The sequence below is a fragment of the Schistocerca gregaria genome, chromosome 9 (assembly GCF_023897955.1).
Source record: "Schistocerca gregaria isolate iqSchGreg1 chromosome 9, iqSchGreg1.2, whole genome shotgun sequence".
Taxonomy (NCBI): domain Eukaryota; kingdom Metazoa; phylum Arthropoda; class Insecta; order Orthoptera; family Acrididae; genus Schistocerca; species Schistocerca gregaria.
Window position 1 is genome coordinate 175,523,241 of NC_064928.1, and position 72,089 is coordinate 175,595,329.

At 43.3% G+C, this 72,089-nt stretch overlaps 2 protein-coding genes across 4 annotated transcripts; one reads left to right on the forward strand and one right to left on the reverse strand.

Annotated features, from left to right (window-relative positions):
• Positions 1 to 10,033: 10,033 nt before the first annotated feature.
• On the forward strand, positions 10,034 to 10,607 carry LOC126291481 (uncharacterized). Its single transcript, XM_049984990.1, has 2 exons — positions 10,034 to 10,175; positions 10,282 to 10,607. The coding sequence occupies exons 1-2, from the start codon at positions 10,034 to 10,036 to the stop codon at positions 10,605 to 10,607; spliced, it is 468 nt and encodes a 155-aa protein (XP_049840947.1).
• A 1,685-nt stretch (positions 10,608 to 12,292) lies between these two features.
• On the reverse strand, positions 12,293 to 40,686 carry LOC126292098 (uncharacterized). 3 transcript variants are annotated; one of them, XM_049985922.1, is made up of 5 exons: positions 40,525 to 40,686; positions 30,821 to 30,904; positions 24,623 to 24,671; positions 17,256 to 17,320; positions 12,293 to 13,655 (listed from the first exon to the last, which is right to left on the reverse strand). In XM_049985922.1, exons 3-5 carry the CDS (start codon positions 24,646 to 24,648, stop codon positions 12,814 to 12,816), a joined length of 933 nt encoding a protein of 310 aa, XP_049841879.1. In that variant the 5' UTR covers positions 24,649 to 24,671; positions 30,821 to 30,904; positions 40,525 to 40,686; the 3' UTR covers positions 12,293 to 12,813. The 3 variants fall into 3 exon arrangements, with proteins under 3 accessions (XP_049841879.1, XP_049841880.1, XP_049841878.1); XM_049985923.1 differs by lacking the exon at positions 30,821 to 30,904; XM_049985921.1 differs by lacking the exons at positions 30,821 to 30,904; positions 40,525 to 40,686 and adding an exon at positions 34,923 to 34,998.
• Between the last annotated feature and the right edge of the window lie 31,403 nt (positions 40,687 to 72,089).

A 72,089-nucleotide genomic window follows, 5' to 3' on the forward strand; every position in this document is an offset into this window, starting at 1 on the left:
AAAAACAGCTACATAGTTGTGGTGCTCCGATAAAATTGCAGAAAATGCTGCATTAAAAACGGTGGTGCACTGCACCAAATCTAAAATCACTCTGGGCCTCTTCAGTAACCAGGATGGCAGGCAGTTAAAACCCAGGATGTGGGGTTGTACAGACTCCACACTGAGCGACTCTAGCACACGGATCCCAAACGGCATCGTAGCCTGGGGACGGTGGGAAAAAAGGAGGTCCAGACTTGGATGAGCAACAATATGGTGAGCAGGCGAGGTTGGAGCTGCAAGAAACTTACAAGCCTGGCCCACCAGCAGGAGCTGCCACTGGATGGTAAGTGGCGGATCCCCAGCCTCAGCACAGAGGCTGGGTATGGGCCTGGTCCAATAAGCATCAGTCGCCAGTCGAATCCCAGCATGGTGGACAACGTTAAGGATCTGCAAATAAGATGGCCTTGCTGACCCATACACTGTGCATCCGTAGTCCAGCCTTGAACGCACAAAAGCCCAATAAAACTGAAGGAGACTTTCAAGTCTCATAGGTGTGGCAGCCATGACAACCTGGAGTCAAAAATTAGGCCCACAAACCGCACTGTGTCTCTAAAATGTAGGACACTATCCCCGTAGCTGTCGAGAGATGTTGAGTTCTTAAGAACATTGCGTTCTTAAGGACAGGGATAATTATACTGTCTCGCCATTTTGATGGAAAAGCAACTGCAAAACAAATGTGGTTGAAGACCATGGAGAGATGTTGCCTCTGGGGAATATCCACGTGTTGGATCATCTCATTGTGGATGGTATACGGGCACAGGGCCATGTCTCAGGAAGAAGTAAGAGCTTGCAACAATGCCCATTCAGTGAAGCGTGCATTATAGGGCTCAACATGTTGCGGGATGAAACAGGGGGTCTGTTTAACCATGTGTTTCTGCTGGAGAAAGGTACTCTACGGCATTGGCCCCTTTCCTAGCTGGAATTCATAGCAAATCTCTTCCCCAATGCAAAGTCCCAAGCAATTGGAAAAAAGCTCAGGTGACTCCTGTATATAAGAAGGCCACATGAACAGACTTGCAAAATTACAGACCAATAACCGTTAACACCAGTCTGTGGTAGAATCCCTGAACATATTCTCAGTTTGAATATAATAAACTTTCTTCAGACTGAGAAGCTTATGTCCTGGAATCAGCGTGGTTTTAGAAAGCATTGCTCATGTGAAACTCAGCTTGCCCTTTTCCCACAACATACTGTGAACTATGGATGAAGAGCAACAGGCAGATTCCATATTTCTAGATGACTGGAAAACATTTGACACGACGCCCCACTGCAAACTGTTAACACAGGTTCAAGTACATGGAAAAGGTTTCCAGATATGCAAGTGGCTCAAAGACTTTTTAAGTAATAGAGCCCATTTCATTATTCTCTAAGGCAAGTGTTCATCAGAGATTAAGGTATCATAAGGAGAGCCCTAGAGAAATGTCACAGGACCTCTTTTATTCTCTACATACATAAATGACCTGGCAGACAGAGTGAACACCAATCTGTGATTGTTTGCTGACGATGCTGTGGTGTATGGTATGGTGTCAATCTTGAGTGACTGTAGGAGAATACACAATGACTTACAAAAATTTCTAGTTGGTGTGATGAATGGCAGCTAGCTCTAAATGTGAAAAAAAGTGTAAGATAATGCAGGTGAGTAGGAAAAACAAATTAGTAATGTTGGGATACAGCATTAGTAGTGTCCTGTTTGACACAGACATGTCATTTAAAAATCTGAGTGCAATATCACAAAGTAGCAACGACCTTGCTGCAGTGGATACACCGGTCCCCAAGAGATCACCGAAGTTAAGCGCTGTTGGGCATGGCCGACACTCGGATGGGTGACCATCCAGGCCACGATGCGTTGTCACCATTTTTTGGGGTGCACTCAGCCTTGTGATACCACTTGAGGAGCTACTTGTACGAATAGTTGCAGATCCGGTAAAAGAAAACCATCTTCATGACTGGGAGAGCGGTGTGCTGACCACACGCCCCTCCTATCCGCACCCTCACCTGAGGATGATACGGTGGTTGGATGGACCTGATGGGCCACTTGTGGCCTGAAGACGGAGTGCTTAATATCACAAAGCAATATGAAATGGAATGAGGATTATGGTAGGGAAGGTAAATGGTCGACTACTTTACTGGGAGTATTTTGGGAAAGTGTGGTTCATCTGTAAATTAGACCACATACAGGACACTTGTGCGGCCTACTCTCGAGTACTGCTCAAGTGTTTGGGATCCATACCAGGTTGGAGTAAAGGAAGACTTCTAAGCAACTCAGAGGCACGCTGCTAGATTTGTTACTGGTAGAGTCCAGTAACATGCACGTGTTATGGAGATGCTTTGGGAACTCAAATAGGAATCCTTGGAAGAAACGCAAAACTCTTTTCAAGAAACACCATTGGCAAAATTTAGAGAACCGGTATTCGAAGATGTCACTGTTTACAGTGCAGCAGCTGGTGGAGACTGCGAATTCACTCCTGTATCTGGGTGTTGTGTTGACAGAAGGTTGTGCAGCTGTAGAAAATGCGAATAACTGCGTAATGAAAGCAGCTTCTGCCTTCATAAAATTGTAGCCGATACGCTGATACAGGAACATCACATGCAAAACTAAAATTCATATTTTTAACACAGGTATAAGCCAGTGAAAGTTGGAAAGTAAAGATAATATCATTATAGTTACACAGCTTCTGACACATCATAAATATTTGGTGGCCATAAAAAATAAATGAGGACGATCTATAGAGAAAAAAACCAGATACCATAGAAGAACAAATACATGAGAGAAAGCAGAGAAGACTGTGACACACATTGAGAAAGCACGACTGAGGAATTGAGATAAAGGCATTCAATGGAATCCCCAGGGAATGAGGACGAGGGGCAGGCCTGGATGATCATGAAAGAGGGTGGCGGAAGGCAAAATAAAGAATGTTCGTCAGACTCAGGGGGAATTAAGAGAAATTGCCAAAGACAGAAGTGGATGGTGAGCAGTCCTGGACGACCTATGACCTGATAGGTGCCAAAGGTATTAAGAAAGTCATCTGTGGGGTCCAGCATGCATCAGTATTGGCTCCATTCTTGTTCTTCAACTACACAAATAACATTACAAAGACAAAGGGCAGTTCAGAAATTATAATATTTGCTCATGACATAAGCATAAGAGGTGCGGCTATAAAATAATGGGACTATTGCTGTAGCATATGTTGCTTCGAAAATGTGTATATTTATGTATACTCACCTCCAATATACTCCTCTCCTCTATCCCTACAACACAACATGCAAATTTTCTATTGATGGGAACAGTGCTGGAAGTCGTCTTTTGTAAGATTCTTTCACTGCTTTAACAGACTGATATCCTGTTTCCTTTCATGCAGATTATACCTTGGGGAATAGAAATAGTCACATGGTGGTAGATCAGGTGAATAAGGTGGGTGGTCTACCACTGGGATTCTGTACTTCACTAGAAACCTCTTAATAGACAGTGCGGTATTAGCCTGTGAATTGTTTTGATGCAAACCCATGACTTGTTCTTCCACAATTTGGGTCCTTTCTTCTTACTTTCTCATGGAGTTGAGCAAGAAACTCAAAATAGTAACGTCAATTAATAGTCTGAACTTTGGGAACCCAGTGAAGATAAACAGTTCCATGAATATCGAAAAAACTATCACCAGCACTTCGAATCTTGATTTGCTCATTTGAGCTTTTTTGGCTCTCAGTGAAGTTGGCTCCTTCCAAAGCATGGCCTGGCACTTAGCTTCTGGATCATAATTGAAAAACCAAGATTCATCACGTTATCACTCTTTACAAGAAATCTGGATCTTTTTTAATGGTATTCACAGCGACAGTATAAACATTTTCATGAGCTAGCACCAGTTTCGCACACATTTTTCTCAAGTTGTATTGGTTATGGAAAATTTGCCTTAAGCATCCTTTGACAGTTCCTATAGTTTCAACAATTAATCATATACTCAACTGCTGGTCACATCAAACCTGATTCCCTACTTATTTGATATTTCTTTCCATTTTTAATGTTGAAGGCTGTCCAGGGCATGATTCATTTTCACTGTCTTCTTAGCCATTTCGGAAACGCTTGAACCTCTCAAAAACTTAGGCATGTGATAAACAGTCTTCTTCATCCTCTTTTTTTTTAGTAACAGGTTTCAGCTGCAGTTTTTCCAATTTTCGTGTGAAACTTGCACAATTTGTTTTTCCAACAAAACAAAATAGCACCTCTTACAAACATGAAGACCATGGTCACATCGATTTGCCTACAGACACTGGAGATCCTGCATTTGACTGAGAAAGCTTCACACTCCACAGTTACCAGTTGTTCATCTTTGGCATACGCATACTTAACTCTGTGACAGAGTCAATCACATTGCAGCCAATCCTCGTACTAATCAAGGGTCTAAACATGATCTAAAAAGAGGCAAGACAGGTGATAGCTTGTGTGAAGCTCAGCTTACCCTACATTATTCTGCAAACCACTGAACTACAGGCAGATTGTTTATTCCTACATTTCCAGAAAGCATGTGACACAGTGCCGCAATGCAGACTGTTAGTGAAGGAGTGCTCCACATAAGTGTGATAGAACCGCTCTTGTTCACTATATACATAAATGATCTGACAGACAGGGTGAGCAGCAATCTGTGACTATTTGTTGAAGATGCTGTAGTGTAAGGAATAGTGTAGTTGTTGGGTGACTGTAGGATTATACACGATGGTGACCTGGGCAAAACCTCTACCTGGTGTGATGAATGGCAGTGTGCTCTAAAAGTAGAAGAATGTAGGTTAATGCAAACGAACAAGAAAGACAAGTCTGTAGTGTTTGAACAGTGTTGGTGGCGTGCTACCTGGCAATCACATCAAGTAAACACAAGGGTAGTCCGTAAAATAATGTTCCCATGAAGCTACAGTCCTGAAAAGTGCTATTATGGTGGATCCCACAATTCTATAGTGTACCTTGGTTCCCCCACTCCAAATCCCCTCCCTAGCGAGCTGACTGTGGAGCTCAGTCTTGGCTTGGCAGCCGTACGTGATGGATCTCCCCCTCGCTTCGTCCGCCAGGTGAGAGCTGTGCTCAGTGATCCGTTTCCTGTCTGCAAAAAACATTGCGCCAGCAGATATCCATTCCCAGCTATGCAAAATCTATGGAGACAAGTGTATGAGCGTACAACACATGTGCAAATGGTGCAGAGAGGTTCAAGAACGGGAGTACTGATGTCCACGATGAGGACAGTTCCGGACAGCCAACTGTTTCTGATGAAAGAATCGCAAAAGTGCAGCAATGGTGGTCTCAGATCAAAGAGTGACGGTTCGTGAGCTCTCCGGAATGATCCCTGATGTCAGCAAAACCTCTATTGACAAGATTTTGATGAAGCATTTAGGGTATGCTAAGGTTTGCGCGAGATGGGTGCCAAGAATGTTGACCGAAGGCCACAAACGTCAATGCGTTGAAGCAGCCCAAGAACTTCTTCAAGATCACAGAACTCATGGTGCGGAATACCTCGACTCCACTGTCACTGTAGACAAGACTTGGGTGCACTACTGCACACCTGAAACCAAAGAACAGTCCAATCAATTGAAGCACACAGAGTCGCCGAGATCGCAAAAACTCAAACAAACGCAAAGTCTCGGCAAAGTGATGGCAACAGTGTTTTGGGACTGAAAGGGGGTATTTTGTGCGAGTTCTTGCCCAGTGGTACAAAAATCAACACTGCTGGGTACTGTGAGACACTGCAAAATTTGTGCCGAGCAATTCAAAACAAGAGGGGTTTGCTGTCCAAGGCGGTGCGTTTGCATGAGGATAACACTCGGCTGCACACAGCTAAAGCCACCAATGAGCTCATAGCAAAATTTGGATGGAGTATTGTCTAACACCCACCCTACAGCCCGGACATAGCCCCAAGTGACTACCATCTCTTCCCTGACATGAAGAAACGGGTGGAATGCATCTTGGCAACAGAGAAGAGCTGAAAGAAGAGGTTCTCAGGTATTTGTGTGGCTTGGTGGCAGATTTTTTTGACTTGAGCATTCCAAAGCTCGTATACCACTTGCAAAATGTATTGACATTCAGTGGCGACTATGAAGAAAAACAGGTTAAATTCTGAACTTTCCAAAAATGTACACATTCATGAAATAAACATGTTTTACACAGTGGGGAAAAAAAAAAAAAATTGGGCACCTTATTTTATGGACACCCCTCATATGTAGGTGCAATGCTGCAAAGGAACATGAAATGGAACGAGCATGTACGGCAGGCAACATGGAGGGCGCTGGGGGGGGGAGGGGGGAAGAAGTAACAATGGCCAACCTTCATTTATTGGGGGATTTCTCAGAAAGTGTAGCATATCTATAAAGGAGCTCATGTAAAGAAAACTAGTGCGACCAGTTCTTGAGTACTGCTCGAGTTTGTGGGATCCTCCACAGGCTCGTTTAAAGGAAAACATCGATGAAATTCAAAAGCATGCTGCTATTATTTGTCATTGGTAGATTTGATCAACATCCAAGAATTATGGAAATGCTCTAGGAACTCAAATGGAAATACCTGAAAGGTAGAAGAGATTTTCGTGAAATGTTGTTGGGGAAGTTGGGAGAACTTGCATCTCTGACAACCCGCAAATTGATTCTACTGCCACAAATGTACATCTCATTTGAAGACCATGAAAACAAGAAGTACACGCTTGTATAGAGGCATATCGATTTGAGCCTCACTTCCTTGTGAGTGGAACAGGATAGAGGTTGACTACCACGGTACAAGATATCCTCCACCATGCACTGTATGGTGGATTGTGGAGTATATATGTAGATATAGATAGCTTAACTGGCCTACAAGTGATTCACACAATCACTTTAACTCTTAATCATGTATAGATTTGGATTACTCAATTTCAAATAAGCAGAAGCCAGTCACTTACTACCCCAGATCTAGGTTTTAATGGTCTTACACTAATGAAACACTGTGTGAAATTTTTCGAGGTCCATTCTGATAAAGAGTTCAACTGTTGCCAACATATGGATAAATTAATTACATTCAGTTTAGCATGTTTTGATCTTAGAAGTATCTGGTTGTCTTTACATAAAGACAAGGTACTGGCTTATTTTGCGTATTTTTGGCTCTCTGTTGTATTATGAAACAATGCATCCAAACTAAATAAATTATTTATTCAGCAGAACTGGAGTAAGAAAGTTATGCAGAGGCTTTAAGTATTTTGGGTCTTACACTAATTCTCCATTACATTTATTCTTTAATGGTTTTTGTTGCTGCAAATACTAAATTTTGTTGTTTTCATGACGGGTTTATTTGCTTGTGTTCTGAATTTCCTTCCTGTTGATTTTAACAGAATTGTCTTGACACCACTTAAATTCAGTAAATCTGATAATCCACTATATTCCCTGCAAAAGAGCACAGTGAAGTTGCAATATTCCACTGTACTTCCTCTGTCAGAAAAGTTCCAGGACAGTTTTCTTTCTTTTTTTTTAATTTATTTCTTAGTTTGGAGTACTAAAAAGGAACGAATGTTGTTTTTTATGTTACATGGTATGTGTGCATCCTTGAAATGACCTCGGCCACATTTATGTACAAACACACATGGTAGCTTAGGAACACACTGTTCGGGTTCTTGGCGCATTAGTTTAGGCAACACAATGGATGCTGACTGTGAGCTAAGAGTGAACATTAAGTTCACTGTTTAGCTCAGGAACACCGCTAGTGAAATGTGGACAATGATTAAGCAAGCATATGCAGGCGAGGCACTTTTGAGTGGTCAGGTTTACAAATGCACAAAAGGTTTTGCAATGGCAGAAATTCAGAGCAAGGTGACCCCAGAGCAGGTGGCCAGTCTACAGCACTTACCAATGCAAACATGGAGTGTGTAAACAAGTTTCTGAAAGAAGACCATCATGTAATTGTGTCTGTGATATCAGGAGAATGTAATCTGAACCATGACATATGTTATAAGACTTTACGCGAAGATTTAGGGAAATGGAAACTTAATGCAAAACTCATCACTCACACATTAACAGATGAACAGAAAGAGGGGAGACTATGAATATCTGCTGAATTACTGTATAGACTCAGATGTGATCCCACATTTTTGTCAAGATTATTCCTGGGGCTGAAAGTGGGTGCTACCAGTATGACATTCACACAAAGCATCAAAGTGCTGAATGATGGAGTTCCAGATCACCAGCATTGAAGAAAGTTACATGACAACCTTTGTGAACACAATGTTGATCCGATCCTTACATAATAAATGATTACTTCACCATGAATATGTTTCTCCAGGTCAAACAGTGAACCAAACTATTTACATCGAAGCCTTGAAACGTTTGCGATAAGCAATTTGATGTTGCCACTCTGATTTGCAGCTCTCTCAGCACTGGTTCTTACTGCACGACAATGCAAGACCCTCCTAGTGCTTTACTGTAATCGAGTATCTGGACAGACATTATGTTACTGCCATCTCACATCCGCCATATTCGCCTGACCTCTCGCCTTGTGATTCTTCTTGTTTCCAGGAGGGAAGAAGCGCAAAGAAAAGCTACATTAAGACATCACAGACATTCAACAGGCTGTGACAAATGAGGCTGAAGGCATCACAGTTGAAAATTTCTCTGCTTGCTTCCATGGCTTCCACAAACATTGGCAGCAGTGTATAGATAGCCAAGGGGACTACTTAGATAGGAACAAGGATCATTATTTAATATGTGCAATTTTCTATTTTTTAAATACTGTCCTGAAACTTCTGTGACACAGAGAGTATTCATATGTTCGATATTTAGACTGGAAGGCATCAGTGTGTTGCAAGAAACTGAACCTGAACTGTGCATCTGTATAACAAAAACGTCTGGAAATTCAACTCTGACAAACTACCCAGGCAAGTAATTGTAGAGCAAAAACCATGTTTTGAGAAGAACTGTAACACATTTATCCCTTCTCAGAAAAATCAAGAAGTGGATACAGTGCTAGTTTTCACCATCAATAATTTGTAAGAATCATCACAAATCAAACTCAGGAACAAGAACTGCAAATAGGGATATAGGTCATCTGGGTAAAATCACTTGGTATAAGTCACACTGGGAATAAACTTGCATTGTATATTAATGGGCAAGATTATTAAATAATTAAAGCACATTGGTTTTGCAATTAAAACATAATGATAAAATTTATGCGGTCGAAGCCAGTTCTTTAAAACTGCATTTATTGCATTGCAATTTGCCACACTGCAAGAGGCTCCATCTCTTATTAGTTACACATGTATATCAATCAAATTACGCTCACTGAAATGAAAAGAATGGATCAATGGCAATGGAATCAATGAAGACGGAATGACATGAAATGATGTCAATGAAAACCAGTCAAAAATGCTAGACACACAGTTGGCAAAAAGGCCAGGGACGGTGAATGTTAAAGTATGAGTCCCACGTGGATGTATAATCAGGTAGCCTGGGGGTTATAGCAGCTGCGCATGAAATGCAAGAAACTTCAGTTCGTGTCTCAGTCTGGCACAAATCGTTGCTAGGCAATGAAAACCTCTTAACTCGATCTGACAATGAAATCCACACAACTCCATTACCAAATGTAGACAATTATGCCACATAGCCTGTTGAAACCTTCCTTCTTAGAGTTGTACGGTGTCGCCATCTAGCGGCAATAGTGAAAAACTCACATCTCTAATGATACGTAGTTTGTGCATCTCCGGTAATCGTCATTGTTAGTGCGCAGGGCGAACACATGCTCTGAGATTAAAATGTTTTTTGATGTGACAGTAACCTTTCTGTCTGACAGACCCAACACTGCTTTATTGCTACAGGTACACGTTAGTATTTCCAGGTATTTATGTATTGCATTTTAATATACAGAATTAATAATGACTTGTTAAATACAATGTTGATTTACGAGTTTTTCATCGCGCGTAAAGCCGACAGCATTCAGTACATACGAGGTTTTAATTTTAGAACTTAACAGAATCCTATACATTCTACAGTAACTACTTTGTTTCCAACTATGGGTAAAAAGAGTAAATTCACTCTTCACCTTGTGAAACAAGCCGACAATGGGTCATATCGTATAAAATCACTGGAAGAAGATTCTAGTCAGGTTCCTCCTTGTCCTGCACCAAAGGAAAGAGTAGACCTACAAAATGAAGGTAAACCGTAGTTTATATTGTTGTAACATCTAGTAAGATCCTTGTTTGAAATTGAGGTGATTAAACTATTTAAATATTATTGATGACATTATTGTTTACACTACAGATAATGTGAAAAAAGAAGCCAATACAGAGGTGAATTCCACTTCTGAGTTTGAAAGTCTTTTCAAACACAGCAGCAAGGATGATATGTTCAGTGGCAGTAGTGATGTTTATGATCCCGATAAAAACAAAAATGACCATAGCAGTAACAACAGCACGGAAAATAACAATGATGAAGTTGATGTGAGAGTAACAAGTACAAAGCAGTACCATAAAAGGAAAAGCAATCAACCACTTCAAAGCTTGCAGAAAGAAAAATGTATGAGGGGACAGGATTATTTAGGCAAAAAGATGAGTTTGCAAAAAGAGTCCAACAATGAGCAGAAGTAGGAGGGAAATGAAACCACGATGTACTTGTAAACATTCTTCCTTAAATAGGAACAGGACTTGCAAGGATATTACAGAAGAGCACAGACAGATAATATTTAATAATTTCTGGCAGGATATGTCTTAGGGTGAAAGAAATTTTTTTGTTAGAAGCCATGTCTACTATGTTCCAGTTAAAAGACGCAGAAATAATTCAGAATCTAATAAATCTCACTGTTATAGCACACTACATCACTACATTACAATTTTGTAATAGAAGGACATAGAAATCTGTCTGCAAGACTATGTTTCTGAATACTTTGTGCTTAGGTGAATGGAGTGTCAGAACATGGGCATCTAGTGCATCAGGAAGAACGCTTGCAGAAGGGCCTCAAATGCATGAGAGACCAACGGAAGTTTCAGGTGGACGACAATCAGCATCAGATTTTTTTGCGCAGTTGCCAAAACTGGAATCACATTACTGCCATCGTTCTTCCACAAAATTTTACCTGGAACCTAACTGGCTGAGTTAATCAGAAATACATAGGAAATACATAGAATTTTGCAAGAAAAGAGGACAAATCCCAGCTGCTTACAAACAGTTCTGCAAGGTATTTGACGAAAATAATCTTACCCTATTTTCGCCTAAAAAGGACCAGTGCAATCTTTGTTGTTCTCACTAGACAGGAAATCTCTCAGACAATGAATACTCTTTGCATATGGCCCGAAAAACTGAGGCAAGGGAAGCGAAAAATAGTGATAAATTAGGACCAGCTAGTGTGTTTACTATGGACCTTCAAGCACTTCTGCTTTCTCCGAGACTAAAAGCATCTGCACTGTACTATAAAAGCAAACTAAAGGTACACAGCTTTACCATCTATGATTTAAAAAGTAATGATGGTTATTGTTACCTTTGGCACGAGAGAAGGTGGACCAACAGCTTAGGAATTTGCCAGTACACTCACACATTTTATAGAAACATACAACCAAAATGATTCAGAAGCTATTTTCTATAGTGACGGATGCACGTACCAGAATTGAAACACAGTGATTAGTAATGCACAGGCTCATCTCGCCAATCAGAAACACATTACAATAGTGCAAAAATTTCTGGAGAAAGGTCACACTCAAATGGAGTGTAATTCTATGTACTCCACCATAGAAAGGAAGTTAAAGAAACAGACCATTTATACTCCTGCTGCTTATGTAGGAGTTTGTACTAACGCAAGACAAAGTCCTAGACCTTATGCTGTCTATTATTTGGACCACACATTTTTCAAGTCCTATGATAAACTCACGTTTTATTCGTCTATTCGGCCAAGATCCAAAATTGGGGATCCAACAGTGACTGATATTTGGTGTCTTAAGTACGATCCCTCTGGAATAATGGTATATAAATTGAAACTCAGCAATACATGGGAACCACTTCCAAGAAGGATGTCAAACATATCCAGCTCATTTACAGTGCCCCCTCCCTACAGTTCACCACTAAAGATCAGTGCAGAAAAGTTTACGCATTTGCAACAACTAAAGCTGGTCCTTCCTAAGGATGTGCATTCATTTTATGACACACTACCTCACATTTGTAATGAGAGAACATGTCTGTGCCTAAAATAATGCAGCCGAAAATAAACTTGTTTACAGCCACCTATGACTGTGATAGTAGCAATAATAGTAACAATAATAAATGTTAATAAACTGGACAGATGTTTATAGTAATAAAAGTTTTATTAAAGCTAACAACATTGGTTCTATGTTTTTTAAACACTTTAATTTATTAACATCCAGATTCTAATATTTTGATCAATATCTGTAACAATGTATCCTTACAGATGTTTCATAATACACATATAATGCAAAGTTTAAGTAAGTATTTTTTAAAACAAATTAAACATTCATTCATTTCAGTTCTTAACCGTGCACTTGTTACATGCCTCTTATCTCCATCACTTCCAAAAAAATAACTGTGGAAACCTTGTAACTCCAAAAACCGGCAGACAATTTGAAGTCTGAGGCACCGAGCGAGTTTCTGGCCTGAAGACCACAACAGCATTATTTGTATTACCAAATTCTCCTGGTTTGTAGGCAAACTTCTGACCTCACACAGTACAAATAAACAAGGTTGCACCGCAACTAGAAGCAGCTTGAGCACACGCACTGTCCTCCTCGGTACACTGTACGAGGACACTGAATTCACATCACGTTTGTGGCTGCTTCTCAAATACGAACATCACGACACTTGAGCTTTTTCTGCGGGAGCCGTGTCCTTGCCATCTTCCGCCTCATTTTTCACGTCTGCATCTACAGAGTCCTGCTTGCTGTCCTCCTCATCTAAGATAACTAACTCAACATTGCCCAATCCGAGATACGCTTTATTCTTCAAGGCTCGGATGGCTTCGAGACTCCGATTGTCGACTAAATAGACCAGAGTCTGGCCCGACGAATCGGATTTCGCACTAACGTTCCTCCACGTCCTGGTCTCTAGAGTCTTGTTTTGAGTGCTGAGCATCAACAAGATCTTTTTGGGGTCTGTCTTGGCAAACAACTTTGGTGTCTTAAATAGTACCTTAGTCCCTCGTGCGACTTCCCCCTTAGGCTTTACACAGAGCTTCGCACCGTCCCACGGCTTCAGCAGGGGCACAGTTCTCTCCAGCCACTGCTTTGTCTGCTCGTTGGCACACGTAAGGACGAGAACACCCTGGGAATTGTTAGAATTGTAAAACTGTGGAAAACACCCGTCCTCGAGAGGTTTGAGAGCGTCTACGAGTGCTTCTCTGATTTTTTCGATTTCACGTGCTGAACATTTTCGCTCGGAATCTGGTGTTATCAACATATTCTGTTTGTACAGCGCTTCATCTTCAGTCACCTTTCCTTCTGCAACTGTTGGCGTACTGTCAGCTTTCGGAACCTGCTTTTGTACTTTCGACGTATTCTTCTTCTTAACTGTGTGTCGTCGGTCGGATCTTATTTCTCTAGCAGCTAATCTTAATTTTTGAGACTCGAGTTTCCGGTCTGAAGCAGATTTCTTCACTTGTGTCTTCCCTACTCTTCCTGAAGATGAGCGCCCAGCACCTATATTGAAAGAACAAAAAATTATAATCAGATTACCTACACAGCAAACTGTAGTCCCAGGCATGTCAGGAACAACAACTTGTGTTTCTTAAATAAATGCTATTTTTATACTAGAAAAGGTGACTGCATTTGAAATAAATTATTGTATGTGAAAGCTTAAACCTTACTATACTTTTCACTAAAATTTCCACCCATAGTAAGACTTTTTAGGTTTCAAGCTTCCTTCAGATGACAGTATCATCCACAAACAGCCTACAGATCTCACAACATTATCTACAGAATTATTTATTTGAGGTACTTCTGAATTTTTTCCCTGTTCTCAGATGGTAAAGCTAAGGACAATGAGCCAATTTCAATTCCTTAGTCATTATTCTTTCCTTCCTGTCCTCCTCCATTTTCTCACTGTGTTTTTCCTTCCTTTCTTCTGACCATTTCAGACCAACTGTTTCACTCTCCTACCTCAGAATCCATTCATATTTACTCTTTGCTAAATACTTTTTTACTTCTGGGTCCAACGTCTTGTTTACTTCTTATCCTACAAATATTTAAAGAACTTTTTGGTTAATCCACTGTCTTGCATTTGATACAAATGTCCAAAAAATATCAGTTTTCTTTTTATCTTTTTTTGTATTTTCTATGTTTTGATGAATTTCAGCTTACTTCATAATTTCCAGCCTTCCATAGTTTTCTATGGGCCTAATAAAGGATGTGCAGCAAACGAGCCCCCAGCTTAAAAATTTAATATCTGAGATTGGCAGACCAGTGAATGAACTGTATGCTTATTGTGAAAGCGGCAAGACTTTTAAACAGAAGTTTTGAAATAGTTCAAAAAGCTGATAACAGATGGTGTTGTAATCACAAGACGTACTGCCTATAAACAATACACTACACTCAGCGTGATCAGTTCCACCATTGAAACATGAAAGGAGGTTCGTGTACAGAAGGAGGAGGTTGAAATTGTATATATCATTCAACAGTGAGTTTTCTGGTACTGTGTCCACAGTTTAAAACACAGTCCTACAGCAATAAAGTGTAGTTTTCAAACACAATTAATGTTCCAAAAGGATCAGTTGCTGAGACAAGTTGGTGAAACCATTCACAAGCTCTTGCCAAATTCCAACTGACAGGCAGAGTGGCTGACAATCTAGCTAATGTTGGCTCCAAGAAAACCGTATGTACTCCTGAAAATATCGCCACGGTTTCTGGAATTATTTTCAGCACAATCCAAGGAAATCCATCCAAAGAGTTGCAGCAGAGGGTCTGAAGTGTTCCAGCATGCAGAAAATACTGAGACCAAGCCTACAAACACTTCCGTTTAAAATCAAAAGCCATCAGGCCATATCTGTATGAGATGTGCGACAGAGGGATTTGTGAACCGAATTCTCACACCGATTGATATCGAAGAATTTGATGTTGGCTGCTTGTGGTTCACAGATGAAGCACATTTCCACCTGAATGAAGCCGAAGGAACAAAACATGTTATTTTGAGGTTCCAAATATCCCCATTTGTGTGAAGCAAAACCACTGTATCCTCCCAAAGTTACTGTTTGGCTTGTGGTATGCAGGCATTGCTGGCACTTTTTATGCAAGTTACAGCTAGTGAATTTTACATTGCAACTTTGCATAAATTTACTGTCATACAGCTAGGAACAACTAGGCACCGAGAGGTTCATGCAATATAGGGCCAGATTACATCACACCAAACAGGTATTTTGCTTTCTTGATGAATATTTCGCAAATAGAGTCACTGTGTCGGATTATTGTACATTTACTAGCCAGGGATGGATTAGCCTACATATGTGCCCAATGTTACTCCTTTTGTGGGACACATTGAAAGAAACCATTTATAGGTAACATCCCACAAGACTCGAAAGGCTAGAAATGGTGGTCTGTTTGTCATCTGAATCCATTTTTCATTTGCACCACCTCTAGTCTGCAAGTGGTGGAGATTTTGAAATGATTGTGATGCGACTGCAAGGTCTGCTTGCGTAGTAGGAGTTTAATTATACACATGGACACTGTAAGAAATGAACAGTGTACAGCACCATCTATTAGCAGGTTTTTCGCTACTTCAAAACATTATGTATAACATTCTTACAGCTTTCAAACAAAAGAAACCATTTGTTGCATTCTTCTATTGATCTTAGTTTTCGAGATATTTAATGTTGAAATCAGGGACTTCTTCGCTGGACACCATGTATTTTCCTGATTATTTGCCTTTCTAGTGTTTCTTATTTATCTAAATTATAGTTTAATGCTAGACATTCCCTTCCATATAGACACTCTGGTTTCACTACTGTATTGCAATCCCTTATGTTTGCAATTTTAGACAGGTACCTTTTGCTATGAAAATCTTTAGTTATTCCGTGTGCCCCTCTCATGTGTTTTTCCTCTCTAGCAGCTTTTTCCAGCCATTTTCTCAGATCATGTCCCCATGATATTTAAATGTTTTAACTTTATCTTTTTGGCCAATATCTATTTTCAAAAATTTCAGTCAGTTTTTAATAATTGTTACAAATCCATTCATTACTGGTGAAATCTTACATTCCTTCAGTTTTTCATTCCAAATTCTCACGGTCTTTTCTAGATCACGATTAAAAAGAATGGGGATTAGACATAACCTTCCCATATATTTGTTTATTTCGACGGACTGACACATTTCTCTCATAAATTTAACTTTAGATACTGTGTCTGTGTTTCATGAAACAGATTTGCCAATTTAAACTATTTAAACTTTACACCAAATTCTTGGATTATTTTATCTATAGTTTCTCCATTAAACAAATCAAAGGCCTTTTTGAAATCAACAAACATTACTACACTGTCTTCTGAATACAGTAATCTGTGGCGAATGACTGGCTTTAGAATAAATATTTGTACAGAAGAGGCTCTGTAATTCTAAAACCACCTTGATATTTAACAGAATAACTCTCCAGTGCTGTGTCTACTGCATTTTGTACAATCTCTGAAAATAGTTCCCATACAACTGGTATAAAAGAAATTTCTCTGTTGTTAACATATTGTTTATTGCTTCTTATGTAGTGGAAGTATTAAGGCTCTCTTTTATTTCTGGTAGAGATTATTTAAAAATCCTTGAAATTACTTTTAGACCTGTTGATTGTGCCGAGTTCTATATTCTAAGAAATCCTGAATCCAATTAGAAATCTGGTTCAATAATCAGTAAGTGATCTCTGTTTGCAGAGTCCATGTTGATTTTTATAGAGGGGACTTTTGGTCTCCAAAAAGGCCACTATGCATGTATTAAACATGCAGACTGATAGCACCAATATATGTCTTAAATTGTGTGCCTATGCTCCTCTGACAATCCTTTTTGAAAATGGATGTGGTCTGCACTTTTTCCAATCTCACACCTACTTATTTCCCACAGTACATTCCGCAGTCTGGGAAGACTACATAATACTATGTGGCTGTCATTCACAGGAGTAAATGACAGGAAATGTTAAAGATGAAACACTATTACAGTAACACAGGCAGACTTATAAATATCTCTTGAAGCACTTCATATATCACAGTAATATTAAAAACATTATAGTTTTTGAACATTTTCCCTGATATATGTTACAATGAGACCCCTCTTACCTCCTGAGCCTCGTAATTTTGGGCTTGAAGACCGATGCTTCTCTCTATCCCTTCCTGCTGGTACTCTGTAGAAAAAATAATTCACCTTTAAGTATGGATCAAGAATGAGTCACAATGCAATTCATTCTTGTAACAAAAATGCTTAAGAATGAAAACTGTGACCCAAAATTCCAACGTGCTGAACAAATGTATTCTTCAACATACAGAACAACACACACACACACACACACACACACACACACACACACACACACACAAATGCTTCAGAAATTATACAAGACAGGATCTGTAACAGAAAACTATTTCACTTTACTTTTATTGTGTAATCAGTACCCAATATTAACTCGTGAGAGGGAAAAATATTTTGCTGCATCATTTTCCCTTGAGTGCCATGAATCTACAACATATCCATCTGTACATACACCTAGACAGGAGAGAAGAGGCAAGCATTCTAACAGACCTCCTGTCACTGACAACAAGAGAAAAAATAATGTTAGAAATCACATCAAAATGTTTCCAATGTACACATCACATTATAGTAAAATGCAGAATCCCAACAAGTCCTACATAACCTCTGTTAACATGATTGCTGGAATGTACCGCTTGTATTGTGAACATCTTAAAAATACAGATGAAGTCCCAGTGAAACAACATGTGTACAAAACCATTTTAAACATGGAATATAATGTTGGTTTTAAATTGCCGTCAAATGATACATGTCATATTTGTGATTCTTATAAGTCATGTAATAACACCAAAACCACAGACATCAAACTACACTTTGAGAAAGCTAAAGCTGCAAATAGTGCTCTGAAAAGTGACTCAAATCAGTAAAAACAGGATGGTAGCGACGCACTCATTTTGTGCGTGGACTTAAAACAAGCACTGCCAACACCATATATTTCGATGGAAACAGTTTTTTATAGGGGACAACTTTGGACATATAATTTCTGTATTCAACACCGTAGTGATAAGAAGGCAATGATGTGTGTCTGGTCTGAGAATGTTGCATCTAGAGGGGCTGAAGAAGTAGCCAGCTGTGTTTTAAAGGCTTTAAACATGGTGAAGGAAGAACGTCATCAAAGGCTCATCATTTATTCTTATTTCTGTATTGGACGAAATAAAAGCTATATTATCCTAGGTCTGTGGTTGTACCTCCTAGATAAAAAATGTAGATGACTCCTTGTCTGTGTCATCTATAATGAACAGTAGCGGCAAACATAACGTTACTGTTGATAAAAAGTGCAGACATCAGAAATACAATGGTGTTTAGATTAGTGAGTGGTGAACATTCTATATATTCACACAACCAGACTGAGAAACCTGTGCAAGTTAGTTTACAGAAGTACCGTGGACAATTTACAAAGCCTGTAAACTGCCAATTAGTTCCCAAGTATCCAAATGGACATCAAATTACGGCAGCAAATTTCAAGGACCCTGTAAGTGTTTCACCAATTAGGTTTGCGAGTTTAGACAAAATTCTCAAATTATTTTATCTATAGATTCTCTGTCAAGAGAATCAAAAGCCTTTTTGAAATCCACAAACATAACTAAAATGCCCTTTGAATTAAATAATTTGTGGCAAATTACTGACTTGAGATTAAATATTTGTTCTGAGCATGACCTTCCGTTCCTAAAACCACCTTTATATTCACTTAAATGACTGTCTTGTGTTGTTTCTATTCTTCTTAATAAAATCCTGGAAAATGCTTTATACACTACTGGCAGTAAAGAGATTCCTCTGTAGTTATTTACATCCTGTTTATTACCTTTTTTATGGAGTGTGTGTATCAAGGTAATTTTTCATTCCTCTGAGACTCTCTCTGTTTTCCACATTTCTTCAAAGAGTAAATTTAGCTCGTTTGCTAAATTGGGCAAAGCCCAGTTCAAAGTTCAGCTGTAATAAAATCTTCTCCAGTAGCTCTGTTGTTTTGAGGGTTTCAATTATTTCTTTAATTTCTTCTATAGTTGGTGGTAAGTCTTCCTCCAAATGATTATTAAATGCATCTGCTACTTGTGACCCATCATTTATGGCTCTTCCATTCTACTGAATAGTGATGTTATCCTATTCAAACGACTGCCATTCGGGTGTGCATCCGCCCCTGCATTGTTTCAGCAATATCTACAAACTGTTTGTGCGTCGGTCCCTACTGCAGCAAATTATCTGGACGATATTGTGATCTCTGGAAAGGCGGAAGAAGAACATTTGGCCAATCTCAGAACATTATTTCAGTCTTGCGACAAAATGGTCTTCGCTTACGGAAGGACAAATGTGTGTTTTTTGCTTGGGACTTGCCATACTTGGGCCATGTACTCAATGCCCAAGGCATACATCCCAGTCCCACGCACCTTCGTGCCATACAAGACTTACCGTCGCCACAGAATTTGAAGCAGCTACAGAGTGTGCTGGGAAAAATCAACTATTATCGTAAATATATTCCACACGCCTCTTCCATTTCAGCTCCGCTTCATCGCTTACACCGTAAGGGTGTTCCGTTCGTCTGGACGACAGAATGCAAATGCGCCTTTAGCCAGTTGAAATCGGCGTTGCTTTCCAATACTTGCCTTACGCCATTCAATCCCCAGAAGCCTCTCTTGTTGATGGTGGATGCATCGGATTTCGGGATCGGTGCTGTGCTTGTGCATGAAGATGGATCGCACGATCGCCCTATTGCCTTTGCGTCCAAATTGCTCTTGTCTGCTCAAAGAAATTATTCACAGATAGAGAAAGAAGCATTGGCTCTTGTATTTGGTGTTACAAAGTTTCATGATTTCTTGTATGGTCGTCACTTTACCACAAACCTTTGAAACGCTTTTTCATCCAACCATGCCTGTACCTCCACGTATAGCGCAGAAATTCATTCGCTGGTCTATATTCCTCTCACAGTACCGTTACGATATCTTGTATCGGACCACTGCTAAGCATGGAAACGCCGGTGCGTTGTCCCGCTTGCCTGTTGCTGAGGATAGGGCATTCGATTCCTCCGAACTTGCTTGCATGTTCATTGATGGGGAAACCGATGATGTGGTCGAGTCGTTTCAGACTGATTTTCATCGGGTAGCTACAGCCACATCTGCCGCCCCTGTCCTTGCTCTCGTTCTGTGTTTTGTTGCTACGCAATGGCCATTGTCAAAGTCACGGATCGGGGACCCGTTGGTTTACCGATTTTTTGCTCACAAGTAGAGACTTTTTGTACGACGTGGGGTTTTGCTGTTGCGTTCTGATAATGATCAGTCCAGGTTCGTGGTACCACATTTGTTACAGTCCTCTATCTTACAGCTTCTCCACCAAGGACATTGGGGTATAGTGAGAACGAAACAACTTGCTCGTCAGCACTGTACTTGGCTCGGAATCGATGCCGCGATTACGAATATGTGCTCTTCTTGCATGGTGTGTGCCGAACAACAATCAGCAGCACCGCGAAAATTCTTTGCATGGCCAAAATGGTATTCAACATCTGACGTCCGCTCTGTTTTCGCCACAGTCAAACGGTGCTGCTGAACGATTGGTCAGGACTTTCAAATCACAGATGTTGAAGTTAAAAGACTCACATTCTCGGGAGGACGCATTATTGCTCTTTTTGTCCTCGTACCGCTCTCAGCCCCGAGATGGCCGCTCGCCAGCTGAGTTGCTCCACGGTCGCCCTCATCGAACCTTGATGTCTTTGCTCCATCCGCCGCATCAGGTTCCTGTGCAGTGGCAGACACCTGCTTTTGCTCCAGGCGACGTTGTCTACTATCGCCACTATCGACGTTCACGGCGTTGGCTCGAAGGGTGCATTCTTCGCTGCCTCGGACGCGCTATGTATCTGGTTTTGGGGGCCTCTGGTGAGGTGCGTCGTCATTTCAATCAGCTGCGCCTCTGTCGTCGCATGGCATCTGCTGCTCGCAGTCTGCTTTCAGTGACGGTGCCGTCCGGTCAGCGCCCTGGGGACCCTTCTACTGTCTCACCTCAGCCCCAGGTGTTACCGACGCTGCATTCCATTTTGCCCCATGGCGACGCGCTGCCGCCGCCTGTTCTCCCGCTGGCGACGCCCACAGTGGACGCGTCGCTGCAACCGCCGGGCGCCTCCCTGGGTCACGCACCGCCGATCGCTTCCCATGACTGGTTGTCCTCCGACATGGAACTCTTGCCCGCTCTAGACCCCATGTCGTCTTCGCCTGTCGAGTGCCCCGACCCGATGGAGGTTGACCCTTCGGCCCCTCCTGTCTCTCTACAGGCACATACACCGCATGTTGGCATGCACCCTGGTGCAGGTTTTCAGGCATTTCCTCGCTCCCCGCGGTCCGAATGGCAGGGTGTGGGTGGCACAGCCTCGCCTGTTGTTAGGCTCCCTACCTCGTCGCATACTTCAACATGTGGTCCTCCCCATGGCGAGCGGAAGCCTTATTCCACAACCGTATGCCGATTTGCGGGGGAGGAATGTAGTGTCACCGCCAGACACCACACTTGCTAGGTGGTAGCCTTTAAATCGGCCGCGGTCCGGTAGTATACGTCGGACCCGCGTGTCAGCACTATCAGTGATTGCAGACCGAGCGACGCCACACGGCAGGTCTAGAGAGACTTCCTAGCTCTCGCCCCAGTTGTACAGCCGACTTTGCTAGCGATGGTTCACTGACTTCTACGCTCTCATTTGTCGAGACGATAGTTAGCCTAGCCTTCAGCTAGGTCATTTGCTACGACCTAGCAAGGCGTACTATTGATATTGTGAATCATGTACCATAAAGAGCGACGTTCTCCATGAATGGATTAAATTTAAGTATTCCACCAGCTACATCCATTTTTCTCAATTCTAATTCCCTTGTCATGTTCCAGACCTCACGCCAGTCTGCGTGAGCTAAAACGCGTGCATTTCGGCCTCCTTTACTGACACGGTTGGCTCTCCTGCCAACCACAACACTGTAACACACTATTTTATTTATCCTAACTAACTGTGCATCAGGAACAGAGAGAGCATTTGTAATAAGGCAAACAGTTGTTTTCTTACTCAGATTCAGCAAAGAAAACATTATCAATTAAGGTCCTACTGTCTTCATCCACCTGTGTTGGAAAGTTAATTACCAAGATCAAACTGCAGGACCCAAGTAAGGTTCCCATATCACTTTTTTCTATCAGAATACTTTACAAAATCAACACTGAAGTCACCATAGTCTACTAACTGCTTGCTACTGTCTGACAGATAGTATAGTAAGGACTTCAGATTCCTCATAAACAGTTCAAAATTTCACAATGGTGGTCTAGATACCGTTACAATTAAAAGTGACTTATTTTTCAGTATTAATTTATAAATGCACATTCTATGTGCTCATCACTACAAAATCTACTTGTCTCAATGTTTCTGAACTGTTCTGACTTAATATATGTAAAGACTCCTCCTTTCTGCATGAGTAAGCTGCTATAGTGTAACCATTTATGTGTAACTTATCCAACCCTGTGGTTATGCAGTGCTCAGGATGTCTACCTTTTCAGAGTTCTCTAAATATTCTTTCACATCTTTCAAAACATGGTGCTTGAATCCCCATTCTAATCTAAAAAAGGTTCCTCTCAAACACCAGCAACCTTGAGGATAGTCCTAGAAGAGAGGATATCTTGTCTTCACAGCAAAAAGTCACTCCAAACACAGCAGGAAATACATACAGGAGCACAGGAAATGGAAGCCTGTCCTCAAGAAACTAAGTTTCAGTCTCACAGGAAGAAACAGATGAACTGTCACAGATTTGGACGACCTACAAAACAATACTATTCATCACACTGTGTCAAAGTTTGAAGATTGTGGCTTCTCGGTAGTGAGAAGAATTAGAAGGTGAGCAATTATCACCTCTCAACAGATAATTCTGTTACTGACATCTGTATTTGAGATGTGAAGCAAGTCCACAGCACTTCAACAGTTAACAAGTGTGTGTGTGTGTGTGTGTGTGTGTGTGTGTGTGTGTGTGTGTGTGTGTGTGTGTGTGTGTGTTGTGCTTCTATGACATTTCCTCTGCACAACATAGCTAACAGTGGACTCAGTAATATGTAGTATGTGTTAGAACTCTGACAGAATTCTCAAATTTGTGTACACTTACAAGGAGACCATACAACAATTAGATATTTGTAATTTTTTACATTTATAGTATGTGAAATAAAGAACTGAAATATCAACTAGCTAAAGCAATTTGATGTAACTCTACAAAATTATCAAGAAAATCGACCCGGAAATTTTCCGAGCATCTTTAATCCATAATTCGTGGCCTAACTTGCAGATGGGCCACATTGCTTTATGGTATAATGTTCACCTGTGACATGACAGACAGGGTTCGATTCCCAGCTGCTGCAAATTTTCAAACACTGGTGCATGTTCTAAGAGCATTTCTGTGAAATGTTAAATACATAATGATGAAAAAAATTAATCTGTAACGTTTTTGTTAACAATTTTTTTTATAATAGAGTGACAATTAAGAATTTATATTTTGTGTGCAACATGTATTTAGAAATGAGAAGCAGTTGATTTTTTATAAAAAAATGACAATTAGATATGTGTTAATTAGCATACATTGGATGAAGTAGGCATTAGATCTAAGCAGGGAAAAGACAAGAACGGAACCTGAATCAGAACCAACCAGTACTGTGCACTACAAATTTTCTTTTTTTCCCCCATCTTTACATATTTTATGCTTCATGAAACTCCCACAGAAAACACAAAATTGTTAAAAGAAAAACTTGCTCAGCTGGGAATAGAACCTGAGCTGCCCAGATTGTAGGCAAGCTTTCTACTATAGAGCCACGTTACCCATCAACAGAATCTGTCATGAATTACTGAATTTCAAAGTTGATTTTCTCTAGGAATTTTGAGAGTTGCATCAAATTGCTTTGGCTGATTAGTTTGTTAGTTCTGAACTTCACATATCATAAATTTAAAAAAAAAATTACAAAAATCTTATTGCTGTGTGGTCTCCTTGCTAGTACTGTAACCCCATCTGTACTCGTTCAGTTCTCTTGCTACTCAGTCTACTCAAACACAAGTAAGTGGAGGTACCATATTTTGCTCGCATTTATTTAACCCTGCTGTCACACAGAGAACATTCAATCTGGCCATATAATGCACATCCGAAACTTACTCAGTTGCTGTCTATGAGTTACAATTAGAGGCAAGTTTTTCCAACATGTGGAAACAGCAACGTTCATTTGAAAACAATCTGTATAGCTACAAATAAAACATTCCCGTTGCTGTCATGTGCGAAGTACTACAATATTATTTTCTCAGTTGACAAAGAAGCAGTAACAGAGTGACTGGAAAAGTTCTCCATGTAGTGGAAAATACAACACATGTATAATTATTCATATCAGTCCAGCTGAGGGAGTGTTTAGAACAATATAAAATACTTACCTTGCCATTTTTCTGTCTTGAGACATAATTAGGCATGTCACTGCATCATCTGAAATCAGTAAAAGAACAATTATGAGTTGAGGATGACATACTGCAATAATACTACAAACCACAGGTAGCTTTACAGTTTCATACAATAGAAAATGAGCCATCTGACTGGTAAACAGTAACTTACTTCCACTTAAGCACACTTCTAGGCCTATTACACATTCATGATTTGCTTCGAAATAGGAGGCCACTAAAGTTGTTTTGTTTGTTTCTGTACGATATAATAGTAATGGTTGCATGCTCAGCCCAGGATGTGAATAACGAAGTAAATCATATCCTGGAGAGTACAGTTCTAGGTCTACAATTAACAGGCTAACTCTTAATATTGATAAAACACAGTAGCTCCATATTAAAAAAATTCCCTAGGCTAACATTCAGTTCCATCAGCGATGGATTTCTGGCACACGGTAAGCTCTTGTAGAATATACACATTCACCACCTTTTGCAGCCACAGAATGCAGTTACTGCAAGTAGCAATGAATACATTACCTTGAAACACAGTCAAAACTTGAAAATACTAGACCAAAGTGCAAAAAATTAAATAAATAATATAAGTACAGAATTCAGCACACTTATTACCACCCCTCGCATATTAGCAGTATTGGGTATGTTCCTACTCTATGACGACTCAAACTGATCATTTGAATGTGCAGTAGTCTTAAAAAATCCTTCCCTGTCCTACTGACACAGTGGTGCAACTGTTCTCACTCTGTCTCTCAAATCTACACTACTTAGGAAACTTAAGAACCTCACCTGTGCACCGTTCATTCTGCCTTTATAGTTTTGAAGGGGTGTCTCAACATTCTCAGCCAAGTGGAAGAGTTGGTTTTGACACGACATTGAAATCTGATTTGTATTTCTTACCTCATGTCTACCAAAGCTGCCTTCAATTTTCCAATTAATTTATTATAATCTGTTAAATTTCACTATATGTCTGCCGGGTCCACAAAGTGCAAAATATGACTACATAAATTTAAAGTTTGTTACTTGTTCTATTGTTTCATCATTGCTTGAAATTTTCACTCAACAGATTTTCGCTCCAGTTACAGCCACTGTCTTTGTTTTACTATCCATGATTTCCATGTTGTACATTTCAGAATGTTTCAGAGTTTTTATGCCAAGCTGTAGAATCATCTTTACTTTCCACTACTAAGGTTCAATTAAAACAACTTTGCAGCTGTGGTATCTCAGGTTTTCTCAGTGTGTCTGATTCATGATGTGTTTCCAGGTGTTACATGTAACGGGAAAACTCTTAACACCTGAATAAGACTGCTGGGATGGTTGTTGAGATATTATGCACAAAATGGAAACAACTCAGCACAACACTGGGAAGCACATGATTTACTTTTCAATTTACTTTCAGATGAGCTGAGCGGTAGAGATCAGCCAATCACAGCCTTTCTCAGTCTCTGCGTAACCATGGTGCTTAGTAGGTACATGCAGAGTCTCACAACGTGATACATGTAATATGGATTGGAAGGGGAAAAGTGGGACACAGGGTGATTCATACTAATTGCACAAACCATGTACTAGCAAGCAATACTGCCTACCCCCACCACAGAAATTTGGCAATAGCAAAGTTACATTATTCAAGTCAGTAGGTCACCACTTATAACAATGTTGACTGGAATACACTTAAATTTTGAAGGCAGTATAGGTACAATACACAGGGCAAACAGTTATTCACAACTTTTGCAGAAACCAGACTGCAGTTATAAGATTTGAGCGATACAAAAGAGAACTGGTGATTGAGAAGGAACTAAGACAGATTTGTAACCTCTCTCAGTGTTATTTAACATGTATAGTGAGTAAGTTGATAAAGAAAACTAAGGAGAAATTTAGAATGGGAAATAAAGTTCAAAGAAATAAAATCTTTTGAGGTTTGCCAATGACACTGTAATTCTGTCAGAGAGCAGTGGTCTTTGAAGAACAGATGAACCAACTGCACAGAATGTACTTGTAGTTATATTAAATCTGCTAATGTTGAAAAATTAGGTCTGGAAATGAAGCAGTAGAAGTAGTAAATGAGTTTTGTTTTTTGGGAGGGAAAAAAGACAACATAAAAAGCAGAGTGGTTATAGCACAAAAAGTGTTACTGAAACAGGAGGAATTGGTTAACATCTAATACAATTTTAGATGTTCAGAAGTATTTTTTGAAGGTATTCATCTGTACGGAATTAAAATGTGGATGATAAGCTATTCAGGTGTGAAGAGAATATAAGGTTTCAAAATGTGGTGCTATAGAAAATCTTGACGATTAGTTGGGCAAAACAGTTAATTAAAATGGGACAAAAGAAATTTGTGGCACAATAGGACTAAAAGAAGAGATTCTTTGACAGAAAACATCCTGAGGCATCGAAGAATGGTTGATTTGGCAATGAAGGGAAAAGTGAGAGGTAAAAATAGTGCTGGGAGACCTAGACACGAATGTGGACAGCTGGTTCAAACAGGTGTCAGCTGCAGTAGCTATGCAGAGGACACCCAAAGCAAACATCTTCAGACTGAAGACCACAACACCAAAACAGGTAATCTGTGGGATAATATTTTCAAACTGAAAGAATATTTTTAGTCTGGAAGTCAGCCATTAAGGTCATATGTGGTGTCAATTGACACACACTTCCCACTAATTCACAACCTGTAGATTCTTACACTGGCATCACAGCACATTTGCTCCCTTGTGCCATTTGTGTTCACGAATTCACCTTATTTAAGCAAATCCAAGTCAAAGGAGTAATCTTCATAGTGCCAGTACATATTAACCACTGTTTAAAAAATCGTGCAATCCTCTGCAGCGTACATTTCAAACTGGCTTACGCAAAGTGGAGGCTGTCTTGACAAACCAGAAGTTTTAAAACCCTTTTCACACAGAATATACTGTGAACCACAGACACAGGAAAAAAGGCACATTCTATATCACCAGATGTCTGAAAAGCATTAGACATGCATACTATTTGTCAAAAGTTTCCACTAGCCAGTCTAATTTATGGTTTTGTGGTTAAAACAGGAATTTTGTTTATAATATTCTATCGTATCCCCATTCTGATAATAAAACAATAAGCATATAAAGACGAAGCACCTCTGTTGCATATTCGACTGGTTGTTCGACCACAAAGACACTGATGTGTATCCACAACAAAACTGATGTGCCTTTACCTAAGATGGTTCCATTCGAGTAGATCTCATTTCTTCAGCCTGCAGCGTAGCAATCGATTCACATTAGTTTACAGTACAATGTGTGCATCAGTTCATATGTGTAAAGAGTAAATGTCAAGAGGCCTCGTACTGCACCTGAAATTCACAAGAAGAGCTGGTAGCTCCAATTTCAGTCTCAATAGTGCAATGCTGTCACCATGAACAACGTTTAAAGCAGTGTACAGTAACAAAAAATCCTTTATTATGCAAACAGAGTAACATGAAAGGATTGCAATGGGCACAGCAACATAAAACTTGGAGTATGCAGCAATGGTACAAGGTGTTATTCATGGATGAATCTAAGTCTGAGGTATTTGAAAGGCATGTCGAATGTTTGTTCATTGACTTTGTGGTGAACGTATAAAGAGTAGTGTGTGGCGTCAATGGTGAAGTGTGGTGGAGGGTTGGTCATGGTGTGGGGATAACATGGCTGATAAAGTCCGTAGTCTAATGAGAATTATGTAACCTTAAAGAAGAAAAGACATCACGGGGTACTGATCAACAATGCAGTTCCACTTAGCAATAGTGTTATTACTTGTGCGTTATTATGCAGCAGGACAGCAATACCAAACATGCTTCTAAATTGTGCAGAGGGTATGTCAGTAGAAAAGACAAATGTAGGGAACTAAAGAATATGATTTGGTGAAGTCAGTCACTTGACTTGATCCCATTTAACTCTTAAGGGATGCACTTGATGGGGAGATGAGAAAACAGAGGTCATTTTATGTTGAAGGTCTGTGGGATAATTTACAGATGCATTGGGCTCCAATATCTGCAAAAACACTACAAAATCTTATCTCCAGAATGACAACAGTTTGTGCAGCTGTTCTGGGGGGGGGGGGGGGGGGGGAGGATGGATGCTTGGAAGTGATTAAAATATAAACCACTACTTAATGATAGAGAGAGAAAATATTTATTTTGTTGGTCTATTTAGTGCTTATGACAAGTTTGTACATTGAAACAAAGTATATAGCTTTTCTTATGGTGACAGAAAACTTTTGTCAGGTAGTGTACTACACTGTAGACTGTTAAAATGTTGAGTCATATGGAATAGTTTCTTAAATATGTGGTCTGATCACACAATCTTTGAACAATACAAGCCAGTGTGCAGCCCTGGATAGAAAATGTTCATCAGAGACAAAGGTAATGTCAGAAGTGTCCTTGGTAGGTATTCTCCATGTCCAAATAGATCTGACAGATAGTACAGCCAGCAATCTGACATTCTTTGATGACACTGGTGTGTATGAGAAAAGTGCACGGCCTTTCAGGACTTGGACAAAATTTCTGTTTTATGCAATGAATGGCAGCTTCCCATAAATCTGATTAGTTGGTTTAATGATTAAAGGGATCAAACTATGAGGTAATCTGTCCCTCCTACCTGGAACAGACAAGTCAACAAAATTACACAGCAAAGAAGGGCCTAGTGCATGGAACCCAATAAAGAAAACTCCAGGTCTACCAAATGTCAAAGCCTAGAGAAAAAAACAAGGGAGAATAAAAGGGGAAGGAAGAAAGGTGCCTCGTTCATGGAGCTGCAGAGGTCTTCCAAAGGGGACATACCCCATCACTAACTAGAGGTACCCCAACCAACAATACTCAGAAAAGAGTAGTGAAATGAACAGGGTGAGAGAAGCATAGGAAAACACGGGAAACACCAAGTGAAACAGAACACACGAGAAGGAGGAAGAAGAGCAAAAGAGCCAATAGGGTGAGGGCTGACACACACCACCGAGCCCAGATAACCACTGCCCAAATTGGGCAGTGGGGGCAACAGGACATCCTACCAACCCCTCAATGGGCCAACAAGGCTTAAGTGGCCTCCCTTAGAGAGTGACATAAACTTTTTACAAGAACAAGCTGTAAAACCAGGTGAACCACTGAGGCATCTTCCATCAACAGCAGAGATAGCGAGTCAGGAAGATTACGAGCCCACTGCAGGGTGCCTAGATCAGGACGGTCCAGCAAAATGTGGACCATTGTCAAAGGGACAGTATGACAACGGGGCGGGTCCTTGTGATCGAGCAGATGACCATGAGTCAGCCAAGTATGCACAACGTGGAGCTGGCACAGGACGATGAGAGTCCTTGTGAGATGCCGGCATGGAAGCTCTCCATAAATTCATGGTCTCCTTTGTCACCCATAATTTGCTCAACAAAGTAAGGGTGTGCCATTCCGTATTCCAGATCCTTGGAACTTGACAATGTAATACCAACTGATGGTCCGATTCCGGAATACTGATATCAAGAGGCAACTTGCTAGTAGCCAATTTGGCAATCCTTTCATTTCCTGGGATCCCAACGAGACCTGGTGTCCAGACAAAGACCACTGGGCATCCACATAGTATAAGGGCAAAAAAGGGAACCCTGCATAGTCCTGACCAAGAGATGGTAAAGGCAACATTGGTCAAGACATTGTAAACCATTCAAAGAGACATGGCAGATGAGGAAGAACTCACAAGTTGAAGGAATAGATATGCTCAAGAAGCAACATAAATGGCTACCAGCTACACAGTGAAAACACTGCAGCCATCTGGCAAGGAGGGGTGTTTATTACACAGTGCATGAACAAAAGCAAAGCCAGTATGATTGGCAACAATAAACCATCAGTATAGACTACTTCTGAACCTCAAAACATGCTGAGAATGGAGAATTGGTGGCAGAGGGACTCAGGATGAGCCGAGTCTTTCAGACCTTGTGACTGAACTGTGAATGAGAGATGCAACACAGAGTTGTATGTGAACAATTCCAAAGAAGTGGTAGAAGAGAAAGCTGGGGTTCAGAAAAAGTGGACCAGAAGCAGATGGTGTTCGTAACCCCAGACACAGGCTAGCATTGTGAGAGGTGGATCTCCTTATCTGGAAAGAGGAGACGATAGCTAGGTACTCCGGGGAGCAGTGGACACATATGCATAAGTGATCAACTGTTCGTGGTGCAGAACCCACAATGGTTGAACCCCTACCTCCACTAGAAGGCCGGCCACTGGGTTAGTCCAAAAGGCACAAGTTGCCAGTCATACCCCACAATGGTGTATCAGGTCCAGCATCTGTAACATAGAAGGTGGCACAGAGCTGTATACAAGACTCCTGTAACTTGGATGGGACTTGGCAGATGGCATGTAGAGGTGTATCAGAGTAGAACAATCTGCGCCCCATCTGGTGTTGCTGAGGCTTTGAAAAGCATAGAGGTTTGACCAACGTGTCAATTTTTGTTAACGATGATGGGGAAGCCATGCAACTGGGCATCAGGGACCAGTCCCAAAAATAATGAGAATTCGCCCTTTCAGGGCCTTAGAGGTACAGATCTAGATGGGTTTGGACTGCAGCACTGACAGGAATGCAGCCATAATATTGGCAGCCAAAAAATGGAAGCCATGAGTGAGAGCCCAAGACTGCACACAGTATATTTGACATTGCAGTCTGTGTTCAGCAACACTCATTACAGATGAACAAAAAGTAAATGCAGAAGTCATCAGTATACAAAGAGGGTGACACTGTAGGTTCTGCAGTTGCCACCAGACAATTGATAGCAACAAAACAGAGTAGGACATTCAAAACAGAACCCTGCTGAACTTCATTCTATTGCAGATGGGAGGTGCTAAGTGATCTGCCAACCTGTACCTGAAAAGTGTGACATGAAAGAATAAAAATCAAGAATGGGCCACAGAGGTTTCACTCATGTACAGGTGGGAAGGATGTGGTGGTGGTGTGTGGTATAAGCTTTATGAAGACTGCAGAAGACTGCAACAAGATACTAAAACCAGGCAAAATCCATTCAGATAGCAGACTCCATGTGGCTAAATTATCTGCAGTAAATGGCCTCAGCAAAAACCACCATGAGTTCAAGCCAAAAGGTCCCAAGATTCAAAGACAGTTTCAAGTAACTTGAAGAGGACATTTATTAAACTGATCAGATGATAGCTGTTCATCTGAAGAGGTGGTTTACTGGATTTAAAAACTGGAATAATACACTTTCTTCCCTCTGGGAAGGCAATTTCCCCTCACTCCAGAGTTGGTTAAGAAGGGCAAGTATATGACATCGGCTAACCACTGGTAAGTGTTGAAGCACTTGGTTTTGCACCCAACCCGGTCCAGGAGCTATGTTGGGGAAGAGAGCAAGGATGCTGCTGAATTCCCACTTGCTAAATGGGGTGTTATAAGGCTCCACGTGGGATGGAACAAAAGATAATGGGAGTCATTTCAGTTAGTGTTTAAAAAGACGTAATGCAGACAGACAGTAAATGACACTGAGGCATGGGTGAAATGCCACAAAATGCATAACGATTGGGTCTGAGCTGGTGGTGATAACACTATTCAGAGAAATTCCCGGGACACCAGTAGGAATATGGCAAACCAAAAATGTACCTGATCTCTGTCTATACATCATCAAAGAGCAAGTGTGCGGCCCTGTGCCGGCAACATACTGTTCCAACAAAGTTATTAGTGGCATTTAAGAAAATAATGAGCCTGAGCATGAGATCATTTAAAGGCTAGGGGTCGGTCGAGAGGTGGATGCCATTTCTAGCATTGGAGGGCACAACAGCAGTCTTTAATAACTGCAGTAATTTTGGGTGTAAACCAAGGGACAGTCTTCCGCCGAGGAAGAAGGACTTGTTGAAGCAGCTGCCAAAAGGATGGCGATGGTCATACCCTGTACGGACTTATCAGTGCTGTCGTATGGTGGAGCTGTGGAGATGGCAGCCAAGGAAAAGGCATCCCAATCATAATGTCACGAACTCCCCACTGAATGGAGGGGAGGAATCCAGGGCTACAGATTGAAAGATCAATGGCTGAGAAAGTGCCGCATACCACACTAATGTGTGTGGTGGTTCCAGTGTTGAGGAGGTTATGGGCATTAAAATCCCCAAGAAGAAGGAAGGGAGGCAGCTGTCGAAGGAGGGCAAGAGGAGCAGGAAGCATAGGCCAGTCTGGGGAGAGATAAAGATTACATATCATTACTGCAGAGTCTAAATGGATCTGAATGGCCACTGCTTCCAAAGTAGTATGAAGAGGAACCCACTAACTAACAATGTTCAACTCAAAGTAACAGGATTCTTGTCCTGGAGACGCCAAGAATGGGGATTTGTAGAGGGAGCCCAGTCCCTCGCTGAGAAGAAGGGTCAGCTTCATGAGGGGAGGGAACAGGAACTTCCAGGGAGGAGGAAAGAGGAGGGATAGGAAGGAGGTAAGGAGGAAAGGACACAACTGAAGCAAAGGTAGATGTTAAAGATACTGGGTGGAGACAGTCGAATTTCTGCCAGGCCTCAGAGTGGAATAGTTGTTCGAGAGTTTTGAATTGCTGAATAGTTCACACACTTGGGCAGTGGGGTGCAAGGAATCTCCACACGGAGAGGGCAGCTGCAATCACTACAATAAATATAATTCACATCACATCACGAAGACGTGACCAAAACTGAGACACTGGAAACAGCACATGGGAGGCGCTTCGTGTCCCAATGAGAAACCATTGGCTTTTCAGAAAGGGCTTGGCAAGATGGTCATTGCTGGGAGTTCTGATGCCCCCAAAAAATGGTTAACTACTCCTAGTCATACACGAGGCAGTGACAGCTCAGGTACCACAAATGTGACTCCTGTGTTGTCAAGGGGCTCAGGCAGTTGGGTACATAATAGCCCCAACACACAGACTGCTGCGCTGGTGACCTACCTGGTCCCAAATGCCGACACTATGGAAACAACTCAGAAATGGAGGTCAATCCCCAGAGGACCAGAAAAAGCTGAATAAAAGGGGGAGAGTGGAGATACAAAACAAGACCATAAAGAAATCATGGAACTGAAGGAATAGGTGGGTCATCATAAAGGAAAACACTGATTAGAAAGATGGGACACAGGAGGAGGATGAGCCAGGGTGGGAAGAAGTGGGTATGAGGAGGGGAATTCAGTCCGACAGAGAAGAGAGGCTGAAACAGCTTGGGGCCCCGTGCACACCATAAACATACCCTCAAAAGAGCTGTGAACCTCCTAGAGGACGAGTAAATTGTGTTCAGAGTCCATGTCTGTCACTGGAAATGTCTTAAAATTTAAAATCTGATTCTGAAATCTCCGTCTTACCACTATATAATCATTCAAGTATCTTCCACGTATGTAGCCTTCTTTCATTAATCTTAAATGAACTGTTGGCAATGATTAAATTATGCTCTGCGCAAAATTTTACCAGGCGACTTCTTCTTTCTTTCCTTTCCCAAAATTTTACCAGGCAACTTCCTCTTTCCTTTCCCACAGTTCACTACGCTGTTCATAGTAGCTTACCTGCATTCCTAATTTCTTATTCGTTATTAAACTACTCCTGCTTTACCCTATTTCATTTTGTATTTATAATCCTGTTTTCACCTGACCATGAGTCCTGTTCCTCCTGCCATCAAACTTCACAAATACCCACTATATCTACCCTTTCCAGTTCTGTTTTTAAATTTTCTAACGTACCTAACTGATTAAGGGATCTAACATTCCATGCTTCGATCAGCACAATGCAAGTTTAGTTTGCTTTGAGTAGTCCCACCCGGAAATCCGAATTGGGGACTATTTTACCAGTGAAATATTTTACCTAAGAGGATGCCATCATCATTTAACCATAGAGCACAGCTGCATGGCTTCAGGAAAAATTATGACTGTAGTTTCCCCTTGCTTTCAGTAGTTCATAGTACCAGCACAACATGGCTGGTTTGGTTGATGTTACTAGATCAGATCAGTCAATAATCTAGACAGATGCCCCTAGAACAAATGAAAAGACTGCTGCCCCTCTTCAGGGACCACACATTTGCCTGGCCTCGCAACAAATATCCCACTGTTGTGATTGCACCTATGGTACAGCTATCTGTATTGCTAAGGCACGTAAACAGATTTAGCCATAGCATAGCTTCTTGTTAATATTAGAACAACATTTAATTCACTTTTTGCTATAGAATCTAAAGCTCTAAGGTAAATTCAGAAAACTTACAGCCAATGGACAAGTCTCTGATGTTTTGATGCATACTATGTAACTCAAACAAACAATGGAAAATCTAGGATGGAATAAAAATATTACGAAAAGAATAGATCACTACTCACTGTATAGAAAAAATGCTGAGTTGTAGACAGGCACAATGTGAAGGCTGGGACACATTTTAGCTTTAACTTAAATGTCTTCTTCTGAAGTAGAAAACACACATACATTAAAGATCCATACAACCACATTGTGTACACACATGCCCACTATATCTGGCTGTTTTGGCCGGACTGATTTGGAATCGTGCATGACTGGAGCAGCAATCTGGTGATGGGGTTAAGCAGGGGGGCACGGTGCAGGTAGCAGGGAAGGTATATAGGCAGGGTGGCGTGGGGGAATGTACAGAACTGCCTGTGGGAGTGTGCAGCAAGATGGTGAGAACAGGGTAGGGCTACTAGGTGCAGTCGGGGGTTCTGTGGAACAGGGATGAGGAGAAGATAAGTACAGAAGGGGATGCTCCAGATTGTGCAGGCTGCGAAGTAGTCACTGCATTGAAGCACATTACACCAGACAGCAAGTAGGTGGTCCAGCTGTCTCTTAGCCACAGTCTGTCTGTGGCCATTCATGCGAACAGACAGATTGTTTGTTGTCATGGTTGCAGTTTAGTTTGTAGGTCAATGATTACTTTCACAGGTAGCCCCGCCCTTTGATGGAATAGGAGATGCTTATGACTGGTCAGGAGTAGGTGGTGGTAGGAGGATGTATGGGACAGGTCTCGCATCAAGATCTGTTGCAGGGAGATGAGGCAAGGGGTTGAGGGCATGGGTGGAGTACGGGTATTCCATTACCCAGTAAACCTATGCAATATCCTCACCCATATCTACAGCACCTCTGTTCCTAACTCATTGCCTCATGGCTCATATGCCTGCAAAAGACCAAGATGCAAGATCTGTCCCATACATCCTCCCACCACCTCCGGTCACTAGCATCATCTATCCCTATGAAAGCAGCGAGTTACCAACTACGCTGCAAACACTGTGCAGCTTTCTATGTGGGCATGATGAGTACAAGCTGCCTGTCCACATGAATGGTCACTGATGAAGTGTGGCCTAGAGACAGCTGGACTACCCAGTTGTGGAACATGCTACTTAATACAATGTGGTTCACTCCAATGACTGCTTCATAGCCTGCTCCATCTGGATCCTTACTACCAACACCAGCTTTTCTGAATTGCACAGGTTGGAATTCTTCCTGCAATATATTCTATGTTTTTGTAACTGTCCTGGCCTCAACCTTCACTAGTCCCACTTACCTATCCCCCTCCTTGCTTCCATTCCTGCACAGCCTTCTAGTTGACAAATATAGCCCTAATCCTCTTCTCTTCTCTCCTTTTCTGCTCCCCTCGAACCCCCCCCCCCCCTTCCCCACTGGGCCCCACCACCAAACCTCAAGACTGCACCTAGCAGCCCTACAGTGGCCCTGCTCACTCCCACGAGCAGCTCCACCCTGCTATTCCCCCTCCCTCACCCCATGCTGCCTCCTTACCCCCACCACCAGATTGCTACATTCATTAGGAACGGTTATGACTCAGTCTGGCCGCAGCTGCTAGAGACAGTGATTATGCATGTCGTGTCTGCTGTGCTTGTATGGTTTTTTTTTTTTCCCCCCACAGAAGGCCTTTTGACCAAAAGCTAAAACATATGGCAGTCTTTTTGTTGTGCCTGCCTGTGACTCAGTGTTTCTTTATATGGTGAGTAGCAATCTACCCTTTTCACTATAATGTTATGCAAATAAATCACACATATAAGTTCAAGGAGGTTCAACTACATAACTCTGACCTTACCTACTTGATCCTAACCTATACAAGCTGCTGACAAACTGCCCTCATTCAGTCACCTTATAGAAAGTACTGCCAACATTTTTTACCTCTTGTTCAGTATCAACCATTTCCAATTTCTGAGTATTGTAGCTACATTGTTCCTCACACCAAAGTGGTCTATGACTATCTGAGCTATCTGTGTTGGTGTATGCCCACTGTCCACTGTTACCTTGGTTGATGTTATACTCACACGTATGAGTGGCCAAGTAAGTGGTCCTGACAGTCGGGATACCAGTTACTTTGGAATAAGGCTGGGCATCTCGGACATATTCTGAGTCGTGGTCACCTTTGTGCTCATATGGCAAAGACTACCAAATCCACCGGTTAGTCCCTCAACCGTTAGGGGTAAAACTCAATGGGACTTGGGGCAAGTAAGGCTACGAACCTGCTTCCCTGGTACTTTAAATATGATGCTGGCAACAATCAGAGCAAAATGCCTCAGACCTTTGGAGGTGACGGAGTCCCACCTCTAACTGACAAACCAGGGACTCCTCAGATACGACTTAGCAAACAAATGGTAATGAGATGGGGAGCTATTAATATCAATGGGGGCTACTCTGGGAAAAAGGTAGAGCGGGCAGAGGCTGCAAGTAAGATGGGGCTGGACATTTTAGCTGTTAGTGACATTCGGGTAAGGGGTGAGAAAGAAGAGGAAGTGGGAGAATACAAGGTCTACCTGTCAGGAGCCAAAGCAGGAATAGCACAATGGGGTGTAGGGCTTTACATCAGGAAAGAAATGGAACCCAGCGTAGTTGCAATAAGGTATGTAAACAAACGACTGATGTGGATAGATTTGAAGTGTCTAGCAAGAAAATTAGGATTGTGTCAGTATATTCGAATTGTGAAGGGACAGATCAAGATAAGATGGATAGTTTTTATGAGGCACTCAGTGATGTAGTTGTTAGGGAAAAGGACAAGGACAGTGTTCTGCTCATGGGTGATTTTAACGCCAGGATTGGAAATCGAACAGAAGGGTATGAAAAGGTTATGGGTAAATTTGGAGATAATATGGAGGCCAACAGGAACGGGAAACAACTCTTGGATTTCTGTGCCAGTATGGGCTTGGTAATCACAAACTCCTTTTTTTTTTAAACATATGAACATTCACCGGTATACTTGGGAAGGCAGGGGAACCAGATCTGTCATTGACTATATAATAACAGACCAAGAATACAGGAAGGCTGTGAGGAACACACGTGTATTCAGGGGATTCTATGACGACACTGATCATTATTTAATCTGCAGTGAAATTGGGATTGTGAGGCCGAAAGTGCAGGAGGTCAGGTCCATATGTAGCAGGATAAGAGTGGAGAAACTTCAGGATAAGGAAATCAGGCACAAGTACATGACAGCAATTTCAGAAAGGTACCAGTTAGTTGAATGTAGTCAATTACAGTCATTGGAAAAGGAATGGACAAGGTACAGGGACACAGTACTAGAAGTGGCTAAAGAATGCCTTGGAACAGTAGTGTGTAAAAGTAGGATGAAGCAAACAGCTTGGTGGAGTGACACAGTCAAAGCAGCTTGCAAAAGGAAAAAGAAGGCATATCAAAAATGGCTACATACTAGAACTCAGGTAGACAGAGAAAGTTATGTTGAAGAAAGAAACAAAGCCAAACAGATAATTGCAGCATCCAAGAAGATATCTTGGAAAGGCTTTGGAAACAAGTTGGAGACTATGGGTCAAGCTGCTGGAAAACCATTCTGGAGAGTAATTAGCAGTCTTCAAATGATAGGTATGAAGGAATTGACAAGTATTTTGGACAGGTCAGGAAAACTTCTGGTGAATCCTGTGGATGCCTTGGGCAGATGGAGGGAATATTTTGAAGAGTTGCTCAATGTAGGTGAAAATACAATCAGTAATGTTTCAGATTTCGAGGTAGAATGGGACGGGAATGATGATGGAAATAGGATCACATTTGAGGAAGTGGAGGAAATGGTCAATAGATTGCAGTGCAATAAAGCAGCTGGGGTGGATGAAATTAAGTCGGAACTCATCATAAACAGTGGAATGTCAGGTCTTAAATGATTACACAGGACAATTGAAATGGCCTGGGAGTCGGGACAGGTTCCATCAGACTGGACAAAAGCAGTAATCACACCAGTCTTTAAACATGGAAACAGAAAAGATTGTAACAACTACAGAGGTACCTCTTTAATCAGCGTTGTGGGTAAAATCTTCTCAGGTACTGTTGAAAGGAAAGTGCGAGTATTAGTTGAGGACCAATTGGATGAAAATCAGTGTTGGTTTAGGCCTCTTAGAGGTTGTCAGGGTCAGATCTTTAGCTTGCGGCAAATAATGGAGAAGTGTTATGAGTGGAACAGGGAATTGTATCTATGCTTTATAGATCTAGAAAAGGCGTATGACCGGTTTCCTAGGAGGAAGTTATTGTCTGTTCTACGAGATTATGGAATAGGAGGCAAACTTTTGCAAGCAATTAAAGGTCTTTACATGGATAGTCAGGCAGCAGTTAGAGTTGACAGTTAATTGAGTTCATGGTTCAGAGTAGTCTCAGGGGTAAGACAAGGCTGCACCCTGTCTCCACTGTTGTTCATATTATTTATGGATCATATGTTGAAAACAATAGACTGGCTGGGTGAGATTAAGATATGTGAACACAAAATAATCAGTCTTGCATATGCGGATGACTTAGTTGTGATGGCAGATACGATTGAAAGTTTGCAAAGTAATATTTCAGAGCTAGATCAGAAATGTAAGGACTATGGTATTAAGATTAGCATCTCCAAAACGAAACTAATGTCAGTGGGAAAGAAATATAAATGGATTGAGTGCCAAATAGGAGGAACAAAGTTAGAACAGGTGGACGGTTTCAAGTACTTAGGATGCATATTCACACAGGATGGCAACATAGTGAAAAAACTGGAAGCAAGGTGTAGCAAAACTAATGCAGTGAGCGCTCAGCTACAATCTACTCTCTTCTGCAAGAAGGAAGTCAGTACCAAGACTAAGCTATCTGTGCACCGTTCAATCTTTCGACCAACTTTGTTGTATGGGAGCAAAAGCTGTGTGGATTCAGGTTACCTTATCAACAAGGTTGAGGTTACGGATATGAAAGTACCTAGGATGATTGCAGGTACTAGTAGATGGGAACAATGGCAGGAGGGTGTCCACAATGAGGAAATCAAAGAAAAACTGGGAATGAACTCTATAGATGTAGCAGTCAGGCTTAGATGGTGGGGTCATGTTACACGCATGGGAGAAGCAAGGTAACCCAAGAGACTCATGGGTTCAGCAGTAGAGGGTAGGAGGAGTCGGGGCAGACCAAGGAGAAGGTACCTGGATTTGGTTAAGAATGATTTTGAAGTAATAGGTTTAACATCAGAAGAGGCACCTATGTTAGCACTGAATAGGGGATCATCGAAGAATTTTATAAGGGGGCTATGCTCCAGGCTGAACGCTGAAAGGCATAATCAGTCTTAAATGATGATGACTAAGATAAACTATTCAATTCCACTTCATTTCACCAACAATTATATCTATGTTTCTCACTGTAGTTCCCAAGCATTTCCGCAACACACTACATTATATTTGAAATGGACTTTTACAATTTTAGAGCGTTCAGTACCTCGAAAGTAAAATACAAAGACTGTACGAAAATTTTGTAGTGTGAACCGCAGTCATTGAAAACTGCGACAGAATACAAAAGGTAAAGGAGTTCATGATTCATTTGTTTCATCGTTGTTATGCTTTTACACAGTAGATTGCCTTCTTTACTATTGTCAGGCCTTCTTCTGACCACTTAAATATTCGATACAGTAAACAGCAGTTAACCGATTCGTTTGAAAAATTGATTCAACACCGGCGAATCAACGAGAAAACTTACGTTTTCTGAAAGCTTCAACACTCGCCTGAATTCAAGCATTTGTGGATTAAGGCAGACCAAAACTTATCACCACTCGTTTTCCCACAACATGAATTTTACGCCACTTATAAACAATATGATCATCTATATCAAAACAACACGATGATCTTTGGTTACGGCCCATCAATACGTAACAATCTGTCTGCGCAAGTCTTTATGCGCAAAGCATCTGCGCAAATAGATCGTTACGTGTGCATGACGGAGTATGTATTTCTACTCTATGGTGTGAATAAGCGACTCGTGCGCGTAGAAAGTGTGCACAAACGTAGAAGTTGACGTCAGGAGTTTGAGCGAAATTGCACAAATTTGTGGATGCAAATCACATGTGCGCATACAAGGCGAAGCGTGTAGACAGGAAATCGTCGCAAAACTGTTTGAGCCAGCAGTTTATTCAGTCTAGTGCTTCTCGTCTGTTTCTGCTAAATGAATTTTGAAATGGCAGATACACGTCAGAGTTCATTGCCGAATTTAACTAAATACGTAAACTTGTGTAACAGTGTAGGGGGAAAAAGTGGCGGTAAGTCCTATACGTTGCGGTTTAGAGGAGAATTGCAAAACTGACGTAAACCATCCCGTGAAAGACTATTAACAACATTTCAAGAAGAAGATTTAAACGATTACTCTAGGGACACACTATAACCCCCTACTTATCGCTCACACAGAGATCGTGAGGATAAGATTAGAATAATTACTGCATGCACAGAGACATTCAAATAATCATTCTTCCCACGCTCCATACGTGAATGGAACTGTAAGTCCTAATAACTGGTACAGTGGGACGTACCCTCTGCCATGCACCTCACGGTGGTTTGCAGAGTATAGATGTAGATAAAGATGTAAAATTCACTACCGTAATACTAGAAGCGAGACTCTCCAGATATGTTATGAATAACCATCTGGAGTTCAGAATGAAGTCTGATCCACAAATCTTTAACAGGTTGGTAGTAGCCTTCAGGCAAGACAGTGAAAATTCCAACTCCAACTTAACTACAGCCCTTTGACAACAAACATTATTTTTTTAAGAATATACTATGTTTCAACCGAGTTTAAAACCGTAAAAATATTACATGTATCTCGTACACTTGAAAAACAATACTTCGTCTAAATCTCCATCTACAATATGTGAACAACCATGAAGTGCATGGCAGAGGGTACGTCCCACAGTACCAGTTATTAGGGTTTCCTCTCCCATTCCATTCACATATGGGACGAGGGAAGAATGTTTATTTAAATGTCTCTGTTCGTGCTGTGATTAAACTTATCCTCCTGATCTCTATGGGAGCGATCTGTAGGGCGTTAAAGGATATTCTTAGAGTCGACATTTAAAGCCAGTTCTCGAAATGTTGTTAATAGTAGACTTTCTCGGGAAAGTTTCAAGGGTCTTTCTGTACAGTTCTTTGTCCATCTCTGTACCATTCCCGAGCAGGTCTACAAAGCTGTGACCATTTGTCCTGCCCTTCTCTACATATGTTCAAAGTCTCTCCTAGCCCCATTTGGTATCAGCCCCACAAACATGAGCAATAGTCTATGATGGGTCACACGACTGATTGCATTTACCTAGTATTCTAGAAATAAACTGAAGTCTGCTATACGCTTTACCCACATCTGAGCCTATGTGATACTTCTACTTTATGCTTCTATCAAGTGTCACACCCAGACATTTGCATGACTTTACAGATTTTATATTCATAGGTTACAATGTTTTTTTTTTTTTTTTTGTTTTGTGATGTGTACAATTTTACAATTCTTAACATTCAAAGCAAGTTGCTAATCTTTACATCACTTTGAAATCTTATCCAGGTGTGACTGAATATTTGCACACCTTCTTTCACATTGTACTTCATTACACATAACAGTGTCATCTGCAGAAAGTCTGATGTTACTACTAAGATCCACAAGATCATTTATATAAAACATGAACAACAAGGGACCCAACACACATGGGGTAAATCTGAAGTTACGTTACATCTGTCGATGATTCTCCTTCCTGTGTCCTCCCTATCAAGAAATCTTCACTCTAGTCTGCTGCTTTACTTGCCTTCATGGAATCATCCTTCAGGTCAGCGCAAATAGCTTCGCATGTGTTGTGCTTGGTTTCACTCTTTGCTTGTTCCGAAACTGCCGTATAAAATTCTAGATCCTTGTAGTCCCTTCTTGTTTCCAGAAATCTTAATGTCACCATCAGCCACTCAAGCGAAGAAACTGCTCTCCTCAGCCAAATTTTTCTTTGTTACACTTGGAGTTATAAGTGTCAAAATATAATATTTCGTTTCCAAATGCATCCGTAAATTATCATGCCAGTCGACAGATTCGCACAGCAACTCGTGAAGTAAATTTATGTGCGAAAACTGTCTTCACTTAAGCAGCCACACTCCAAAACATTTTGATCTTTTGTATTTCTTACATTTTGTCAGCATTTTTTTTCCTCCATTACTGGGTGAACGAGATACACTTTGAGGTTACGAGAGCGTAGTCGCTTGCAACTGAAATCTACTCTGACTGATAGCGGGCGAGCAGTAGATTGGAGCTTGTGCAGTATGACCACACAAAACTTACAGCAATCAACTGCATGCCTAGAAATTTGCGCAGATATCTGCGCAGACAGATCGTTGCGTGTGGGCGGGGCTTTTATCAACCGAGTGAACTGTATTGATCCAAGTTTAATTTATAATAAATCTAGGAAAAACTCATGTAAGACACTTATAAGCCGAACGAGTGCCGTTATTGAAGCAAGATCAAAAGATTACGTAATATGAATAGCTTTGGTGCGCTAGCTTCGAACAACGGACCACTGGGGGAGGGAGGAGACTCCTCCGCCGATGATTAGTTACACACTTGCGATCTACAGGGTACCAAGGCTCTTCTGAGTATGGAGGTCGATCAAATGACGAGATTGGCGTCAAAATGTAGTCTGGAGTGGAACGAAGAAAGAAATGAAAAGAGAATAGCGATTACCATTCAACAACAACAAATAAAGGAAGTAACCAATCAGATGTTGCTCAATACATGTATGTCTGATCATTATTCTTTAAATAAAAGACTAAGTTCCCTCGTTCACACAGGGAATTTGGAGACATCATTGGGGCTGATTTAGTTAGCGATCAGCATCTGCAAGATGTACAAACCATTCAGAGGCAAACTAAAGCTCAACTAAACCCTGGAATATAATCTATGAACAGAATAAAAGCAATGGGTATCGCCACGTGGTGTAGCCGAGCGGTCCAGACACCTTGCCATGGTTCACGCAGCTCCCCACATCAGAGGTTTGAGTCCTCCCTCTGGCATGGGTGTGTGTATTGTCCTTAGCGTAAGTTAAAGTTAGACTAAGTAGTGTGTAAGCCTAAGGACCGATGACCTCAGCAGTTTGGTCCCATAACAACCTAACACAAATTTCCAATAGGTATCATATTGATGCAGTTGGTCCTTCTTATGTGTTTGTAGAGGTAATGAATGACAGCGACGGTAAATACCACCCTATGGCTTTGGGAAAATTAATTTTCACCACAGACTTGGAATTTAAAAGTAAAATCATGAAATGACCTATCAATGAGGGAGGCATCCAGCGCATTTGTGGAAGAAGACTCTCTAAAACACAAACAGTTGGGACTACCAAGCCACAGGACCCACCAACAGTTGTAAGAAACATAAATACCAATCTGTTGGAGATACAGCTGAAGGAAGTTATTCAGACTAGAATCTCTGTTATGCATGAAAATAGTATTACCAAATGGATAAATTACTTGGCTGCAATGAGCAACATATCTTGACAAACATGTGTTGTCACCTTCTCATCACATTTGCTGCCAGATTGTATTACAATATATGGCATGCGATCTATGCTACCATGACAGTGTTTCCATTGCATGCCATATGGTCACTTAAGTAATCAGTGCCAGTCAGAGGTTCGTTGTAATAGATGTGGAGATGATAATGAGGCAACACAATCTACAAGTCAAGCAACAAGCTGTGTGCACAGCAAAGGGAATCACTCATGTAAGGAGAAAACTTGTCCCAAGTGCTTAAACATAAGGAGCTTAAAAACATCAGCTACTTTCAAAATTCCATTAAAGAAAGCTGAAGAAGTATAGACCAGCGATCATATGCTGCAGTGGTAGTAAACCATGGTAAGAGTAAGCTGAATTGGGGAAGGAATTTTCTCTCACACAAAACACACAACAAAGATTCACAATTTTACACCCTAATAGACCAAAACCTAGAAAGTGTATCCCATCTTCAATATCCTCTTTGCGAATATAAATGTGCCAGAATCTTCAATTACAGACCATCATTATGCATCATGTCCACATGCTCCATCCAGACATGTCTGGTCAACTTTTTGGAGGGGATGACAAGAAGACAGTTTTGATCTAAAAGCAAGTGACTGGAATATTAAATAATAATAATAATGTGGAACGTGCAGATATAAAAAAGGGTCATTATGAGCAGAAGCAGCTTCTCGTCTCATGATCGCCCTTAACACTGTATGTTACAATGGAATATGATATCAAAAATTTCGAACAGGGGAATCCTGGAAAAAGAACTAATTAAACACAATATCACGATTGCAGGTCTCAACAAAACGTTATACAAGCTACAAACACGAGTTCGTATCATAGGATTCAATGTGGTAACCTTAGATAGCCCAGGTGCCTAAGGAGGAGCGCTACTATTAATTAAGAACACCATCAGCTACACACAAATACAAATAAACGTTAACAATAAAACTTTTCAAGTGGCAGTAGCAAAAAGAGCACTGAATGGCAACTTCAGTATCAAATCTTGAACAAGTCTGTAAGCAGCAACTGTAAAGCTGTAGCCTTGGAAAGGATGTAAAATCTGGCAATCTCCTGAAAAAGATAATTCGATAATTACAGGAACGTAGGTCTGGTGTTCTAATGAACCTTTGTCTCAGCAACTGGATGGCTGTGTTTTTCATCCTTTCCAAGAAATTCTGTATAATGTCTATAAATACAAACCGTCTAGGACAATGATCAGTAGCAATATCTGGCATCAACTGTTTAGGCAAATTCATCTCTTCTTCCTTATCATGTCACAGTACTCGGGGCAATGTCCTTAACGACCCAGAATGCCTCTTTAGAGCAATCAAAGATCTACATTGGTCTTCTGAATGACAGATCTCCTCCAATGATACATTTTCTCTTTAAATGATCGTATGCGGCAGACTTTATTATAGCCTGATTTCTATAAAATTTCTGTGTGGTGGATCTCAAGATATTCTATGGGATCAAACAATTATCACAGTGAAATAGTATTTGACCACGAGATAAGCAGAAAATAGATATTATTTAAACAGTCCATGAAAAATGAAGGACGCCTTCTGGGAAAAATGTCACAAAAACATACAAGAATTACTTAGGAAACAAGACATCGGTATGGACACCAAGGGAAGCTTACGCCAAACGTTTGTGACTTATGATTCTAGCCTTCAGAAACTCATTATCCCAGTGAAAAAAAAGTATTTTATTCTGCTCCTTTCGGGTGGGGGACTGTCTGCAAGCTAAATCAAGTTAAGTTCTTGCGAAATATTGTAGGGAATAGATGCTGGAACAATTCCTAGAACACAGAAGAATTGATGCAAATTCTAGGAGATTTTTGAAGGAAAGAAAACATCTCTTAATGTTTCAGAGGTCTGTAAGGCAGCTAAATTTATGAAATGTCTTAACGCAGTTGGTTGTCAAATAATGGATTCCATGTGGTTAGAAGAATTTGTGATTAGTGGGGCTTTTCCGTCTTTACCTGAAGCACCCATGGCTACTCTGCCCAAAATGGGTTACAATCATCCTCCAGTAGCTCTGTTCACCAGGTAATGAGTAGTTATGAAAAATTCTGTAAATACTTTTGTATATTATTATATGATCAGAAACTCACCACCAGACTCTTTGGATCTACTTGTTTGGACCTTCAATGAAATGTGGGAAAGGTGGGAACTGATGGAGGAATGAACTACACTAATCATCATGATTAAACTGAAACCTGGTAAAGCCCCAAAATTCATACCTCAAATAGACTAACTGCCTTCTCCTCTTGTGTGGTGAAAAACTTGAGAGACTTGTCAAATATGGTATTGAGCTATGGCTGGAAACTAATGAATTACTGCTTTGGTCCTTCATTAAAGGTCGACAAACAATGGTCAACATAAAAAGAAAAGAAGTTCTTAATATCATTATTCTCAGACGCCACATTAGCTTATGACAATGTCCATGTCCTCATCATTTTAGAAAAGCTGAGGAGAATTGGACTTCCAGTCTGTTGGATGTATAGCATTAGTACTTCCCTTGTGAAGAGAACGATTTATATATAAGATATCAGAACCAGTTTATAGGACCTTTAGTCCTATCTAAAGGCTTATACCAGGGTGTAGTCCTTAGCCCCTTATTATACAGAATTTAGTCTAGGGATCTTCAAGAAATTGCTGTGCGTAATGTCCAAATACTGCAGTGTGCTGAGGATACATGTTTATACTCATCTGGTTCCATCGAGGATTCCGCAGCTGGCAGTCTGATTGACTCAGTGATTGAAGTGGACGACTGGTTACATGGAAACGGCCTTGAAATCCCTTCTGTGAAGACTTCAGTTATTATTTTCTCAAAATACATGTGAATTACAATGGAGGTCACAGAAGGAATTATTCAGTTCATGTTAAACTGTCAGTCAAGTTAATGAGAATATGGTTTAACTCCAGACTCAGCTGGATTCCTCACTTCAAGTCCATCATCAGTACTTGTCTCCCTATCATGATAAGATATTTAACCAGAGTCTGGTGGAGTGCCACCCCAAAATTTTATTGATCACATATCAGACATTAATTAGGACGAGTGTCGTTGAATTGTATACAGGTCTCTTAGCGTAAAGTATATCTGTGAATTAGGTATCCTACAATTCAGCTGTATCTGGACTTATCTTGGGATGAAGAGGTCAAGTCCTACAAATGTACTATTAATAGGGCCACTGGAAATGTTTCTTCATTTTAGTCAATAACGACTTGGCAGCAAATTTACACTGGAAAGCATAGCTCTAACGGCCCATTCAGTCGTAAATAAATGTGGAATACAGCACATTCCTCTTGATAACAAAACGTATATCGATCTCAATATCTGCCAGAAGATTTCAAACGTTAGAAGAACTATCAAAAAGTATAATAACAACGAGAAGACTATGTATAGCAAGCTTTTCCACCTTGGAGGGTACCCTCACGATCTTTTTACTTTAATTCAATCCACACTTGAAATTACAGACAAGCTGCGTAAAAAAAGAGATATGAAATTCATGCCTTAACAGTTCTACTATGACTGTTGATTGTCGAGCAACCGGTCTCATATCTTGTCTATCTCTTCAGTTAATATGGTTTAGTTAAACAGGTCGGGTTAAGGCGTCTGTTTTTCGTAGCGGCAAGACACATTCTGCGCCACCTGATTGCCCATTGTCTCTACTACCTTTTGGTGTCAAGTATAGTTGTTTCACTACAACCTCTGCACGTGTTGCTCTCCAGTGTTGTCTTTGAATTTAGTGTACACACTGACAGAAACCTTAATTTGCTAGACAGAACGTATGTGTGTGAAAAATGGAACGAAGCTCTCAAAATGGTTCAAATGGCTCTGAGCACTATGGGACTTAACTTCTGAGGTCATCAGTCACCTAGAACTTAGAACTACTTAAACCTACCTAACATAAGGACACCACACACATTCATGCCCGAGGCAGGATTCGAACCCGCGACCGTAGCGGTCGCGCGGTTCCAGACTGTAGCGTCTAGAACCGCTCGGCCACTCCGTCCGGCTGAACGAAGCTCTCCATACATACAGTGGTGGCTTAAGAGTCGCCCCAGAAAGTAACACTGGGTATGCTTTCTTGTATCACTACGAACTAAGCTCCCATCTGCAGCCTCTTCTTATACAGCGGAAGCAGTTGCAGTTATGAAGACAATCAACTACTCTTTAAACCTGAACGACGAAAAGATTTGATTATTTCTGATTAAAAAAGCATTCTCAGTGACAAAAAGAACAAAGTAGTTATCTTTTGTGGCTTCTTATAGTAACTATTTTGTATAGTCAGGCGGCTGTACCGAAAACAGGGCAGAGAAACTACAAAGCTATGTTGTGTGGGTTGCGCAGAAATCAGGCGAAACGCAATGCAGGTCATTCGGATACTTTTGAGCACGAAAGTACATCACGCGTATCAACCACTTTCTTTCATTCGAATAATTCCTTCGTGGTGAGCCTTTTTTAAATGCATATTGGAGTAATGTAGTACGGTAAGACTTGGTCTCTGAATGTGACTTCTGGTTTGTAATTTGCCTGTCTGTTGCTTAGGTGAAGAGTCAGGCAACGTACTGCATTCTTCACAGCACCTCTCAACAGTGGCGATGATGGTGAAATCCCAGAATTCAAGATCGCATGGTAGTCGTTCATGCTGCGCACTGGGGTAATCAAATGTGCCGTACTGTACGGGCCTTCCCGTACTTGTGAGTTAAGATAATTTTCTCTAATGAACACGGCATGGGGCGCTCAAACCTCTTATTTATCATTTTCTCGCCAATTTAACTTATTCGTGTAACTCATTTGTCGAAATTACGTCAATGTTAGGCCTGTTTGTTGCTGATCAATGTACCGAAGTATACAGGATCAATATTAGTGCTCAGTAATATTGTGCAATATTACTGAAGTTCTCCCTAGATGGCTCAATAAAAATGGGCAACAGTACTGTGCAATATTTACTCTGGTTCGGGATGTTGGACGATCAAGATGCTGATGCTGTGCCAGTTGTTCTATTTTGTGGCAAGCAGAAAAAATTGGTATAATGAGAGTCAAAGACCCATACACGTAAACTTGTTGCTAGGATTGGGGTTGAATTAAAAAAAAATATTATCATAACTTTTTAGGCGTTGTTGGCCCTACATTTGAGGCATAACTGGAAACGCTTGATCCAGCTTAGGCATCTACAAGTGAGGGCGGGGAGGGAGGGGGAGAGGGCAAGAGGTGCACTAAAAACTAAACTCCTCCCGAACAGGCCACGAAAGCCCAACGCTACCGACAGGTCGCCGTGTCATCCTCAGCCCATAGGCGTCACTGGATGCGGATATGGAGGGGCTCTCGCGGCCGTATGTCAATTTCCGAGACTGGAGCCGCTACTTTTCAATCAAGTAGCTTCTCACTTTGCCTCACAAGGGCTGAGTGCACCCCGCCCACCAACAGCACTCGGCAGACTGGAAGGTCACCCATCCAAGTGCTGGCCCAGCCCAACAGCGCTTAATTTGGGTGATCTGACGGGAACCAGGGTTACCACTGCGGCAAGGCCGTTGGCCCAAGACATTCACTCCTCTCTTGAAATCTGTCCCCTCCCCGGAAATCTGAAGTAAGGAGTTTTCATTCGTTACAAAATTTTGTTAGCATCTACAAGTGATTTCCCGTGATTCCGCTAAACATCTCGTTTAACCAAATGAAGTGTAACATGGCTGATCGCTGCGAGACAATACTTTGCCTATTGCAATTTCCGTGTCACTTATGTTCGTTTGCTGGATTTAAGTGTCAAAGTGACCTAACTATAACAAGTATGGAAAGAATAACCATCAATTCTCTCGCATTAAGTTTAGTTCTTATTAATGCGTGTGTGTCCATTGCTTACCCGAATATAATCCTCTAGTGCACGTAGTATTGCATGACACGAGTGGTAACGTGCTTACTTCGCATACAGCAGGCCCGTGTTCGATTCCCCGCCGGGTTAGAGATTTTTCTCCGCTCGTGGACTGAGTGTTGTGTTGTCCTTATCATCATTTCATCCTCATTATCGGCACGCATGTCGCCCAATGTGGCGTCGACTGAAATAAGACTTGCACTTGGCGGCCGAACTTCCCCCAGTGGGGCCTCCCGGTCAGTAATACCATACTATCATTTCATTTTTAAATACAGGGCTACTACACTGTCGAGTCACATTAACGTGACCACCTTGTCAGCCACCGGTAGATGAGTGGTCAGAGTGACAGAATGTCAATTTTAAGGGTTCGATACCCGGCTGGGTCGGAGATTTTCTCCGCTCAGGGACTGGGTATTGTGTTGTCCTAATCATCAACATTTCATTCCCATTGACGCGAAAGTCGCCGAAGTGGTGTCAAATCGAAAGACTTGCACCCGGCGAACGGTCTACGCGACGGGATGCCCTAGTCACAGGACATTTTATTTAATGTGACGAACTGCCAAAAGCCTAGATAACTACCTTTTGCAGCGCCGACAGCTGCGATTCGTGCACGAAGAGAGTAAATGAGGTTCTGGAAGACACTGACGGGTTTGGAGCCATGGCGACTCTAATGCTATGGCCAGCTGCGCTAGGTTTGTCGGTTAATGATCCATGGGCCGAGCTCACCGATCGAGGTGATCCCACAAACTCTCGATCGGAATTAAAACTGGGGAGTTTAGTGGCCAGGGGTTCAAAATGGTTCAAATGACTCTGAGCACTATGGGACTTAACATCTGAGGTCATCAGACCCCTGGAACTTAGAACTACACTATTGGCCATTAAAATTGCTACAACACGAAGATGACATGCTACAGATGCGAAATTTAACCGACAAGAAGAAGATGCTGTGATATGCAAATGATTAGCATTTCAGAGCATTCACACAAGATTGGCGACACCTACAACGTGCTGACATCAGGAAAGTTTCCAACCGATTTCTCATACACAAACAGCAGTTGACCGGCGTTGCCTGGTCAAACGTTGTTGTGATGCCTCGTATAAGGAGGAGAAATGCGTACCATCACTTTTCCTACTTTGATAAAAGTCGGGTTGTAGCCTATCGCGATTGCGGTTTATCGTATCGCGACATTGCTGCTCGCTTGGTCGAGATCCAATGACTCTTAGCAGCATATGGAATCGGTGGGTTCAGGGGGGTAATACGGAACGCCGTGCTGGATCCCAACGGCCTCGTATCACTAGCAGTCGAGATGACAGGCATCTTATCCGCATGGGTGTAACGGATCGTGCAGTCACGTCTCTACCCCTGAGTCAAGAGATGAGGACGTTTGCAAGACAACAACCATTTGCACGAACAGCTCGACGACGTTTGCAGGATCTTGGACTATCAGCTCGGAGACCATGGCTGCAGCACCCTTGACGCTGCATCACAGACAGGAGCGACTGCGATGGTGTACTCAACGACGAACCTGGGTGCACGAATGGCAAAACGTCATTTTTTTCGGATGAATCCAGGTTCTGTTTACAGCATCATGATGGTGGCATCCGTGTTTGGCGACATCGCGGCGAACTCACATTGGAAGCGTGTATTCGTCATCGCCATACTGGCAAATCACCCGGCGTGATGGTATGGGGTGCCACTGGGTACACGTCTCGGTCACCTCTTGAGGGCACTTTGAACAGAGGACGTTACATTTCAGATGTGTTACGACCCGTGGCTCTACCCTTCATTCGAGCCCTGTGAAACCCTACATTTCAGCAGGATAATGCACAACCGCATGTTGCAGGTACCGTATGGGCCTTTCTGGATACAGAAAATGTTCGACTGCTGCCCTGGCGAGCACATCATCCAGATCTCTCACCAATTGAAAACGTCTGGTCAATGGTGGCCGAGCAACTGGCTCGTCACAATACGCCAGTCACTACTCTTGATGAACTGTGGTATCGTGTTGAAGCTGCATGGGCAGCTGTACCCGTACACGCCATCCAAGCTCTCTTTGACTCAATGCCCAAGCGTAATAACGGCCAGAGGTGGTTTTTCTGGGTAATGATTTCTCAGCATCTATGCACCGAAATTGCGTGAAATGTAATTACATGACAGTTCTAGTATAATATATTTGTCCAATGACTACCCGTTTATCATCTGCATTTCTTCTTGGTGTAGTAATTTAATGGCCAGTAGTGTACTTAAACCTAACTAACCTAAGGACATCACACACAGCCATGCCTGAGGCAGGATTCGAGCCTGCGACCTTAGCGGTCGCGAGGTTCCAGACTGAAGCTCCTAGAACTGCTCGGTCACAACGGCCGGCTACTGGCCAGGGGAGTTCAGCAAACTCATCCTGAATAGTATAGAACTGCAGCGACATGTTACCGGCCAGCCCAGTGCCAGGGGCACTCCCACTAGGATTAGCTTAGTGGGAAAGGCCAACAATTAGGTTTATATCTAAGCTGGCACACTTGTAACGCTGCAGGTAGTGTAGTCTTAATAGTATTAATAACAAATATCCACAAGTAGTATCATAATTAACAGTAGATAGACTTAAGGCGACACCAAAATAACAACGTAATATAGCATAGTAGACTAACCCCATAGTGGTAAAGAATCATAGTAGATACCTGTAGTGTTTAATATAATAGCTGCAGATAGAAATTGTTAAATTTAAAAATAGGACCTACTAATGTATTTAGGTAGTAGGTTAAATTGTATCATTATAATAATTGGTCAATAAAGGTTTTTTTTTTAAACTCATCCTGATGCTCTTTGAACCACGCACATGTGCTGTGAGGTGTATGGCATGTTGCGTTGTCCTGCTGGTAGATGCCATCGTGTCGATGAAAAACAGTGCGTTTAGGGGTGGACAGAGTTCCCAAGGACAGAACTATGCTTGTGTTAATCAAAATATCCACGGGTGTACTGCCGGTCTACAGTGTCCAACGGGCACAATATTACATGTCGCCATCATCAGGTGAACTGACGGACTGAGCTCCTGTGAACGTGCCGACACGGAGATCCGTACGCTATGGCTGTTCAGAGGGAACTGGGTTTGGTCTCGCGTGGATCTGCACGGAGATAACTTGTCCTCCGATGTGTGATGGAGTTCGCAGCAGTTAGTGCTTTGCCTCCCATGCATGCCGATGTAATGCGTCTTCACATGTAGATTGTCTTCTTGGGTGTCTCCTTAGCACAGTTCTGCAGTGCTAGCTATGCAGCGAGCAGGTATGGTTAGCGGGTGGTGACGCTGCGCGGCAGTTTGCGGCCCAGCGTCCGGATTTGGGCGTTGTGTGACCGGCCAGCACGTTCGGAAAAGGTGCGGGCGGTCGCCTGGAAGAGGTCACGGAGCAGAGGTACTTCCGCGATGTCGTGAAGATGAGCGGTGGGGAAATCGTAAGGCAGGTGCAAGGCCAGCCGAAGGATGCGATTCTGCAGTGTCTCCAGCTTCTTCAGGTTCGTGTCGGCGGCGTTCCCCCAGACGACGGCGGCGTATTGGAGTACAGGGCGGAGCAGCGCCTTGTAGAGAGTGATGCCCAGCCGCGGTGGTAGTCGGGAACCGGGGTTCAGCGCCGGGTACAGGATGCGGAGCCGGTTCCGCACTTTGGCCTTCACTTCGCGGATGTGCGGAACCCACGTGAGTCGCTGGTCGATGGTGACGCCGAGGTAATGCGGCGTGGGACGCCACGGGACAGGGCTGCCACCGACGGTGAGCGGTTGCAGACCTACAGGAACGAGTCGCCTTGTGACGATCAGGGACTGCGTCTTGGCCCCATTGAATTGTAGATGCCACTTGACGGCCCAAGCTGCCACGGTGTGAACGGCGAGCTGCAGACGGCGGCGCATGACGGCGGCATTGAGGCTCCTCGTATATAGAACCGTGTCATCCGCGTACAGGGCGAGCCGCACACGGTAGATCTTCGGCGCATCAGAAGTGTACAGTGAATACAGGAGTGGTCCCAAGACCGAGCCCTGTGGCACACCGGCGTTGATGCGGCGGACAAAGGACAAGCCATGCGCGGCCCGCACATGGAAGGTCCTATCGGCAACATAGGAATGGATGAGACGGACGTGCGACGTCGGGACCCCAATTTCAAAAAGTTTGAACAAGAGGCCGCTGTGCCACACACTGTCGAAAGCATGCGACACGTCTAGGAACACCGCGCCGAAGAACTCGCGTTGCTCGAGGGCGACGAACGCATCTTCCACTAGCCATAGGAGTTGGTGAACTGCCGAGTGGACCCTGCGAAAGACGAACTGCTCTTCGGACGGGAGGCCTTCCTCGTCAACGTGGCGCTGCAGCCGCCTGATGTACACCCTTTCAAAGACCTTGGAGACGGCCGGCAGTAAACTAATAGGTCTGTAGTTCGCGGGCTGACGCAGATCCTTCCCCATCTTCGGAATCGCCACGATCTCTGCATGCTTCCACGACTGAGGAAAACTGCAGGACCGGAGGATTACATTAAAGACGTCGGCGAGATGAGTGACAGCCACCGGAGGCAACTTCTGGAGTAGGGCGTTGGAAACTTCGTCTGGGCACGCCGTTTTCCTGGGGTTCAGGGCACGCAGGATGGACGACACCTCCTCCGCCGTCGTCTCTTCTATGACGTCATCGTCGTCGCGTGCCTCCAAGTAGCGTGGGAGCCAGTCAGCAACCAGGTCGTCGCGGACAGCGTCGGTCGAGTCTTCGATCGGCGTAAACGCAGCCCTAAAGACGACTGCGAGGGTATCAGCCTTCGCAGCTGGTTCGCAGACAGCCTGACCATGGACCAGCAGCGGAGGGATACGTTGCGTGCGGCGTAGGAAACGCTTCGTCGTCTGCCAGGCCGTGCCGTCGTCAAGACAGAGGATGGCGACCTTGTTATTCCAGTCGCGATTGCGATGGTTGTCAATGGCGACCCGGATGTCCCGCCGCATCCTGTTGAGGAGGCGCTTGGTGTCGGCATTTCTTGTCCGCTGCCACTCCCGGTAGACCCGGTTCTTCTCGGTGACGGCCGCAAGGATATCCGGCGGCAGCTGGCGGGAGTAGTCAGGCGGAGTGCGAGGTCGCGGCAGTGTTGCTATAGTGGCAGCGTCGATCGTGGTTGCCGCAAAGTGCAGAAGTGCTGCGTCCGCTCCAGCTTCCGGCGGCGCTTCGGCGAGTGAGTCCGTCATGGCTGCTTGAAACCTGCCCCAGTCGATGCCAGCAAGTGAGATGCCTCGCCTGGGCTGTTGGAGGGCGTCTAAGTCGATATCAAAAACCACTAGGACATGATCAGAAGACAGTGCCGTCCTCGTCATGGCGGTGATCTGATGAGGGATGCCCTTGACGACCGCGATGTCGATTATATCCGGGAGGCCACGGGCAGGGAAGATTGTTGGGTCATACGGTCCCACCACAAGTGCATGGTGACGTTCCGCTACCTGGAGCAGGCAGCAGCCAGCGGCCAGCGGCATTGGTGATCCTGGAGTTCCAGGAGATGTTTACTATTGAAGTCCCCGGCGACGAACACCTGCCCCCTCAAGGAGAGCAGAGCATCAATGTCAGCAGGGTCCAGTGGACGAGACGGCGGTCGATAGGCAGCGACGAAGGTGATGGCGCCCGCCGAGGTGTGAAAGGCGACACCAGTGGCCTCCAGGGTTGCCAGTGGTGGAAGTTGTACCACGTGATGATGAATGGCATTGCGGACGTAAACGGCTGTCCCACCACCCGCCGTCAGTCAATCGGTGCGATAGCTGGAGTAGTTGGCCGCCCTGACGTCGGCCCCTGGCTTCAGGTGGGTTTCGTTGATAAGGCAGACGTCGACGGCTTCATCACGAAGAAATTGGCGAAGTTCGCCAGCTTGAGTGCGGACGCCGTTGGCATTCCACACGGCGACTGTGAGCCGTCTAACGCTGCCCATGGTGCAGCTGGTGAGTGTTGACAGTGGTCGGGGCCGGAGAGGCCATCGGCACTGCAGCGGTGAGTTGCTGCGACAGGACTTCAATCAACTTCGTAGCACTGATCACCAAGGCAGTGAGCTTGGCCAGGTCAGCGGTGGAGGCAGCCGGCGCGGCCCCGTCGCTGGAAGGGGGAGACGTGGCTGACTCGCTTTGAGAGTCCACCTGGGGCTGCTCGACTGACGGTGCTGAGCGCTGGGTAGCCACGGGGCGCTGACCCCCGCGCCGGCGATTGGCGGGGCGCGGTCCGGCCGACATCCCGGGAGAGGCAGTACCCGGGTCCGCCACTAGCAGCTGTGGTGGAGGCGCAGGAGCCTCAGGTGTCGGCACGGCCTCGGATGCAGCAGGAGCAGGAGCAGCCGACGCAGCCGGGACGGCGGAGGGCGCACCTGACGTGGCAGCCGCGAAAGAGACGCCGGGCCGTCTCGTCGCTGGCTTCTTCGGACGCGGCGCTGGTATTTGGCTACGTTGGCGAGCGATGGCACTCTTCCACACCTCACACCCACAATAGCTGGCCACTTGAGGACCGCCACAGAGTGCACATGTCGGCTTCTCAGTGGGCGGACGGGGGCACGCACTTCCTGCGTGGGCGCCGGCGCATTTAACACATCTGTCCGGCATAGAGCAGTGGCGCGCGACGTGATTGATCCCCTGGCAGCGAAAGCACTGCACAGGGCCTCTCCGGGAGCGAAGATCTTCGGTATGATCGGAACGTCCGCGACCCGCGTCAATTGGTATAGTTCGCGGTTCTCCGCGGTGTCGGAGCAGACGACCAGGAAGAGCGGCATATCATCGCGTGATTTAGGCGACTTCATCTTCACGACTGCCCGTATATAGAAGCCCAGGTCAGCGAGTTGACGATGCAGGTGATCGGCCTCCATGTTGAATGGGAGGTCCCGGATTACAATCTTCAAGACCTTGTCAGGTGCGGAAGCGTGGGTACAGAATGGGATACCACGCTCAGACGCCTCCTGAGTGACCCGGCGATAGTCGTCAGCAGTGCAGAGTGTGACCCTGTACAGGTCTCGTCCGGCAGGCTTCACGGTATACACGGCCGTTGTCCAGCTCCTCAACAACTTCTGCAGTTCCCCATAGGGCGGCCGAAACTGGAGGACCACCGGCGGAAGATCGCGGGGCAGCTGGTCCGGCGCGTCAGCGAGCGCATCGAATGAGTTGGCGACGGCAGTTGGAAGCGTCGTCGATGACTGCATGCGTCTTGCAGTTCGCCGGGCCGGGACAAAACCATCAGCGTCAGGGGCGAAATCTTGCTTGGCCCTCTTCTCGATCGGCGAGCTGCGAACAGTGGACGCCGTGGCTGTTGCCCTCCTCTTCTGTTTCCCGCTTCGTCCGCGTGGCTGAGTGGCGGTAGAGCTCTCATCTTCAGAATCGGGGAGCGGAGCAGACAGCGCTGTGTCCATCAAATCTATACCCATAGCACTGGCCGTAATAAGTGGGGGGCCAGATGGGGCCGCCGACGGCGCAAGCGCCGCCGGACGGCGATCTGCCACACCCTTCGCGTCGCTAGCAAGCGCAGGTACGTTCTTCTCGCGGCTGCACATCTCAGCGACTTCGTGAGAGCCTGGGTTCGGTCGCGGCGGCGGTCGATTTAAATACCCTCCACCCGCGGCCCGCTCTCTCCGCCGTCCGCGCCCCGCGCCACCGAAGCGCGGTGGAACAGATTGCGACGGCGTCTGAGATGACGTCGGAGTGATGGCTCTGTCCGCTGTGGTCGTCACAACTATACGTTTGCTCGATTTACTCTTGATTAATCCAATCGTCCTTGCTAAGATTATAGCCACAGTCACGGTTTATGAGGACGTCAGTGGCGCAAATTTCGATGGCCTCCCTAACAACGCTGTCCCAGTATCTGGACGTCTGTACCGGAATCCTCGTGCGTTCATACTCCATAGAGTGATTTTACGACAAACAATGTTCAGCGACCGCCGACTTGCTCGTATACATCAGTCGAGTGTGCATCCGGTGTTCACGGCATCGAACCTCGACGGTACGCATCGTCTGACCAATATACGACTTGCCACATTGACACGGAATCCGGTACACGCCGGACTTCCTCAAACCGAGGTCATCTTTGGCGCTCCCCACCAGTGCAAGAGTTTTATTCGGAGGACAAAACACAGTTCCGACCCGGTGTTCCTTCAAAATGCGGGCGATTTTCCCAGAGACTGCACCTGTATATGCAATAAACGCAGTGCCTACCTTCTCCCTCGTGATTCCATCCATCTCCACAGGTTGTGCTGTAGCGGTTGGGTGGAGAGCACGTTGAATCTGCCACTCTGAGTACCCATCTTTTCGAAATACAGTTCTCAGAGGTTCCAATTCCTGGGGCAGACTCTCTGCATCAGAGGTAGTGCGCGCCCTATGTTCTAGAGTTTTAAGTACCCCATTCCTCTGTGAAGGGTGGTGGCAGCTATCTGCGTGAAAATGCAGATCAGTGTGTGTTGTCTTCCGATACACCCCATGACCTAGGGTGCCGTCAGCCCTTCTCTTGACCAAGACGTCAAGGAAAGGTAATTTACCCTCCGTTTCAGTCTCCATAGTGAATTTGACGTTGGGGTGTATGGAGTTTAGATGTGTAAGGAAGTCAAGGAGTTTATCCATGAAATGTGGCCAGATGACGAACGTGTCATCCACGTAACGGAAAAAGCAAGTAGGTTTCCATTCGGGTGACGACAGGGTTTCCTCCTCGAGGCCGGCGTGTACCAGATTCCGTGTCAATGTCGCAAGTCGTATATTGGTCAGACGTTGCGTACCGTCGAGGATCGATACCGTGAACACCAGAGGCACACTCGACTGATGTATCCCAGCAAGTCGGCGGTCGCTGAACATTGTGTGTCGGAAAATCACGCTATGGAGTATGAACGCACGAGGATTCTGGTACAGACGTCGAGATACTGGGACAGTGTTGTTAGAGAGGCCATCGAAATTCGCACCAATGACGACCTCATATACCGTGACTGTGGCTATAATCTTAGCAAGGCTTAGGAACCAACGATTGGGTTAATCAAGAGTAAATCGAGCAAACGTACAGTTGTGACGACCACGGCGGACAGAGCCATCACACCGACGTCATCTCAGACGCCGTCGCAATCTGTTCCACCGCGCGACCGTGGCGCGGGGCGCGAACGGCGGAGGGAGCGCGCCGCGCGCGGAGGGTATTTAAATCGGCCGCCGCCGCGACGGAACCTTGGCGAGGCTCGGCGTCAGATTGCTGTGCTGACGCAGGAGCTTCGCTCAGCCAAAGAAGCTTCCGCCACAACAGAAGACACCGCCACCCAGACGACTCCTTCACGTGAGAAGGAGTTCGCCGCGGTGGCCACGCAGACCGACCAACCTGCCGAAGGGGAGGCGACACAGCACAAGAAGGACACCGAAGCAGCAGCGTAAGAAGAAGAATGGGAAGAAGTCCCATTCCTTCCGCTTCCAGACATGTACAGCGCAAGCGCTGTAATGAAGAAGATCGCTGGCTCGCTTCGCGATGGCACATACCTCCACCACGACAACCCATATCCTTTCGTTCCACTTAACCATCCTAAACCTCCACTCCCACATCACCCACTTGGGTATCCAGAAGGCCTTATTGGTATTTTTAGGGAGGAGTTCGATCTGATTGATTCCTACCCTATATTCACAGAGCTGCAAATGTGCTGTATCATCATCTCTCTGGTCAACGGAGAATATGATACAGCAGGAATCCTTATGCACGGAATACCAACCGAGGAAGAGCCCTCAGCAGCAAGCAAGAAGAAGAAGAAAAATCGTCATATCGACAAGCTAAAGAAATAGGTCATCGGCGCTCCTTGCCAGTCCAGATACAATCCACCAGTACAGACAGAAGATTCTACAAGATTCCCAGGAGAGTAAAGGCTAACAGGCCACGAACTTCCACTCGAACCTCCTCACAGTGAGGAAGTCATAATAGGAGCAGCAGCAGCGACCGAATCCAGTTCCCTCTGAGCAGCCATAGCGTACGGATCTCCGTGCCGGCACGTTCACAGGAACTCAGTCCGTCAGTTCACCTGATGATGGCGACATGTATGATCGCCGAAATATTGTGCCCGTTGGACACTGCAGACCGGCAGCCACTCAGCGCACGTCCAGTTGAGGTTCTGTGTCCAAATTCCAGCCTCCGTCGCCTGCAGGCGCCCATACGCAAGGTTCGCTGAGCAGCCGTTGAGGAGACTCAGTCGGAAGCCCGTTAGTTCATCGGGGCGGTCAGTTGCTCAAAAGTTGTACGTCTATTCGCCAGTATACGACTCTGCAACCACAGCGACACGCGATCAGTTTACAGACAGCCGTTTCGGATATTTACACACCTGGCCCGAAAGTCAATGATCGCGCCCTTTTGGCCATCAGATGCATCTCTCCTGTTCCGCATTACGACTACACAGTTTTCCGCGCCCTCCCAAAGTGCTTTGTATACCATCCACTGCCAGTGCTGCCATCTGCTGACTGTGAGTGGTTATAGCCCATTGACGTCGAACATAGGTGGTAATCACATATGTATGACTGGACTGTGTATAAATGATTCATTCGTTTTCAACTTTCTGTACTTTCCAAAGTATTACATGTACAAATATTGGAGGTATGAATTAAACAACGCCTTCAGTCACAACTTTTTCGTGTTTTATTAACTACACGATGCATTTCGGACCTTGTGGGTCCATCGTCAGGTGTAATTTGTCTTAATACATGTTTTATTTCTTCTCCTGAATGAGGTGAAATGCATATTCCTGTCACGAAAAGCCGGTCGGGGTGGCCGAGCGGTTCTAGGCGCTACAGTCTGATGACCTCAGAAGTTAAGTCCCATAGTGCTCAGAGCCGTTTGAACCATTTTTTGTCACGAAAATGTTTAATGTTAGGTTATGAATTTCGTAAGTCGAACGCGGAAAATATGTGCAAAAAAGTGGAAAATGAACAGTGTTAACTTACCACATTATCCAAGGAAAGCATTTTTAACGTTTTAGTACCGGCAAACATTCTTTTCTCCGTCGTTTTAGTACATGTCATTTCAAAAAGTGGCTCTGAGCACTATGGGACATAGCTTCTGAGGTCATCAGTCCACTAGAACTTAGAACTACTTAAACCTAACTAACATAAGGACATCACACACATCCATGCCCGAGGCAGGATTCGAATCTGCGGCCGTAGCGGTCGCGCGGTCCAGACTGAAGCGCCTAGAAACGCTCGATCACCATGGCCTGCCATGTCACTTCATTCAAGATGTACATTTGCACACACATGTTAATAAACATAAATTCATAACCTAACATTAAACCTTTTCGTGACGGAAATATTCATTTCACGTCATTCCGGAGAGGAAATAAAACATGTATTAAGACACAAAAAAAAACGATGGACCCACAGGATCCGAAATGCATCGTGTAGTTAATAAAACACGAAAAAGTTGTGACTGAAGGCGTTGCTTAATTCATACCTCCAATGTTTTGAATACAGTCACGTTTTAAGCTGCAAAATATGGATAAAATTAAAATGTACAAATATGATTGTTGCATGAATAAAACCGTAAACTCACTGCGTTTGCATTATGCCCACTAGCGGGCGTTACGAGTGCAGTGATTCGACAAAGTGACGACAAGCAAGAAAAGAGTTCTTGTGTGTTGGAATGTGCGAGATGTTATCTGTTTCAGCAGAGCAGCCTGCATTCAGAAAGAATTATAGAAAAGACTCGGCATGTAAACTGAGCACTGTTTCGACCATTTAGAGACACAGTTTATGTTAGCAAACGGAAAAGTATCGTTCGACCTAGTGTGTTAGATGAAAACGTGGAGAGAGTAGAGGAAAGGTTTGTATGTGTTATTGTCGAAGCTTAGGGAAGATAAACCTTCCCTAGTGGATGTACACCATCACTAAAATGATCAGTGAGAGCTTACCACAAACTGAAAAAAAAAACACATCCACTCGTGAAAGTGAACCATCACTGTACTCGGCTAGGGAACAATGCTACCACGCATCAGCATGAATGTAATTGTCATCAGCCCCTTATTGTTATGTTATACAGCAGTATAGTTGCGATTGTTGGATGTGGGGTCCGACAGTTATGCAAAACACCGTTTTTCTCAGTACCCAAACATGTTAGGGCACCACTGTGCCATCATCAGTGGGTTTTCGTTTTTATTTATTCTGCAATGGGAACATTTTTGTTAAATGATTATAAAATTTTTAGTTCAAACAACAGATCATTTCTTCTTGTAAATACCTTTACATTTGGTGTGCATGAGTTTTCTGCATCACTTGTGAGTTAATTACTACAGGTAGCTTGTCATCTGCAACCAAACGATGTTGATGAGAAATTAACACACAAGTGATCCAGAAAATTCATGCACACCAAATGTAAAGGTATTTACAAAAATAAACGATTTGTTGTTTGAACTAAAAATGCACATAATTTTATAATCACTTAACAAAAATGTTCACATTGCAGAACAAATAAAAGCAAAAACCCACTGATGGTAGCACAGTGGTGGCGAAACATGTTTGGGTGCTGAGAAGAACGGTGTTTTGCATAACTGGCGGACCTCATGTCCAACAATTTTAACTGCAAACACGGCCAACAAAGGGAGCTATAAACCAAAATGATGGATAGTGCAGTTACGGTTTACAGTAGTGCAGCTTTGGTTGACAGTAGTGCAGTTACGGTTCACATCAGTGTAGCTATGGTTGAATGAGTGAAGTTCTACAACGTCTTAGAGTGGAACGGGGAAAACTCAGTTATAACTCTGTCTTCATGGACAGAGAAAAGTACGTGTCACTTACCAGCAAGGCTAACTCATTAAAATCTGGACGAAAGAGGGACGGCAACGACTACCAGTTTTTGAAGAGATATGAAGTGCTGGAAGCGAATGGAGTGACCGAATTAATACAACCTGTAACTGAAGAGGGTAAGGTTAAATACTTTGTTTATGATGAAGAACTGTATGATATTCTGCATGATGCTCATGTAATGATTGGCCACGGTGGACGCAACCGAATCATGAAATGTATGAAGTAAAAGTTCTGTAGTATAACATAGAGAGATGTCCAAATTTAAATTAGTTTATGTGAGCCTTGTTTACAAAATCAAAGAGGTCAAAAAAAAGGAATAGTAGTTCAAAATAGTTCAAACGGATCTAAGCACCACGGGACTTAACATCTGAGGTTATCAGTCCCCTAGACTTAGAACTACTTTAACCTAACTAACCTAAGGACATCACACACATCCATGGCGAGGCAGGATTCGAAGCTGCGACAGTAGCAGCAGCGCGGTTCCGGACTGAAGCGCCTAGAACCGCTCAGCCACAGCGGCCGGGAGGAATAGTAGTGAAGCCAATGCTGTTCAAGGAGCTAAATTCAGGATGTCAAGTTGATCTCATCGACTTCCAATCGCAACCAGATGGAGATAACTAATTCCTAATGGTTTATCGGGACCACCTCACTAAATTCGTTGTTCTCAGGCCACTGAAGTCCAAAACAGCTGAAGAGTTATACAATAACATTATTGACATTCTTATGTTGTTAGGCGCTTCCTCAGTATCGCAGTCTGACAATCGTGGAGAGTTCGTTAGCAAAATAATGAGCAGCTTAACTGAACTATGGTCCAGTTTTAAGATTGCCCACGGTAAACCTAGACACAGTCAGAGCCAAGGCAACGTAGAGCGAACAAATTAAGACACAGAAAATGTGCTAACTACATGGATGCAGGAGCATAATACCACGGAGTGGTGCCGTGCATTGAGATTTGTGCAGTTAATGAAGAATAGCGCTGTATATTTTGGAATTAAAAGATCTCCATACGAAGCGATGTTTGGTTGCCCTCCATAACGCCACAGCCTCCGAATTTTACTGTTCGCACTACACAGGCTGGCAGATGACGTTCACCAGGCATTCGCCATACCAACACTCTGCCATCGGATCGTCACATTGCGTACCGTGATTCGTCACTCTACACAACATTTTTCCACTGTTCAATCGTCCAATTCTTACACTCCTTACACCAAGCGAGGCGTCGTTTGTCATTTAACACGTGATGTGTTGCTTATAAGCAGCCGCTCGACCATGAAATCCAAGTTTTCGCACCTCCCACCTAACTGTTATAGTACTTGCAGTGGATCTTAATGCAGTTTAGAATTTCTGTGTGATGGTCTGGATAGATGTCTGCCTATTACACATTACGACCCTCTTCAACTTGGTTCAAATGGCTCTGACACTAAAATTGTCATTTTTTTATAAGTAATTTGGACATTTTCAAAACACACACATGTATAAATATTTATAAGCACTTTTATTCTTAATTTTGCATTAATTATTTTTTAAGTCTTCCTTCTTGTCTGGAAAATACTCTTCCCTTATTTTGTGAGCAAAAAACCATATGATTCATTCGCAATATTTCTATTTTTGCACTCATCAGCCCTAACATGCCACAACGCCGGCTTTGATTTATACATTTCGCTGCACTCTAATAAAAACAGCCTTTCGCCTTGTTTTGAACTCATTTTCAACAACAGCAACAACAACTAACAGCGAACGCAAAGATGCCCAGAGTTGTAGCACGGGAGATACTGGCGAAGGTATTGTCGCTCTACTATGCAGCGCATTGTATTTCAAAAGTGATTGATGTGCTCAGTATTATTGCGCAGCCTCTCAGTATAACGACCAAACACACAATATTTTTGCACATCCTGAAGTGTCAACAATATTGACCGTTTGTCGTTGTCGTGGGACGGTAATCTCACTTCTCGTTTATTACAAGACAGTGCATTTAAGTTTCAATTTGCCTCATTTAAATTATAGGCTAGGCCAATTGTGAAAGTAAAGGTTCGAATCCTGCCTCGGGTATGGATGTGTGAGATGTCCTTAGGTTAGTTAGGTTTAAGTAGTTCTAAGTTCTAGGGGACTGATGACCTTAGAAGTTAAGTCCCATAGTGCTCAGAGCCATTTGAACCATTTTGAACCAAGTTGAAGAGGGTCGTAATGTGTATCAACGAGCTTAGAGCGATCACATAACCATGATCGCTCTAAGCTTGTTGATACCAGTGCCAAACAATTTTAATGGTATATTACAGCACTGAGGATGGTCACTAAGTGACCGAAAATCGATTTTTCGCACAATAAAACAAAAAAGTACGACCATTGCTGTTTCTCCTTCCAATTACATTTGAAACTGTTTTACTTGTCCCAGTTGGATTCTTTAAAGAACTGGGTGTTTACTGCTTTTACAATAAAGAGATTAATTTGAAATTTTCTAGTTCCGACGTTGTGCATGTCGTTCCCTCAATAAAAAGACAGTTGATGGATGTAAAAATCTGAAGGTATCATTGGTGTCCGGTATCAGGTTAGTGTGGAAGTCGCCAATCCTACCACGACTGTGAAATCAGAGAACTAAGGCTCTACGGAGACTTTTGCTACACTACTGGCCATTAAAATTGCTACACCACAAGGATGACGTGCCACAGATGCGAAATTTAACCGACAGGAAGAAGATGCTGTGATATGCAAATGATTAGCTTGTCAGAGCATTGACACGAGGTTGGCGCCGGTGGCGACACCTACAACGCGCTGACATGAGGAAAGTTTCCAACCGATTTCTCAAACACAAACAGCAGTTCACCGGCGTTGCCTGGTGAAACGTTGTTCTGATGCCTCGTTTAAGGAGGAGAAATGCGTACCATCACGTTCCAGACTTTAATAACCTATCGCGATTGCGGTTTATCGTATCGCGACATTGCTGCTCGCGTTGGTCGATATCCAATGACTGTTAGCAGAATATAGAATCAGTGGGTTCAGGAGGGTAATACGGAACGCCGTGCTCGATCCCAGCAGCCTCGTATCACTAACAGTCGAAATGATGGACATCTTATCCGCATGGCTGTAACGGATCGTGCAGCCACGTCTCGATCGTTGAGTGAACAGATGGGAACGTTTGCAAGACAACAACCATCTGCACGAACAGTTCAACGACGTTTGCAGCAGGATGGACTATCAGCTTGGAGATCACGGCTGCTGTTACCCTTGACGCTGCATCACAGGAGCGCCTGCGATGGTGTACTCAACGACGAACCTTTGGTGCACGAATGGCAAAACGTCATGTTTTCGGATGAATCCAGATTCTGTTTACATCATCATGATGGTCGCATCAGTGTTTGGCGACATCGCGGCGAATGCACATTGGAAGCGTGTATTCGTCATCGCCATACTGGCGAACCCCCGGCGTGATGGTATGGGGTGCCATTGGCTACACGTCTCGGTCACTTCCTGTTCGCATTGGCAGCACTTTGACCAGTGGATCTTACATTTCAGATGTGTTACGACCCGTGGCTCTACCCTTCATTCGATCCCTGCGAAACACTACATTTCAGCAGGATAATGCTCGACCGCATGCTGCAGGTCCGGTACGGGCCCTTCTGGATACAGAAAATGTTCGACTGCTGCCCTGGACAGCACATTCTCCAGATCTCTCACCAATTGAAAACATCTGGTCAATGGTGGCCGAGCAACTGGCTCGTCACAATACGCCAGTCACTACTCTCGATGAACTGTGGTATGGTGTTGAAGCTGCATGGGCAGCTATACCTGTACACGCCATCCAAGCTCTATTTGACTCAATGCCCAGGCGTATCAAAGCCGTTATTACGGCCAGAGGTGGTTGTTCTGGGTGCTGATTTCTCAGGATCTATGCACCCAAATTGCGTGAAATGTGATCACATGTCAGTTGTAGTATAATATATTTGTTCAATGAATACCCGTTTATCATCTACATTTCTTGTTGGTGTAGCAATTTTAATGACCAGTGTTGTACTAACCATTCACGGCTGAAACAATGGGTGAATCACAGTGGTACGTAAAGTACTCTCCACCACACACCATAAGATGGCTTTGCGGAGTATAGATCTAGATATAAACGAATCGGCGGCTGTACGTCTACAGACCACGGATGGAGGCCTTCAGTACGTTCAAGTGGCGACAAGTGCCCGTGCCATACGGGGTCGACGAGAACGTCTGAGTGGAGAGAATGTTAATGACGGCTAAGTCCAAGAATGTCGGGCACGCCTTGTGTGCTGCCATGTCCATATCTGGTGCTAATGTCCCTGTCAACAGAGCCCGCTTTGTGCTGCATGGCGAGGACTGTTAGAAGGTCTGCCGAATGGCCGGATATGAGCGAGGAATGCTCACTTTTTGCTTTGCAGTGCAGAGGCGTCCGCGATATCGCGTTTGGCGGGGCTCGACGCTCGTACTTGCCAGTGACAGGCTTCAGAACAGTTCGGGTCTGACTTCATGCCGATAAGAGAACAGAAGAGCTTGTTCCTAGCGCGCCAGTCTGGATGCATCATAGCTACATCTCTGTCGACATGTGGCGTGCTAAGCTGGCAAAGCCCACAACAACTGCAGATACCTAGATTTCGTCTGCTGTATTAAATTACCAGTAAGTGCTACTAAATAAATTCAGAACTAGCGTGTCTAAGCAGTTTAAAAGTAAAGAAATAGATTCTGCTCAAGAATTCCAGAAGTGTGTAACTAACGAGCTACCGTCAATGTGGATAAATTTTCTTTCTTTCAAGTGTTGTGTTATCTGACGAGCACTAACATGATTCAGAACCATAACAAACCGTTATTATTGATTTCTGCTGTCCCAGTTTTTGAAAATATGACCAATTAAGAAAACATTACTATATTAACAGAATCCTCCGTCGGTTCTTGGTAGAACAACATTACAATAAATGAAAAGCACCAGTTTGCTTTTGTTCTACAGTATTACTTTTATTGTTAACTGGTTTTCGGTTTACAAGGCCATCTTCAGACTTTTACTGAGTATTATCACCAAAGAAGTTAAATGTTGGCAGACAACATTGGAACAGAAGTAACACATCTAGACTGAAGTAGAAACATACAGTAAGTAACATCTTTGCAATGAAAAAAATCCTTATGTATTCTGTATTTAAATTGATAACTTTCTCTTCTTTTAATTTGTTGTGTATCACTCTCCATGGTTCATACCTCCTGATGCAGCGTTGTCTAGTACAAATTTTGTTTTATTTTATTAGTTTTGTTTATTAATAGAAACTATTATGTAGACATGCTATTCCTATTTTGTGCTAAAGGTTCTCCTGTCTACTCCATTGTTATTTATGCACAATTCAGTTTCTACTTTTTCGTTGCAAAGATGTTACTTACTGTATGTTTCTACTTCAGTGTATATGTGTTACTTCTCTTCCAATGTTGCCTGCTAACATTTAAATTCTTTGGTTATAATACTCAGTAAATGTCTGAAGATGGTCTTGTAAGCCGAAAACCGGTTAACCACCTTCAGATGTTGTGGTCCAGATTGCTGTACACATCGGTGCCTCTAATACCCAGTAGCACATCCTCTTGCATTGATACATGCCTGTATTCGTCGTGGCATACTATCTACAAAAGCAAACTGGTGCTTTTCATTTATTAAAACATTAATAAGTAAAGAAAACTGCAAATTATGACGGCAATTTTGCTAATGTCTCAAAACAAGTGTAAAGTACCAAAAAGAGAAGAGTAATATAAAATTTGAAGACTCTTTATTGGTAAGGCCCCGTACAATTAGTTCTACAAGAAAGTGTACGCCACAATTTTAAATGTAACGTCCGCAGCGACATCTCTGATAATGGTCTCGAATCTGTACTCAATGCGCTTTCGCACAGTATATAGATAAACAGTGTGAGAGTTGAATGTTTTGTTTTGTCGGTTGCAGTTTCGGCTGTTTGCACTTATTTACAGCCAATTTAAACGCTGAAAATATGTGCACTATTGATTAAAAATACCTTTTGAGGTCCGTTAGTAGGCTACACACATCAAAAAAAGTTTTGCATCACCTCGGTTCCGAGAGTTCTGGAACCTGTACTGAAAATTGGAATAGATATCAACATAAACATCATTTCTGCCCTTTCTATTGCTCATGAAAACCGCACATTGCATGTTGTACCACCATACAGCGAGACCTTCGGAGGTGATGGTCCAGATTGCAGTACACACCGGTACCTCTAATACTCATTAGGACGTCTTCTTGTATTGAGGATGCTTGTATTCGTCATGGCATACAAGTTCATCAAGGCACTGTTGGTCCAGATTGCCCACTCCTCAACGGAGATTCGGCGTAGATCCCCACAACGGTTGGTGGGTCACGTCGTCCATAAACAGCCCTTTTCAATCTATCCCAGGCATGTTCGATAGGGTTCATGTCTGGAGAACATGCTGGCCACTTCAGTCGAGTGATGTCGTTATCCTGAAGGAGGTAATTCACAAGATCTACAGGATGGGGACGCGAATTGTCGTCCATGAAGCCGCCCGGGGTGGCCGAGCGGTTCTAGGCGCTACAGTCTGGAACCGCGCGACCGCTACGGTCGCAGGTTCGAATCCTGCCTCGGGCATGGATGTGTGTGATGTCCTTAGGTTAGTTAGGTTTAAGTAGTTTTAAGTTCTAGGGAACTGATGACCTCAGATGTTAAGTCTCATAGTGTTCAGAGTGATTTGAACCATTTTTTGTCGTCCATGAAGACGAATGCCTCGCCAATATGCTGCCGATATTGTTGCACTATCGGTCGGAGGAAGGCATTCACGTATCGTACAGCCATTACGGCGCTTTCCATGATCACCAGCGCCACACGTCGGCCTCAGTTGTCGGGTCCATCTGTACTGCGCTGCATGGTATCGCAGTTGCAAAGATGGACCTCACCATGGACATCGGGAGTGAAGTTGCGCTTCATGCAGCCTATTACGCACAGTTTGAGTCGTAACACGACATCCTGTGGCTGCACGAAAAGCATTATTCAACACAGTGGGGTTGCTGCCAGGGTTCCTTCGAGCCATAATCCGTAGGTAGCGGTCATCCACTGCAGTAGTAGCCCTTGGGTGGCCTGAGCGAGGCTTGTCATCGAAAGTTCCTGTCTCTCTGTATCTCCTCATGTCCGTAGAACATCGCTTTGGTTCACTCCGAGACGCCTGAACACTTCCTTTGTTGAGAGCCCTAGCTGGCACAAAGTAACAATGCGGACGCGATCGAACAGCGGTATAGACCGTCTAAGCATGGTTGACTATAGAAAACTCTAGCCATGTACCTTCTTCCTGGTGGAATGACTGGAACTGATAGGCTGTCGGACCCCCTCCGTCTAATAGGCGCTGTTAATGCATCTTTAGGCGGGTTTAATGACATCTCTGAACAGTCAAAGGGACTGTGTCTGTGATACAATATTCACAGTCTACATCTGTCTTCAGGAGTTCTGGGGACTGGGGTGATGCCTAACTTTTTTTGGGAAACTGGATGCTTCAAGAGGATAATGGCCCGAAACATCGCAGCCAGCTACGTACAGCGTGGAAACAAAACAATGGAGTGCCCACGATGGATTGGCCTGCCATGTCTCCGGATGCAAACCCTATCGAAAATGTTTGGTCGTGTATTAAAATGAACCTTAAAGGTAAACCAATATGTAATTTGAAGCAGCTGACATATAAAATCAGGACGATATGGAGATATTTACGGAGAGAATATTCGGAAAGTCTCGTGAAAAGCATGCTTAGTAATAACAAGTATTTTCATATAAACATATATTTATAAGAGTGTCTTTTATTTGAGACAGATAATGGCGTACACTTTCTCGTGGAATTGACTGTATACTTCCAGCTAAAGGTACCTGGACATCTATTGGTGGACACTGATAGTCACCCTTCGCCTTTACGACGGCTTGAATTCTGCTAGGACATTTTCAGCTAGTTTTCTGAATGTCTGTGGAGGAATGACAGTCCATTCGTCCTCCAAAGAAGAACTACAGAAGGTGGAGTTGTTGAATGGCGGGGTCTGGAGCGAAGTCGACGTACTAATTCATTCGAGAGGTATTCCATTGGGTTCAGGTGGCGACTCTGGGCACGTCAGTCCATTTCAGGAGCGCTATCATTACAAAATCAGTGAAAAAACAGTCCAGTTTGCGATTATTTTATTAAAATGACCGGTTTCGGTCTAGTCTTGGGCTATCTTCAGACAGCACTGTGCAACATAAAAAACGTGTTAGTTACATAAAGAAGGTAGTGACTTAAAATAAAGTAATTTATATACATTAAAATCGAAGAGCCAATTACCCATCAGCTGAAACTGACGATGCATAGAGCATTCAATTGACCTCAGTCGCTGAAACTGCTCCTGTTGGCTGGTCAGCATTGCCTTATATAGATATGGTGAGGGCGTGTTTGTGCTATATGACGTCATTTATCAGCCAATGACGAACGATTTATATAAATTACGTATCATTTGAAGACGGAGTTTATCTGGAAGTGAATAATTATAAAAAGTAGTGCCTACAGGACAGAACAGAATGTAATAAGCTTACTTAAAAATTATTTCTCATATTTCTTGGACGAGGGTCGTTCAATAAGTAATGACCCACATTTCTTTTCTCAGATTATAATTATCGTTAAGAGTCAGAATTTGATGACAATATACACCAACAACTCTTGTCCATGTCCTATTTTTCTGCGTAGTCTCCATCACGGTTTATGGCCGTACATCAACGTTGTGGCAGAGCATGTATTCCTTGCTAGTAAAAGCTCTTGTGCTGAAGGCGTAGTCTTTTTGTTTCCGGCGCAAAGTAGCGCATCCAGTTTTCGTACCCCGTAACGATCCGCGACAGAAAAGCTTCTCCGTCTGTTTCAAAACGCTCCAACAATTCAGACGAAATAGCCTTTCTTTATAGCACGTGGTCCGCTGTGGGGATTCGTGGAACCCATCGTGAGCACCTCTTTGTATATTCGAGCGTTTCGATCATTGCAGACGCACTTCCAGTGCTGACCGACAACTGTAGAGCCAGTTGTCGAACTGTGAAGCGCCGGTCGGCACGAATAATGGCATCCGCACGATTCAGCATGTCTGGAGCAG

Excerpts from the sequence above, each read along its gene's own strand:
- LOC126291481 (XM_049984990.1), top strand. The coding sequence starts at position 10,034 with ATGGGTAAAAAGAGTAAATTCACTCTTCACCTTGTGAAACAAGCCGAC. Across the intron at positions 10,176-10,281 it reads AGTAGACCTACAAAATGAAG|ATAATGTGAAAAAAGAAGCC; the intron begins GTAAACCGTAGT and ends TTTACACTACAG.
- LOC126292098 (XM_049985921.1), bottom strand. The coding sequence starts at position 34,977 with ATGTGTCCCAGCCTTCACATTGTGCCTGTCTACAACTCAGCATTTTTT. Across the intron at positions 17,321-24,622 it reads CAAGACAGAAAAATGGCAAG|AGTACCAGCAGGAAGGGATA; the intron begins GTAAGTATTTTA and ends TTTTTTCTACAG. Across the intron at positions 13,656-17,255 it reads AAAATTACGAGGCTCAGGAG|GTGCTGGGCGCTCATCTTCA; the intron begins GTAAGAGGGGTC and ends CTTTCAATATAG.